This window comes from Delphinapterus leucas, chromosome 18 (genome assembly GCF_059928025.1).
Source record: "Delphinapterus leucas isolate spDelLeu-1000000601 "Yukka" chromosome 18, BTC_Dleu_Yukka2, whole genome shotgun sequence".
NCBI classification, from domain to species: Eukaryota; Metazoa; Chordata; class Mammalia; order Artiodactyla; family Monodontidae; genus Delphinapterus; species Delphinapterus leucas.
The window spans coordinates 6,352,242-6,424,330 of NC_143146.1; positions in this window are offsets into that span (position 1 = coordinate 6,352,242).

The following is a 72,089-nucleotide window of genomic DNA, read 5'->3' on the forward strand; positions in this document are numbered from 1 at the left end:
GAGAGTCAAAAGATTTTTTAAAATCACCTGTTATAAGAACTATGACTTTGACTGAGAGAAGACTCACCTGCACTTACATCTGCTCCAGCATGAAACAACACAGTTGGGAAGATGCTTGAAGAATTCCCCTGCTCTCACCACTGTCAAAAATTGCTGTGACTTTATAAGATGAGTAATTCTTGGAGGTACTAATATATTTCTTGACTATATTGTGGGGAAAGTGCATGGTGTGTGAGTCACAGTGGGTTTCCAGTGAGTCATCGGTCTCATCCCACATTCTTTCAACTCACAACATCCTTCACCATTTTTCTACCTTTGCTTATGGTGTGGTCTCTTGTTTCAATTCCCTCTCCAACAACCATGTCTCCTAACCAGTGATATCTACTTTCATAGGTCTACCCGTTCTTCCAGGAAACAATAAAATTCCAAATCTCTCACCAAATTGGGAATTCACCATTTTCTTCTACCAAACAACTACAGCACTAACTACGTTGCCATTTGTTTACAATCACACACATTCTTCTAGGCTGGAGAGGCCTATGATGTTCCATCACATAAAGCTCTTGCTAATAGCTTCCTCTAGAAGAAGTCACCTCACTCAAAAATAAAAGGGAAGGGGAAAAAGTGATTTATGTAAAAATACTAAAAGAAAATGAATCACGGACTTCTATAAAGCACATCTCAAAGCAAAGCTGAAAGGAGTAACGGCAAGACCACAAAAGGAGATAAAATGTAAGTTGGCAGTGTTCACAAAATATGTTGAATAGCAAAATAAGTAGGAATGAAGACCACATTGGAAGGAGCAAACTGGAAAAGTAATATTGCTGGAAATGCAGTAAAGAACTAGGTGGATGATATAAAGAAAATAACATTATCAGCAAATACTTACATAATGATTATATGTGCCTGGAACTATTGTAAGCATTTTACATACATTATCCTTATTCTCACTGCAACCCTATGGAGTAGGTAGGTACCATTATTAAACACATTTACAAGGATAAAACAAAAGCAGGTAAATAACTTACCAAAGTTAAAAACCAAGATTACAATCTGATAAGGGGATAATATTCAAAATCTATAAATAACTCATACAACTCAATAGAGAAAAAAAAAACAAAACAAACAATCCAATTAAAAAATGGGCAGAGGATCTGAATAGACATTTTTCCAAAGAAGACATACAGATGGCCAAGAGGTATGTGAAAAAATGCTCAGCGTCATTAATCATCACAGAAATGGAAATCAAAACCAAATGAGATATCACTCCACACCTGTTAGAATGACTATTATAAAAAAGATAAGAAATAACAAATGTTGGCCAGGATGTGGAGAAAAGGGAATCCTTGTACACTATTGGTGGGAATGTAAATTTGTGCAGCCACTGTGGTAAACAGTACGGAGGTTCCTCAAAAAATTAAAAATAAAACTATCATATGATCCAGCAATTGTACTTCTGGGTATTTATCCAAAGAAAATGAAGACATTAACTCAAAAAGATATTTGCACCCCTATGTTCATAGCAGCATTATTTGCAATAGCCAAGACATGGAAAACACCAAAGTGTCCTTCAGTGGATGAGTGGATAAAGAAATTGTGATCTATATCTATATCTATATATATATGTGTGTGTGTGTGTGTGTGCTTGTATATATACATATGAATATTATACAGCCATAAAAAGAATAGAACCTTGCCATTTGTAATGTAACAACATGAATGGACCTCAAGGGTATCATGCTAAGTAAAATAAATAAAACATGAAAAGGCAAATACTGTATGATCTCTCTTATATGCCAAATCTGAAAAGCAAACAAACAAACTCATAGATACAGAGAATAGATTGGTGATTGCCAGAAGCCGGGTGTAGAAGGTGGGAGAAATTGGTAAATTGTTTTTTTTTTAATTTTAAATAAATTGAATTTAAAATACAGCATATGCATAATTAGTATTTCCAAAGACAAAAAAAGAAAAAAATAGTGGATAGGTCATTTATAGATATTATTTAAGAAAACTGTCCCCAAATAAAAATAACTAGACTGTATACATTGAAAGCGTGCTCTATGTATGAGAAAACAATTTAAGTAATGCTCAAATATGAGCTGTATCCCCATAAATTCATGAGCATTAAAAATCTTTAGAGTATACAGACAGAAAATTAAGTCACCTACAAAGAAGAAAACTAAGGGTAGCTAAATAATTTCCTACTACAATATTTGGTAATGAAAGTTACTAGAACTTTGCCTATAATGTCCTCAAGAAAATGAGACTCAAGAATTTTCTACTAAGCCAAACTGTCTTTTAAATAGAAAGGCAGCAGAAAAGTATTTTTAGATGTAGACATGAATACATGAAATATATCTCCCATGAGCAACATATTTTCCACGAGCAGATACTAGAGGATAAATTCTAACTAACCAAGAAATATGTAAAGAAACTGGCAAAAGATGTGGGTCAAGCCTCTTCCTTTGAATATGGACTGGATGCCACATCACATACTTTTGTATAAATCTATCCTTAAAGCTTTATCTACAACTTCCAGATTGTACTTACTTGGCAAGCTTTATTGTTTTCGTTCACCAGAATTGGTTGCCCTCTCCTTTGGGGCAGAAGGAAGAATTGTATGTCCATATTGCCATTAGATTTGTCCGTGTGACTTTCCTTGTCCAGTGTATTGTGAGTGGAAGTGAAATTTGTCAGCTCTAAGGGACAATACTTAGCAACCAGTGCTGACATTTTTCCTCCTGTTTTCTTTCACCTGGTGAAAGTACATTTTCCCTATGATGGTGCTTCAACAATCCAGGACACTGAGTGAAGACAACATGGAACAGAGTCCCTTACAACCCAAGATGGACTGGTCATGTATGCAAGGCACACTGTTGTGTGACTTTAAGTCAGGGAGATCTCAGGGCTGTTGGCTAGAAGTTGTTTTAGTCAGAATGTACATAACTAAACCTGACCAAAAAAATATGACACGTGAAACAGAATGAACGCAGAATCCTAGATTATAGATCTCTGCCACAATCTTTTACTCTTTTCCAATTGTCTCACTTCATTCTTAACTTCTTTTTCTTTTTCTTTTTGTAATCATCTTAATAGAATCTTCCCAAAGCATTAAATTTTGCTTTTGTAGAAATATATTTCTTTTTTTTCATACTTATATTTGATTAGTTTATATTACACATAATTAAACTACATAATTATACTATACAAATACAATTTGCATTGGTAACAAACACAGCTAACTCGGTAGACAGATGATGGCGTGGAAGAGTGGAGACAAAACCTACAATCGGCAAGTTATCAATAGGTGGGTAGTGGATGCTGGAGTGGTTTGTAAAGGGAAAGGGTGTTGGTGGGCTAGTTAAGTGAAAGTTGGATAAGATAGTTTCTATGATAAATATTTACTCAATAAGATAATCTGTAGCCATTTTATAGATATATTTTATGTACGTATACTACATATATATGAGTAAACATGTACATATACCTACATTGGATTGCATTATGTATATGCGCATGCGTGCGTGTGCACACATGAGAATCTCTAATCTGTTAATGGTTCTTATCTTTCACAGTGGCTTTAGGAACTCAAGGGGAAAGGAAAAATACAGTTGACCCTTGAACAATGTGGGTTTGAATTGTGCAGGTCCACTTACCTGTGAATACTTTTCAGCAGTAAATACTACAGTACTATATGGTCCGTGGTTAATTGAATCCGAGCATGCAGTGGAACCTTGGATACAGAGGGCTGACTATAAATTATTAATCCCCGTTTTGTTCAAGGATTAATTTATGTCTTGTTTTAAAAATTGATTTATTCCAAAATATTACTCTTATAAAGTAAAATTTTTTAAAAAGATATTTTTAACAACAGTCATAGAAAATGCCATTCAATATCAGACTGCATGGCACTGTCAGTCTTCTGGAATCTCAAGTAGTCATCAGAATGATGTATTTTTGTTGTTAAGGGTTGGACCAGTACTTCTTTTGTGTTGCTGAAAGAATGTGGAGTGTATTTTAGTCATAGGAGACGTTTAATGAATGTATGTTGATTGCTTTTTATTGAGAAACTTGTATCCTTGATTGAAAAGGAGATCCTTCAAGAGAGTAGAAATTAGAGGGAAAGGATTTTCAGGACAACCCCTGGATTCTTTTATTTTAAATAAAAGTGTTTTCTTGTTTGTTTTTTACTTCATGCCATGTCATTTATCAAACTTGTTTTCTCCTCATCTGGTGCCATGGAATGAGCATTGACGTGGAAATCCGAAGACCTAAAGCCCAAGACAGGTTTGTTCTTTCACCTCCAAGAACTGCAATTTTTCCCCAGAAAGTAGTTGAACTAGATTAGGCAGACGACATCCTTTAGTAAAAGAAATACACACTGGAATTCAAATCAGCATTTATTCTCTGCCTGAGTCATGTCGGATTGTTTGAAGAAAAGTTGTTTCCTTCTATATTTATTTCGCTTAAAATTGTCATCAGAGGGCTTCCCTGGTGGCGCAGTGGTTGGGAGTCCGCCTGCTGATGCAGGGGGCACGGGTTTGTGCCCCGGTCCGGGAAGATCCCACATGCCACGGAGCAACTAAGCCCGTGAGCCATGGCCGCTGAGCCTGTGCGTCCGGAGCCTGTGCTCCACAACAGGAGAGGCCACAACAGTGAGAGGCCCGCGTACGCAAAAAAAAAAAAAAAAAAAAAAAAAAATTGTCATCAGAGACAATTTTACATTTTGTTTTTTATCTGCTTTCTTTCCAGGTGCAGACTGACTTTGAGGCTTTGGTGCTGAGTTAGGTAGCTGTGTTCCTGTTCGTTTCCTAACCTCCTCGCCCTTCTTTCTTCCTCACCCCACACCCTGCCAGTTTCACTGCAGTTATTTTAAACTGATTAGTATTAGTTAAATTGTATTTTAATTATTTATAAGTAGCTAGAGCTCATATTACTCTGGTTCTTACTATTTTATGATATTAATCAGAGGAATGAAAGACTTTCAGGAAGCGGTTTCATTTAACCTGAAAATGGTTTGGAAATCACATGCTCTTATTCTTTTTTTTTTTTTTTTCAGTACGCGGGCCTAAGCCAATCAAGCAGCTACCCCACCCACAAGTGACAGACAATAAGCAAACAACCTAAATATGGAGTGTTTGCAGAGCCCACACTTAATAAAATTAAAACCTTTAGAGAAATACTGTTCTGTCTGCAGAGCAAAGTCCACGTGACAAGAAAAATTTGGGATCATCACAGAGGAATGAAAGTCCACCTTTTCGAGGGTTAGGACTATGCTAAATAAAGCTGCAGCTTAAAACTCGGGAGCGATTTGAAAGCAGCCTCCCAGAAGGCTGGGATAGGGAGGGTGAGAGGGAGACCCAAGAGGGAGGAGATACGGGGATGTATGTATACGTATAGCTGATTCACTTTGTTATACAGCAGAAACTAGCACACCATTGTAAAGCCATTATGCTCCAATAAAGATGTTAAAATAAATAAATAAATTAAGCAGCTCTTACTGGCTGAATCAATGTTTACAGTATCCCTGCGTTTTTGTAAATGATGTATTGGGCTTCTCGTCAGGGCCAGATATCGATGTGAACTTTTACTTGTTGGACAGGAGATCAGAGAGCATGCTCAGTATAAAAGTGTCCACTCTGGATTTCATTAGGGAACCAATGAGCTATGGCCAGTCCTGGGGTTTAAACAGGGACCCAGGCTCAACGCACAGCTGTTTCCTTGTCTTTTTCAGGCCAGGAAAAACCAGCACTGCTCGAAATTGACCAGGTCCCCAGTCTCCCCACTCCTGGTGCTCAGGTTACCCTTTGATTTCAGCCAGTCCACAGCTGTCCAGCATCCGGCTTCCCTCCCTCTACACTGGCCTCCTCCACAGCCCACCTCACTCAGGAGAGATTAGGACCAAGAGGGACAGTGTGGCTGGTCATCGATTTTAATCCCAGTTAAAGTAGCTTTGCTTCCTCCTGGTAAGGACCCAAAAACTCCAGATGTAGAGCAGATTAAATTTGGAAAAACATTTTACCTGATTTGGCAACTTGTTTTTCTGCCCTCATAGGAGATTGAGTCAAACTTTCACTCCTAGTGTTGTCCCAGGCATTTTTTTTTTGCTCGCTTGTATGTGGCTATGAATCACCGTGGGGACAGATTCTTATATTTTATTCCTAAGTCAGCGATCATCTCACTGCCCTGCTCTGGGCAACACAAAAAGTATGCTATATAAGGAAGCACTTTAGTTTTACTGATTCTAAGTTTATTGCCTTTTTAGTTTGATAGCGTTCTTTGCTCAATGTATTATGCATAGTTTCATTTTTGGCAGTTTGAATGTCTACCAGGACACACGTCCAAAAATCCAGTCCTGGGGGTAATCGATAAACGAGAAGGGTCTTTTGCCAGAGTCATTATTCTCTGCATTTTATTCTTTCTCAGCAACATGCTCCTAAAAAAAAAAAAAGAAAGAAAGAAAGAAAAAAAAGAAAAAAAGAGAGAGACAGGGTGAGTGAAAACCTTTAACTAATTCAAGCCCTGTGGGTGTTATTGTCAGTCTCTTTACTTCTCTGTTAAAAACTTTTATTTTTAATCAAACCTTTCAAAAACTTTTTTCTCTTCTACATAGATCAATACCTTTCTACAAGAAGAGGGCTGGCTCTTTTTGATGGTTACATTAAAAGTCTCAAAGGAGCTTAGCGTCATTTAGCTAGTGATGCTACAGCTCAGTGGCTGAACAGAATGCATTTGACTGTACCAAATCATGACTGTTCCGTTTCTTGAGGGTTTTCCAAAGGGTTTTCCAAACCCTCTTCCAAAGGGTTTTCCTAGAATTTCTCTTTCTCAGACCTTCTTTATCCACTTCCTCTCATATTGAAATCCAGTACAGATAGGGTTTCTCAAACCTTAGCTTGCCGGTGAATCCCCTGGGGATGATGTTCAGATTCAGACTGAACATCAGGGTAAGGTCCAGGGTAAGGCCTGAATGTCTGCATTCCTAACACACTCCCCGGAGAAGCCCAGCCTCCTGTTCCCTGCTACACTTGAGAAGTGAGTTCTAACGTGTGTTAGGAGCACCAAGTGTAGACTCAGGCCAATCCGGTTCTGCCATTCACCAGCAGGTCGAGGTTTCCTCCGTCTTGGTTTAGTCATGCTACCTATCTAAAAATTTTGCAGTTAGGATAGCATGAAATAATGTATGTAAAGCACCTAGCAGCATGCCTAGCCCATAGGAAACACCCAATGATGGACAGGTTTTTTGTTTTGTTTTGTTATCATCACTTTTATTTATTTATTAAAATGTTTATTGAAATGTAGTTGATTTACAATGTTGTGTTAGTTGTAGGCGTACAGCAAAGTGATTCAGTTATACGTATATATATTTATATATTCGTTTTTAGATTCTTTCCATTGTAGGTTATTACAAGATATTGAGTATAATTCCCTGTGCTATGCGGTAGATCCTTGTTGTTTATTTTATATACAGTAGTGTGTGTCTGTTAATCCCAAACTCCTAATTTGCCCCTCTCCCCTTTCACCTTTGGTAATCATAAATTTTTTTGTATGTCTGTGAATCTATTTGTTTTGTAACTAGGTTCATTTGTACCATTTATTTAGATTCCACATATAAGCGATATCATATGGTATTTGTCTTTCTCTGTCTGACTTACTTCACTCAGTATGATAATCTCTAGGTCCATCCATGTTCCTGGAAATGGCATTATTTCATTTTTTTTCATTTTATATTTATATATATATATATAAAATGGACAGTTTTAATTATTTCGATTGTCATTCTATCTCCCACTCACCTACTCCCGTATAGCCCAGACTATGTTTTTATCCATTTACTCAAAAAGAGCATCGAGGCAGGAAGAAGCATCCATGGCCTGTGTAGGAGGCATTCCTATAACAGAGGAACCTGGACAGCGTCTGCTCACTGGATAATTCTGGGGTGATTGTGGTCTAGGCAAGGGGCCTGGTGCATTTCCTCGTCTGAAGGGAGGTGGGGAGGCTGGTGGGGTCATTAGGAAAGGTGGCATGAAAAAATGATGTCCAGTCCTGATAATGGTGATAAGAGAGGCCTGTGTCCTGAGACACCTGTGCTCTGGATGGGGGTTTACGCACAGGTAGGTTCTGGATGTCACATCTGAGGCCACCCAGAGATAGATCAGACCGGTTCAGTGGCGCTTCTCCCATCGACCACTTTATGGAAGGACCACCACTGACCCACAGATGCATCATGCAATATCCTACATGTGTCTGGCTCTCTATTACTCATTACACATTTGCATACATTCTGCCTTGCTTCATCCTCACGCCTCCCCTGTGACAGAAGAGCCGCCGTTTCGATCGTCATGAGAACAGTGAGATTTAGAGCGGCTCCCAAACCTCCAGTGAGTTGGGGGGGAGTTGGCCACGCGTCTGCCTCGAAGCCCAGGGTAATCCCGTGCCCCTCAGAGGGAGCTTAGAGAACAGGAAACATCTCAGAAACACAATGCTCAACCTTCACAGCGGATTGGATTGCAGTGGAAACCTCTACTCTATGACCATGTCCGTGTGAAGCGAATTCATGTGCCCCAACCTCTTTCTATTTGATTTTTCAAAACAGGAGGAAAAAAAATGCACGGATAAAAAGTGAATGGGATGTCAGTGAACGTTATGGGCAAATGGTTGTGATAGGGAATGCTGACCATGGCCGCAGATTAAAATCCCTGGATTACCAAAATACTTGCAGAGTTATGTTTAAGTACTTTTTTTAATGTGAGGGAAAAGAAAAAGGATGGACAGCGAGGAAAAGTGCAGAGAGCAGAGGGACAGTCTGATCCACTATAACACACATTTCTCTTTCTTCTCCTGGCCCTTTCTTCTAGCACTTGCCAAATTTGTTTCTTATTATTGCCTTATAGAGAGAATATTCAAGTTGGGAAGTGGTTTAGAGATCACCTATGTCCATACGAGTGAGTGGATAGCGGAGGTGGATCTGACACAGGAATTCATGGGAACCACATCCCCAGTGCATCTAATCTCCCATCTCACAAGGATGCTCTCCTTCTGCCTCCTCTGCCTTCATTTTCAAGGGCAGGATTAAACCCCAAACCCAGCACTAACCAGCAATGCATCTGCTTCATGCCTTCAGTGGAGGAATGTGTTAGCTATTGCTTTGACCTCTTGTCTGTTGCCCAAGATTTCTCCACCCATGTCTCTTAGTAATTAACACTGGCTGCAGGAAGGGACATGCCACTCTGCCTGGACCAGTTACAGGATGGCACTCCATTCTTATCGGGCTGTGGATGAATTACATGACACAAAGTAGCCAATTAGATTCTTTCCCTGAGATCGATATAAGCAAAACGGGAATGAAGGAGCTGCAAGAGGGAAGAACATGGAGATTAAATCAGAGCAGCATTTGGGAGGTGCTGTCTGTGTCGTGGGTCCAGGACAGCCTAAGACCACCTCTTCCTCTTGAATAGAGGGGCCATTGGTCACTTTAGTTATATGAGTTGCATCCCAGTCACTTACAACTAAGAGTCCTAACTGATATGCTACTTTATTGCCCAATGGCATTGAGACAGCCACCAAAGTACCTGAGCTTTCAAGAATCTTTATCTGGGGTTTCAAGGACATTTTATAGTCCAAGCTGCACTCATGGTCGCCACCTTCTCACAAAATAATATACCCACACTTGCTTACAGCATCTTTTATCGAGCACATAACCGTCATGTTTTCTCCTGTTAAATATATCTCCCTGCTGGACGAGGACCATCCAGAGGAGATGCATGCTCCAAGTCGTTCTCAGACGTACATATTTAATGGGCAAGAATAAAGCCCAGGAGGTAGAGCAAATTTGGATGGATAGAAGAGTGACAAGTTCTTAGAATATAGGGTGTTATTGAGAGGAACATCTTTTCCCAGGGAGACCCAGGTGGAGGTGCCCCGTGTAGAATGAAAACAGTAATACCCCTGGGAGTTCGGAAGAAGTTTGTTGAGGGAGGGAGTGGAGTCACAAAAACAAAAGGTCAGCAAATAAAAGAGCCCCTCCTCCTCCCCGCCAAAAAGAGGCTGACTTTGCTTTCTTCTCTATTTGCCCAGGAGTCATTTCTGTTTACAGCTTAGGCCAGTAGATCCCCTTACATCTTTTTTTTTTAATTAATTAATTTATTTATTTATTTATTTTTTTTGCGGTACACGGGCCTCTCACTGTTTTGGCCTCTCCTGTCGCGGAGCACAGTCTCCGGACGCGCAGGCTCAGCCGCCATGGCTCACGGGCCCAGCCGCTCCGCGGCATGTGGGATCTTCCCGGACCGGGGCACGAACCCGTGTCCCCTGCTTCGGCAGGCAGACTCTCAACCACTGCGCCACCAGGGAAGCCCCAATTTATTTAATTTTTTAATTGAAGTATAGTCGATTTACAATGTTGTGTTCACTTCTGCTGTACAGCAAAGTGATTCCGATACATACTGTATATATGGGTATATATTTATATTCTTTTTTATATTCTTTTCCATTATGGTTTATCTCGGGATATTGAATGTAGTTCCCTGTGCTCTACAGTAGGTCCTTGTTGTTTATCCATTCTCTTTATTTTGGGTCCCAAATGATCTGAATACCATTTCGCCTGATCTGAGAAGAGACAACAAAGTTATCATCATGTTCTAAGACCCCTTGTATGCTGGATATTGAGAACTCTATATTCGTATTTCCCTCGTAAGATTTGTCTGTAGTTGCCACACTACTTTTGCAAAACTGACCCCAAATGTCATGAACCATATTATTCCTGTATAGCCTTTTCTTATATGCAGTGTCTTGAAAGCTTGAGCTCATCTTTTTAACACTAAAAAAAAATCCACTGTATTTTACTAAGCAAATATAGCTTTATTATGCAAAATATGTTTTGTTTTACTGTGGTGAGTTCAGATGGCTCCATGTAAGGTTTAAGCCTGTGCTGTTTTGAAGGAGGAGAATGCACTTTTGCTAACATGTGTAATTCACTCCTGCCATGAGGTAGGAACATTACTGACTTTAGTGCTATAAAATAGGCATTATGTAAGAGTTGAAATGTTCTAAATTCTTCAATTTAGTTTAAAATATTAATTTGGCTGTCACTAAATATATGTCTTTTCGTTGGGTTATTTTATATCTTTATGAGGTTAATTAAAATTGCATAATGGATTTACCCATGTGAAATTTCTGTTTTTCAAGATTGAATCTTTAGGGAAAAAGAAAGACATATGGTCACTCAGAGCTAATTTAGTGAAACAGAGGAGAGTTTCTATTTCCCTAATCCAAGTGAAAAGATCAGCCATTCACTTAGTAGCCCTACAGACACACATATAGACTAGCTGGAACACACACACACACACACACACACACACACACACACGGACTTGCACACCTTAGCCAAGGACATGGAGTTACCTAATTCTTTTTTTATTTTCATTAGTCACGTGTTCCTTTTCCATTCATCATATTTATTTGCTCTCTTTCCCTCCTAAATATATACACTTATATATATTATTTATATATAGTCATATATATATATATGTTTTCTACTAAGACAGTCGCTAAGGAATGTGCACACACAGGAGCCATTAAATGGGTGTATTGTTCCCGGGGTCGTTTGCGCTAGGCGAAGGACTTGTGGGTAGCTCAAAAGTCCTCTTCAACTTGGCATTAATTCTCCAACTTAACTGACATTTGAGTGAAAGCGCTTTCATATGCAGCAAAAGGAAAAAAAATCCCTTTGGTTCACCCCTTCCTTCATATGCAGAAGATAAATATTTTCCAGAATATTCCTGGGCATTCCGGAAGCAGGCTTGTGAGGAGGGCAAGGCAGGCTTAGAGAGCCTGTGGTGGGAGTGTGATGGGAGGCGGAGTGAGGACAGGGCCTTGGAGAGGACTCTGGGGGAGCTGGAGGGTGAGGGATTGGGGACTGATGGGGGGGTCTGTGAGGCAAACCGAGCAAAGCTCTTCCGGATGACCAACAATTGGAGGCGAGAGGAAAGTAGTCTGGAAGCACTGCCGCAGCCTGTGCATTGGCTCTCTTTTAATGTTCTTCAAGAAACTCAAGGAATGATTCGATTTTTAAAATTACTTTTGGTTGGCGGACTCTTCCTTTGAAATTGACTCTCTGTGACAATAGCTCTGGCGTACATTTGGATATGCTGCTTTTATGTGCATTTCGGGGTTTTATTCTTGCGATTTTGATTCTTCTCTTGGAAAACAAATGGGAGATCATTTTACAGCTTTTAAAAAGGCAGTATTTTAAAGTTTATTCAATGTACTTGCGTCGCCTTTCCTACTACTCCAGTTTTGAAAAAAGAAGGATTCGCCCTTCTTTCAGCTGGGAAGCTCTGCAGGGACTCTGTTCCTCAGAACACAACACCCTGGGATTTCCTGTACCTGGAACGTGCCAGCCTTGAGAAGAGCCCGCTGCACGCGAGGTGCTGCAGGAAAAGGTGGCTTTACAGAGGAGGCGTGTGCCGGCATGGACACGGGCCCCGGGAAGCTGCCCGGAGCGCCGGCAGCAGGTCAGTGCCTCGGCTTCCACATCAGCCCGCCTCGCTCCTCCCCTCTTCCTCGCTGAGACCTGTGCCTGACTTCCCTCATGCTCACCATCGAGGCCTCCTCTGCAGTCCTTTCTCCCCGCTCGCTCACAGCTTCTAGAACCTTTCCGCCTCACTGTTTGAACTCTGACAGCGTAATGTCTGTTCCCAACACTGTCCTGAACGGGCTTGGAGGGTCTCAGATGCTAGCCTTAGCTCTCACTGCCTTTTAACTCTGTATGTTCAACACTTGTGAACAGCATCTTTCCCCGAACCTCACTTTCTCCTTCACTATTTCCTCTTCTCCTCCCCCCACTGTGTGTGCGCGCACACACACGCGCAGACACACACACACACACACACACACACACCGGCCCTTTCTCTCATGTGGGCCCATGGGCGTGAGGACTACATTTATACTTCTGGTTTCAAAGTAATTAACACCTTGAATCACTCGTTCACATAGTCATTCATTCAAGTGCCACCTTGGAAAACTTCTCCATGTCAGGCATTGGGGTAGACACTGGAGACGGTGCAGAGAAGAAGAATCTATCATCTTTGTAAATAAGCAATTAGAGTTGCATCATAACAGTCAAATTAGGAATTTCCTCTCTATGTCCACTACCAACATTGCATCTTTTAATTTACCCACATTTCCTTCCTTGTTACCATTTTAAGAGCTAATGGTCTTTACTAGATATTCTGTTAGTTCTCATGTCAATTTTAAGCTGTTTCATACAGGAATTTGTATTTTTATTTAAACTTCAACTTACTGCCATGAAATTATTATTCAGCAATATTCTTCTTACATTTAATACGTGTGGGACCTGTCTTGATGTATCATTCTGCATTCTGGATATGGCTACTGATTTTCTTTTGCTTAGTCTTGCCAGGGTACAGCCCAATTATTAGGTATTTCAATGAACACACAAAAAAATTAGGCACACATATTATTACTATTAAAAAAGAGAGAGAGAGATAATGGTCTTTATTTCTCAATACGCTTCTTGCAAGATTTCAGCCATGATTGATTTGAAGGGGACATTGCCATAACCGTGATTAACTGTAGCAGGGAATATTTAATCCTGTTTTTAAGTTTAATTGACATTCTTGTGTTTTTTTTTTCTCAATCACAAGGAAGAATTCACTTATTCACTTATTTTATGATTTTTTAAATAATATGAATCATAAGCTTAGACTCCTGGACTCTCAAGTTAGATATCAGGGACATAAGCAAATGACTCAGAATCATGACTGCATGTGGCCAGTGGTTTATTAATTTTATCAGTAAATTTCCTGTCATTACATCCATCCACTACACTTTGCTTTCTTCTATCAAAATTCTTACTCTCAGCCTCACGTGAGTCAGTTTGTGATTATACAATTAGTAAATGGTTAATCATATCCTGTTGGCTTGAAATTCTTTGTCCAGTAGAGGAATTCAGAAACAATGTGGTTGAGCCTCTCATCCATATTGTTCAAATTTGCAGTTGGGCAGCCAGTTTTTAAAAGATTTCTGATTTGCAACAATGTGCTCTTTAAAACAAAACACTTCTGTACTCTTCCTCAAGTACGTAAATGCAGGAAATTAGAGATAATCTGATCCCGGATGTTAAAGGTATGTCATTCAGACCATTGTGTCTGGGTTGGTCAATAAAAACTGATATAATATGGTGATCGTGGTAATTTCTTTCAAGCACAAAAAGAAAGTTGTTTACTTACCTCCTAAAGTTGTATGGATGCACAATTGATACCATCTGAGACTAAAGTAAAATTTAATAGAATATTACAACTGTTCTACTCCTACAAAAGTCCTTTTGTTAAAAATTATAAATTACTGTATACATCGAGGAAGATGTTTAGGTATAGACATCCCAATATGCACATTTTGACTTTGTAACACTTTTATAACAAGAAATAAACACATGGAAATTTATTTTTGAATTCTGTCGGTGTTGGTGAACCGTCTTCAAGCAAAATACAATTTTTTATCTTCAGTCCAAAAACATAGAACATTTTTATAAATAGTAAGAAGCATTCCCACACAGTGTGAAACATCATACAGCAAGTTTTCCCACTAGGTCCATAGAATAAGTTCTCTTTGGAGAAAAGAAACGGTGATTTGTCATTGGGGCACCTGCATTGATAATGGATTGTTGTAAAGCTGTAAACTTGTTTTTTGTTTTTTGGCTGTGTTGGGTCTTCGTTGCTGCAAGCGGGCTTTCTCTAGTTGCAGTGAGCAGGGGCTACTCTTCGTTGCAGTGCACGGGCTTCTCATTGCGGTGGCTTCTCTTGTTGCAGAGCATGGGCTCTTGGTGTGCGGGCTCAGTAGTTGTGACACAAGGGCTTAGTTGCTCCGTGGCATGTGGGATCTTCCCGGACCAGGGATTGAACCCGTGTCCCCTGCAGTGGCAAGTGGATTCTTACCCACTGCGCCACCAGGGAAGTCCCACTAAAGCTGTAAACTTTACAGGCTATTTTGGATCCAAAGTTTCCCAAGGTTCTATTTTTTATTTATTTATTTTTTAAAATCAAAGATCACATCATAATTTCAAAGGACATATAGAGCACCTGTTCATGCCCACCTAGCCATGACTTGAAGTCTGCCCGAGTTCAGTGCTGCCTAAGTTGAAGTTTCAGGATTAGAAAGTCCATTTGGTGCTTAGAAGTTGTAGCCAATCTCTCCAATTCTATTTTTACCTTCATATTTGTTTGTTTTCCTTCAGTGTATTCCTCACCTCAGAGTGTGGAGGAGAGGACTTTCTTTTTTCTTTTCTAATGGGGACCTCCTCTGAAAACTCAACAATATTGGCTTTTATTTATTTTTTAGGTGATGATTTCCCATTAAAGTTCACTTGAAGAAATCGTTCAGCCTCTTACAAAAATGTTTAAAAGCCTTATAATGCTGATATCCAAGAAGTAAAAGAAGCATAACATCTCAGGATTTAAGGGACCACAGAGACTGCAGAACTCCAATAGTTGCAGTGCCTTTAAAACAGATGAGGAAACTGAGGCCAGATGTGTTAGAGAACTTGACCGAGTTAATGAAAGGCAGAAGAGCTGAGGTGACAACTAGTTCAGTCCTTATTTCCTTCTACTCTTTCCTCCACACCTCATTCCTTCGTGATGTTCTGTACCGTTCATCATAGCGTTGTCCCTCTTTTACTACTTACTTCTTTATCTTCTGAGACTATGGATATGAGGAAACATCCAGCAGTATTTTTCCCTTTCTCCAAGATACTATCAGTAATCTTATTGGTGTTCATCCAATCAACAATCATAGAATGAACATTTTCTACATCCAGGGCATTTTGGAAGATCCCGGGAGTACAGAGTCATGACTATATTTATTGCTTTTGGGAATCATATGTATATAGACTGAAAAATCATTCAAGGTATGCTGGGAGAATTCCTTCTTACTGTATTTGGTGCTTCTTTCTCTGTGAAGAAGCCTCAGCTCAAGAACGTGGGGAATGGAGTGTTGCTTTGTGTGGAGAACCGGGCCCGGTGGAGATGCGGGGAGGACAACTGGATTTTCTCTTTCAACAGCGACAAGTTTTGAGATGCTCAGAACACGCTTATTCACACTGATTACATCCTACTCCCCTGTTTAAGGATGAAGGCATTGTGTCTGGGAATGGTACTGCTACTCCTGAGTCGATGAGCTAATGAGACCTCTAAACCTCAGTTCATAAAGCATCTATATAGGCTAAAATGATGAGGTTTAGAACTATTAAGTAATCTGGTCTCTGTGTGAAAATTATTCCCTAAGCTCCTCATTACTTCTGTCTCTGTCTGCTTGCTTCTCAGGTGATGAGAGGTGAGTAGGAGAAAAATGATGGTAGAAAGAGGTGCTAATGGCAGGAATCCTTCCTGAGGAGAGATGGGGAGCCCTTGATGCTGATACATCATGAATGTTCATTTGATGGTTGTTGGGTGGACGATCACCAATAAGACTATTGACAGTACCTTGGAGAAGGGGGATAATACCACTGGATGTTTCCTCATATCCAGAAAAGAAAAGATAGACGTAAGTAATAAAACAGTGACGACGCTGTGAAGAATGGCACAGAATATTACTGAGGAATGACGGTGAGGGGCAAATAGTAGAAGGAAATAAAGACTAAACTAGTTGTCAACTCAGCTATTTCAGCTCTGGTTAGCACAGTCTTTGTGCCCAGCTGAGCATCATCTCTGTACTGAGGCCCTTTCCTGAAAACACATCTGGTACCTGGAGAAGCCCAAGCTCAGCCCTTGGGTACCACACTTAGCTTCTTGAGGGGAAGCTGAGGGAGGTTTCTCCTAGGAAGTAGCCTTGGACCAGGATCCTGAAGAATAAGAAGGATGAGTGTTGAGCACCTTTTGACAAACTTGTGTGTATTTGGTGACTCTATTCATTTTTATTGGACTACGAAGTGGTGGTGGTGGGAACCGGATGATAGCAGTTTGAGGAGAAAGAAAAGATGGAGACAGAGATGGAAAACTTCTCCCTGGAGAAGTCCCATCCTGTATGCACTCAGGGCGAGTCACCTATGGGACTCTGGAGCCTTGAATGGTTACAGGGCTGTGTGCTGAGGTGTCCCTCTCACCAGATAGGGGAATGCACGCTTCCTATCCTTCAGTGCATGCCCAAGACTTTAGCAGGAGACCCAGCACATAGTAGGTGCTCACTAAATGGGCCCTTAATGATAAAATGAGAACCCTTGCTCTTATTTTTGGCAGACCAAGTTAGGTAAATTCCCCCACATAAGCAAACTCCCATAACTTTGAACTTCCTGCCTATGAGGGCCTTCACCCCTTCTTCTCATCTTTTACTCACTTTCGGGTTCCGGGTTTCTGCATCATACGAAAACCTTCAATTTGATATACTTAATTTTGTTTGAATATGAACTTGTACAGTGTTACCCTTGAGGCATTTTAGATCTTATTACTATCGGGTAACCTCAGACTAAATTCTGTTAGAGGGATTTTCAGCATCCGTCAACGGGCCATGAAGGTTTGAAGGTGAAGAGTTTGAGGCTGGTTCATTGGAGCAGGTTGCTTGGGTTCAGAAATCACCTTGTAGGTGCAGCAGCTGCCCCGAACAGGTCTGGCCTTCTCAGTGACTGTAACCGAAGACCTCGTTGCCCTTACTGCTCCCCTGATCTGGTCCTTATCTCCTCACTTCTGTGTTGGCTTCCCGACGTGGCTTTGCTTTCAAAGGACGCTGCCCCCCTCCCCTTTCTCCCTCTACCTGCTGTTGACTCTGACTAACTCTGTCTTCACTTTCTCATACACTTGTTTTTGCCTCCCTATCTTTTATTTTAAAATAATAATAACAAGCTGCCTGTTTGGGAGACCAAAAAGTGAGTTTTATTGGCTCAGCTTAGCCTGATTTTTTTTTTTAATCTATCTGAAGTTTGTACAGATTTTATCAAACTCCCCCAAACAAGCCATGTTTACATTATTTAAAATTTTCATAAAACTTCTGATCCTGGTTAGGGTTTTTCCTCCCCAAGATACATTCAATTTCACCCTAGTTTTTTCCTCTACTTTGTCCTGTTTGATGTTATCTGCAGGAATCCCATGGGGGCTTGGGGCTGCCAGAGTTGGTTCACTGCCAAGGGTAAACTGCATGCTTCCTGCTAAATAAGTGAAAATGTGGCCTTTGAGTTGAAATGAAAAACAGGAGAACATCCCTCCCTCCCAGCTTCACCTTCATGTAATTCCCCACAAACACGACTCATGCCCATCTGAGCATTTCCACTTCAAGGCAGAGGCAAAGGATCTGGACACTTTCATGCTGAGTCAGCTGGACGTCCCTGTGATAAACGAAGCTCTTACCTAGAAAATGTAACAATAAGCTACCATATGCAAGGAAAGCCTGAAATGTGTTTCTGATATGATTTTGTTGGAGCTGTAAGCTTATTTTCTAATTTGCGGTGGTACAGAAAGAGATTGTTGAATGCAGAAATGACACAGAAAGTGAGGATTACAAGGAATAGAAAATGCAGCTGGAGCTTAAAAGACTCGGGATTCCTCTGCTCTGGGCTCTGAGTTTGCACGCTGCACAGGGGCAGCGGGCTGGGTCTTCACCAGGGCCGCGTGCTGTTCAGGTGGTCCGATTGGGGTATTTCACTGAGGGTGGGATGGGGAGCAAGTAGGCTGTGAAGTGTGCTTTTCTACACTGGGTGTTTATTTCAATTGGGATCGTGTCATCTGAAGCGCCCACCCGCACACCAACACGCTGAGACCTCATTTTTCATTTGGCTGCCATGGGAGAAACAGAACATGAGAGTCAATAAAATTTACTAAACGGCCATCTAGGAATCATCCACGTATCTGAAAATATAGATAAGACCTTTTAAAATTAATTAATGAATGTATTCATGTATATTTTATTTTTACTGAAGTATAGTCGATTTACAATATTTTATTAGTTTCAGGTGTACAGCATAGTGATTTAGTGTATTTGTGGGTTATACTCCATTATAAGTTACAAGATAATGGCTATAATCCCCTGCACTGTACCGTATATCCTTGTTGCTTAATTGTTTTATATATAGTAGTGTGTATCTCTTAATCCCACACCCCTTATCTCCTTCTCCTACCTTCCTTCTCCCCTTTGGTAACCACAAGTTTGTTTTCTGCATCTGTGAGTCTGTTTCTGTTTCACATATACATTCATTTGTAGGATTTTTTAGATTCCATATGTAAGTGATAGTATACAGTATTTGTCTTTCTCTGTCTGACTTTTTTCATAAGTATAGTATTCTCTAGGTCCATCCACATTGCTGTAAATGGCATTATTTCATTCTTTTTTAGGGCTGAGTAGTATTCCATTATATATATATATATATATATATATATATATAATCTTTATCCATTCATCTGTCAGTGGACACTTGGGTTGTTTCCATGTCTTGGATTTTGTAAATACTGCTACCGTGAACATTGGGAAGCAGAGGCTGGGCCTGCCAGTGTGGACCAAGAGGACAATGCACTTGAAAGTCATATTTGGGCTTCTCTGGTGGCGCAGTGGTTGAGAGTCCACCTGCCGATGCAGGGGACACGGGTTCATGCCCCGGTTCAGGAAGATCCCAAATGTCACGGTGCGGCTGGACCCGTGAGCCATGGCCACTGAGCCTGCGCGTCCGGAGCCTGTGCTCCACAACGGGAGAGGCCACAGCAGTGAGAGGCCTGCGTACCGCAAAAAAAAAAAAAAAAAAAGAAAGTCATATTTACTTTCCTCTATTGGAGGCTTGTCGAGGTTGGTAAGAAATAACTTAACTGTATTTTCAGTGACCAATGTGGTTTCCTTAGGAGTGTTAGTTAATGTCCCTTGATTCTCATTATTCATTTACCTTCAGAGTAGCCCTCTGAAGAATTAGGTATTTATATACACATTTGTCTGTATAATTTTTTTTCTAATAACATGAGCTTCAATTCAAATAAGCACCAACTTTCTAAAACCACACTTCACAACCTACTCCAGAGTTCTCTCAGTCGAATAACTATAGCAGAGGAACCTAAACTTCACAGCTTCCATCATAATCACAAAGCATGCTGCCTGGTTTTCAGTGCAATTTGGGAAACACAGAAATCCAAGGTCATTAAAATCTGGGAGTCTTTTAAACCTTAATCACATTTTTTATTCCACATCGTACTTGCTTTTCAGGACACCAGGGGCCAGAGGCCTGTGAGTGATGGTTCAACAGCAGCATCAAGTGGAAGCAATCACATGCACAATGCTAGTGGACTGGCCTGACTTTCCAGCTCTCTCTCTTTGTCTTGTGTTTGGAAGTAATATTGACCACCTCTGAACTTAGTAACTCTCTGGAGTACTTGGGTTTGAAGGGAAATACCAAGAAGGAGCTATTGTACTATTTACAATGGCTAAGACATGGAAGCAACCTAAATGTCCACTGACAGATGAATGCATAAAGAAGACGTGATAGGTATACCATGGAATATTACTCAGCCATACAAAAGCGTGAAATAATGCCATTTATAGCAACATGGATGGATCTAGAGATTATCACACTAAGTAAGCTAAACAGAGAAAGACACATATCATATGATATCACTTATATGTGGATTCTAACAAATGACACAAATGAACTTATTCACAAAACAGAAACAGACTCACTGACATAGAAAACAAGCTTATGGTTACCAAAGGGGTTGGTGGGGGTCGGGGGGAGATAAATTAGGACTTGCGGATTAACATATACACACTACTATATACAAAATAAACAAGGACTTACTGTATAGCACAGGGAACAATACTCAATATCTTGTAATAACTTATAGTGGAAAATAATCTGAAAAGGAATATACATCTGTAACTGAATCACTTTGCTGTCCACTTGAAACTAATACAACATTGTAAATTAACCATACTTCAATAAAAGTAAATGAATAAATAAATTGAAAAAAGAAGAAGGAGCTATTATACTTCTTGTTAATGAGGCGTTGAGATAGTAAGTAATTAATTGAGGGGGGAAGCTCTAACCATATTTGCTTATCAAGCTGTTGAAGAGGGTCATGCTTGCTACAAAGGATGGTACAGCCTGAGCCTCACAGGGAGATTTTTGACAGTAGTCGAGGAAGCTGAAGTTCAACTGAAGTTCAAGAATGGTTATGTCATTTGCTTAGTTTTACATGACCAGGTGGCAATTGAGCAAAGAGTAAGAACAGAATCACAATTCCTCCTCTGATTCCCGGTCTAGGGCAGTTTTTATTCCTATGGAAGCTTTTATTGTGGTCCAGATATTGATCTCATTCATCAGGATATGAGGGATTTGAATAGGTAGGGGCGTGTGTGTGTGTGTGCACGCACGTGCTCGTAGATATGAAATCATTTCAATCAAAAATTTATTTTTTAAAAATATAACAAATAAAGTCCAGAAGAGTAGGGATGAATATGGCATGTTTACTGGGCTCTAGCGGGCTCAGTCCTAACTCTTCATTAACTTTAGTTAAGTAATATACATTCTTAGGTCTTAATTTATAATTAAACAACTAACGCTCTTATGGTACCTCTGTGTCCCTCCCTGCTAAATTACAGAATCCTTAAATTGCTCTAATTTTTTAGAACTCCACCCCCGCCTTATTACTGGGGAAGGAACTTAACTGAATTTGTTGAACTGATAGCTGGAGGACTTTGAAATTCAGAGACTTTTGTTGTGAGCAGAGTCATGATAAAATGAAAGCATTCTAAACTAGAAGATTAATCTGATAAGAATATGCTTTGATAAATGGGTACCTCTGAATCATCGCATATTGCATAAAGCAAAAACTATTTTAGGAGCTGAACTTTATAGTCAGTTATAAGGATTAGAAATATGGTGCTTCAAAAATTTATGTGGGTTTCAACTTCTACAAAAACCCAGAATTTGGGCTGGTGAGATTAACTACAAGGAAAGTCCTTCTTACCTAACAGACTGAACTAAGACCAGGAGGAAATGTATGGTGAGAAGTATGTACTTGGGACTGAATGGGAGAAACAGTGAAATGGTATTCAAGAGAAAAGTCAGAAATTTCGATTAGTCAAAGGGACCAGTGAATGACCTTGAAGAGCTGTGTTCAGCAAAGAGGGAAATTATGTTAATAGAATTTCAAAGGTGTAGGGCACCCAGTGGAGTTGGCCAGAGTATCGTAAAGTATGTGGGTTTCAAGGTAGAGTCCAATAGCAGTCTCGTGGAAGATGGGGTTGAATTTGATTTCAGGTCCTTGTTTCATGTGGATTCTACAAGACAGCCTAGCATCTCAGTCTCAAGAACCTGTAGCTTTAAAAATGAAATATGTGCTCTTATGATGCTGACCCCTTTCCTCCACACACACACACAAAGAATGCAAGTAGTATTTCTAAAGATCATTAACAATTTATCTTCACCTTGGTTGTAAGGTGGTTACAGCCCCTGGGAAACAAGATGAAATAAGCAAGAGACTAACTTCTAGAATAAAAATTACTACTGTATTTATTCTCTATAATCCTCTATCTCTATGTCTCTTCCTTTTGAAAACGGAATCAGGACAGCTCACTGTCTTCCTTGTATCCACTTTAAATGGTGGTCATCTTCTGTGAGTCCTTGTAACATAGGACTGATGAAGGAAGAATGGTCTCGAAGGTTTTCCCAATTGATGAATCACAAACTCCCAAGGGTTTCCCTTTATCAAAGATAGTAATACTATCAGTCTCAAAGTCTGCTTTGTAAAAAAGTGAATGAAAGAATAATTTGGAGTTTTTTTTTTTTCATTTAAAGTGGGTTATTTGAGAACCGCTGTTGCCCGGGTGGCGTACGGTGGCAACCAGATGAGTATCACCGTGAATGGAGCACGCAGCTGAATGCTGCTGATACATACTAGTATAATCTTTACTCTGCATATTTTATTGTTGAACATTGATAGGTGAATACAGTAAGCATTGCAGTGGACAAAAATGAGACTAATTCTGCAGTTTTGCCTTAGGGTGAATTGATCAATGGGTCAATAATTTGCATTCATCTAATCCAAACTCTTTTAAGTCATCTCAGGGTGTCCCCAGGCCCTTCAAAAACAAATGTTGAAAAGGGAAAATGTTGTGATGATATATCCAAATTGTCTTTTCATTTGTTGAGAATAAAGACTTTCCACGTCTTGTGTATTATTTTTAGAAAAGAGCTTGCAAAGAGCAGCCTGAAAACTCCCATCCCCTAATTTAAAAACAGCACCCCAGAACTATAAAGACATACCCATTTTTTCAGAAAAAGGATTATGAGCATCAGTTTTCGAAAACACATTTGATGTTACAATTATAGTTAAATTTCAGTCTATTTAAAATGCACGCACGTGTGTACATTCAGTACCCAAACCAAAAATGATACAATATGCAATTTTGGTATTGACTTGTTGAGCAAAAACATTATTTTTTAATAGAATTATTTAACAGTAAATGGAAGCATGTGTACCATTGTTAGATGGAAAAAGATGAAATTTGTCCTTAAATATGAATATAAATATTATTAGATGGTACATAAATAAATGTAACATAATACTGAATAATTTGCTGACCTATTTTTAAAGTCAATACTGTGTCTTTGGTCACACAGTATATCAAAGCTGCAAAATTATTATTTTTAATTACTAAAGGTGTTTAAAAGTTCACTCTGTTAAAGGTTCAAGAATAAACCTTTAATAGATCAACATAAATCCGTTGAATCCAGATCGGTATAACTCTTGAAACATGCTAAAATCAGTAAATATAAGAAGACAGAGATTCCAATTAACGTTTGCTTTGTACCTATTCTTTGGTCAACAGAGTAAAAAGCTAGACAAATTGAACTGAGATTGCTATAACAGAAACCTCCCAGGAAACCAGAAGTAGCTTATTTAGAAAGCTGCATAGAGGAATAAGTAAAGGTATTCCCCTTAATTTGGGAGGGAATTGGCTCAGGAAAATTTCCCCACCCCTGAGTGTTCTGTAGAGGTTTTTCCTCCACCTACATGTACCACCCAGGCTTTCAACGAATTCTGAGCAATGTTGATTGAGCTTTCAGTAAACGCCAAACACTGGGCTAGTCTAGTGAATAACAAGTTCAGAAATACACAAAAACATTCCTTGTGCTCAGAGAGTCTGGGGTCCAGGGAGAACTGACATCCCTTATCTATATTTGAATGATTTTCATTCATTCAGCCCACAAACAGGTGTGATCGTGGCCCAGGCACAGTGTTAGGCGAAGCTGTAAAAAGTGAGGGGTGATGTAATAATAATAATAATAATGAGAACAGAGCAGATGGCACCTAACATTGTCTAGTCCTCACGGCATGCCAGGAGTGGTGTTAAGTGCCTTGCATACATCCACGACCTCATCTAAGCCTGTAAGGTTTGTAGCACCTCCATGTTAGAGATGAGGAAACTGGACCATACAGTCCCTACTTTCTCAAAATGTGTAGTCCAGCGGGCAAGCCAGAAAATGAAAACCAATTAATAACAGGGTGTGAAGTGTGGATGATGAAAGTTCTCTCACAAGCATCTCATGGAGTCCACATAAAGATACTGTCAAAATGCCACAAGCCTGACAAAGAAGGATGATACATCCAAGTTATTAGTTTATTGATGACTCAAACACACACTTTTGGCACAGAAAAGGACTAGACGTAGCTTTCTAACGGTCAATGCTGAGGATTTTGTTCTGTCACCTTGGAGGCATTTATGTTTGAATTCAATGAACATTCGTTGCCCAACAAAGTATGAGCATATTAGTCTAGCGTATCAATGACTTTATGTTGTAGAAACCAGAAGCCCTTTTCTTTTAAATAGATCCAAATCACAAGAAGAAAATGAGCTTAGTAAAGGATTCCACACAAAATTGTTTCAATGATTTATTTTGGTAACAAATCATCTAAAGACACTGTGGATATTAAAAGGTGATTGGATGTTAAGAGCCTCGTGCCATGTTGGTACACAGTAGGTGTTCAATTACTGCTTCTGCTCTCACTTGGATTAGCCTACTCAAGCTGCTGTAAGGGAAGACCACAGACTGCACGAGCTGTAGTTTCTTAAACAAAAGAAATTCATTTTAATTTATGTTCTCACAGTCTGGAGGATTGAAGTCTGAGACCAAGGTGTTGGCAGGGCAGGACTGGTTTCTCCTGTCTTGGTTTACGGACCATCATGTCCTCAGTGTATCTTCTCATGCCTTTTCCTCTGTGTGTGTGCATATTCCGGGTATCTCTTCCTTTTCTTATAAGGACACCAGTCCTATTGGATCAAGGCTCCACCCTTATGACCTCATTTAATCTAATTACCCCCTTAAAGGCCCCATCTCCAAATACAGCCACACTGGAGGTTAAGGCTCCAACATATGAATTTGAGGGGGATACACTTTAGTCCATAACATCATTACCTCTTTCCTGCTTCATAGTTAACTTTCCCTGGTTGATTTTGTAACTTCCTCTAGAGGTTGAGGCTTTGACAGGGACCTGTTTATTTGTTCAGACATTATTTTCTTCATTCAGTGATGGTGCATTGTCTCCTGGGCTAGGCCCAGGGAAACATGGCTGTACAGATCCTGCATCTTCTCTGGAAGCCCAGGGGACAGAGGGAGAAGCTCACCGGGGGGCACCTGGTCAGTGGGGAGCATCGGCAAAAGCCGGGGGGATCCCAGGCCAACACTGGGTCCTGCAGAAGGGAGTGAGCCAGGCCACAAGTGGAGGCGCCGGTGGGCACAGCACAAGCTCCTCCTTCTAAGGCGAGCGTGGTGTGGGGTGATCCTGGACCTGCCAGTGGCCAGTGTCAGTGGTGAGAGGGATGGAGACAGGTGACCCTGGAGAGGTCCTGGTGCTCGCTTGCATCGTGCTCCTTTCAGGCCATTTTGAGGAGATGTCGACCCCCGCAGTGACTTTCAGGGAGGACTCTTTGGGAACTTGGCCTTTTTTTTTTTTTAATTCTTTTTTATTAAATTTTTATTGGGGTATAGTTGATTTGCAATGTTGTATTAGTTCCAGGTGTACAGCCAAGTGATTTACTTATACATATATCCACTCTTTTTTAGATTCTTTTCCCATATAGGTCATTACAGAGTATTGAGTAGAGTTCCCTGTGCCCTACAGCAGGTCCCTATTAGTTATGTCTTTTATATATAGTAGTGTGTACATGTCAATCCCTTTTTATAAATGGTCTTGACTAATATAAAAGCAAGGAATTTGATGTAGAGCGGGAAGCAGAGGAAATTAGCACATGACGGGGAAGGAAAAAGTGTAATAGGACTGCACGAGTTACCACTGATGGGGGTTAAGGGAACCTTCAGCTTCCCTGTGAGTTGAAAAGCATCCTTGACTACAGCCGCCCAAAGTGAGCTTGCCTTTCCAGAGAGCAACGGAGTAGAAAACACTTGCTTCCATTGTCCCATTGTCGTGTGCTCAGGATTCGTTCCAGAGAATTCTGTCACATGCCTTTCATTGGAGCCCTGGACTAAGCAGATGTCTGCTTTTGTAAAAGTATCTTAGGCAGGAGATTGTATGAGGGAAGGAGGTTTTAAGAAGCTCTACATAATTCCCCCACCTCACACACACAGAAAACTGAAGAAGTTGCCTTGGGAAAGCGAGATGTTAAAAACAAAATAAGATAGAAGCACGCTCCTTGCCCACGTGGACTCACACCATCGAGTATTTCTCTGAGATCACCCCGGGCCCCAGCAGGGATTTCCTGAGCATCCAACACCCCGCTGTGGAGGGGTAGAGGCCAAGACCAAGTCCACATGGCCCCTAGCCTTTCAGGAGATTTATGATATCATGACATCATATTGTCACTGATTTGAACAGGACACAATACCCTTTTCTGACGTGCAATGTTACCCTTTCCGAAACCAGATACAGTATAATTTAGAAACATCAATACCCACATTGTTTCGTCCATTTAAGAGCTGAAGACATGAAAACCATAGTTAGCAAGTAACCAATTTAGAGATTTTAACAACTAAAAAGAGAACAGATATTTTCATCACCAAACGAAGATTTATGGGCATTACTGATTCCTGAGATAAGAAAGCGCTTTCAAATATGAAGACGGGGTAGTTGGGAATCATTCTTTTCAACGCCTCAGGCCTTATTTTCGAAGTTCCCATTAGGAACGTACACCTGCCCCTTTTGTATTCTCCCTAAATCAGGGAGCTACAGACTGAGCAAAGCAAATGAATAATTGATGTGTCATTATCTTTTAGAAATAAACCAACAGTTATATACATTGTTAAGTTTTTGATTCTGATGAACCTATAAGTTATTTTAAAATCCATAAAGAAATAAAACTTATCTCAAAAATTAGTTTTGCTTTAGAATTGATTGATGGATGAAAACCCTGCCTAATTGTAAAATTTCTCCGTGTCACACCAAATGCTGTTTTCTTGCTCAAACTGGTTGAAGTAAGCATTAGCTAAAGAGTTACAGAAATAGAAAACAGTGCTCATGACCTTTATAGAAGCAGAATCTGAAACTTCAGAGTATGTTTTTGATTATTAACTTATGTTTTCATCTTTGTCTATCATAAGGTTAAAAATAACATATTCTGTCGATCTAAAGGAGGGTTCTGAACCTTAGCGCTACTGACATTTTGACCTGAATAACTCTTTGTTGTGGGGCTGTGCTGTGCATTGCAGGACATTGAGAAGCATCTCTAGTCTCTACCCAGTCGATCCCAATTGTGACAACCAGAAGCATCTCCAAACATTTGCCCTATGTCCCCTGGGAAAGGGGTGCAAAATCACCCTGGGTTGAGAACCACTGCACTGAATGAGAAAAAATGTTGCATTTAAATAATTAGGACCCTGCCACCATTCTTTCTAAACGTGAAAAAGCTCAAAGCTGTAGCCGAAACAAAAATTTCATTTCAATTGGCCAAAAGCATCACAATGTATGGAGTCGTTTGCCTTAAGATTTAGTTGTATCTGCTCAGGGCTCCTTTTCCAGAACTTTCTCTCTCTGCCTGAGAGAACTGTCAGTACAAAACTATACGAATAGAGTCACAACTTGTTCCAGATCTTATTAATTCTCGAGCTGTTTAAATACGAAAGCTGCTCTCTGACATAAAAATCCTTGTAATTCTGTGCTCCCTGAATTCCATCTGACGCTTCTAGGTGACATTTAGATATTTGGTTTTAAAGGACTCCTGCGTTCTTACTTAATCTTGTTACTTGTTTCTCAGGCAGGTTCCCCCTTCTTACGTGGGATGTTGTTTGCTACAAATTATTGTGTCACTGTTCTGCCAAAAGCATCACCCGAAAGGGATTTTCCTAGCAAACCAATACTGCGAGGTAGACAAGATTATTAGAAGTTGAGAGTTGGCATCTTCTCTGCCTCAGGGGGTCTTTGTGTTAAATCTCTCTGTTTTTTTGAGAGAAACCAGCGTGGAGCGAAGTGGAGAAAGGCATTAGTAATTGGTATCCCCGAAAAGAGTGTTTGCATGTGAATGTTTCACGCCAAGTTATGAGTCTGAAGCTGATTTAAAGCAAGCATTGGCATATCAATCTTAGACACATTTAGTCTAGGTAGCGTTACATGCTGATGAGAAAACTGTGCACTGAGCAACTCAAAAATAATTCAGTAAAAAAGTGCATTCAGGGGGAACCCCCCCACACACAAAAACAGGCCTTGTAAGAGAGAGTATCAGTCCTGGGTTGTCCCACTTAAAACATTGAAATAATACAGGGACTTCCCTGGTGGTCCAGTGGTTAAGATTTCGCCTTCCAATGCAGGGGGTGCAGGTTCAATCCCTGGTCGGGGAGTTAAGATCCCACATGCCTTGGGGCCAAAAAACCAAAACATAAAACAGAAGCAATATTGTAACAAATTCAATAAAAACTTAAAAAATGGTCCACGTCAAAATAAAATCTTAAAAAAAAAGAAATAATACAATCATTGCTTATGAGAAAATGAAATTCACTTTACAAGTTCAGGTGAACCAAATACAAGAAAGTGAGTTATCACTTATTCCGTAAAGGAATATAAGAACAGTGCTTGATAAGTTTTGCTTTTTTCAGGATTTGACATTATGCTCAACAAAGAAATTCAGGTGCCTTTTTAAATTAAAAGGAAGAAGAGAAAAGTATAGGCACCTGAGAGTGTGCTACATGACAAAGCCATGGAAAAGAGGAAATAAAGAACATGTCCCTGATGAAAAATGATCTACAAAGAACAAGACCGGCTGTGTAAGGAGGTTAAGAAAGGGGCTCAAGGAGCAAGGAGAAAAGCTAGGGAAGATCCCCAAAGATGTGTCAGAGTTACCTAAAAAGGCATCACAAAAGTCTGCCATGCATGATAGAACAGGAACACAAGACACAGGAATCCTCTTCCAAGACCTCACCACTCAACTACTGAACGTGTCATATCAATTTTCTTAACCATGTAATAGTCATTGCACAGCAAAACCTCCAGACGTAGAAAATGAGATTACACCTATTTTACAAAGCAGAGAATAGAGCCAAATTACATAAGTACCCCTAAAACCTCTACAACCTAGTAAAGACTAAGTGATCTCCAGTAATGGCTCACGAAGCGTGCTTTTGTGGTTGTGCAAAACAAATGCACAAGTAAAGAATTTTGCTTTCTATCTGGTGTATGAGGGCCCTGCAGGCATGTGTCCACGCACGCGGGCGTGTGTGTCTGGCGGGGAGAAGGATGGAGATGGGGAAGCTAACTTGTAACTTAATGCTTTAGATGGCACAACAAACCCATTAGATGGAAAGTTTGCAATGACTTACTAAGAAAACCTGAAAGAGGTATACTGAGGGTTGGAACTCACGGTTTCTCTCAACTGTAGCAATTTGCAGTTTTCCCTCTAAATGAGAAAGAAAGGAAAAGGGAGAGATTTTATTGGAGAGGAGAAATATCAGTAATTATAATTTCAAGCGATTCTAATGCTGTACTGAAAAATGGTATTAGAAGAGGATGTTAGAGGCAGCCTAGATGACCTCTTCCCTCCGTGGCACAAGGCCAGGGAAGCTAGACCTTCAGTCTCCATTACGATGAAGCTTAATGGGTTCTACCAGCTTATGCCAAGTCCATGTCGGGACAGTGAGAGCATCTCCTTGCCTGCTCCTTGTGTTACTTCCATTTTTGGAAGAATCATTCTATATCACAACAACAACAGTGACTAAAAAGTTTGGGGGGATTTCTGTCAGAGAAGAACAAATATTTTGGATTGTCTAGTTGATGTATTTTTCACTACTGAACCTGCCAATTTTTAGGGCAACAGAACATAGTGGATTAAACGCAGGGCTTCTAGGCATAAACAGGGTCTCCATCCAAAGCGGACAGTGGCCAATGGGCTCAATGACCATGGGGCGTGGAAAATGGGGAGCAGCGTTCATCGTGGGTCATCCTCCTGACACCTTTCAGGCCATGCTGAGTCTAATGATAATAAAGGAAAATTGTTCAGGAAGAGTGACCACAAACTTATGCAGCATTAAATAATAATGGCAAATTTAGGAATGAGATTTTCTCCTGCCTTATTATTCTGGAGATAGGGACAGAATTACTTCTGGTTCCTACTTTTGAGAAATCGTGTCTGGAAAGATTAAACAAGAAGTCATCTGTCTGATGTGTTCTCTGGTTAAGACTCAACACCAGTTCCAGGAGTGGATTGGCATTCCCCAAGGAGTGCTAAAGAAAAACAGTGCCCAGATGATTCCTCCTCTGCTTTAAAAGAAAAAAAAAAAAAGTATATGCAAAAGAAATTGGAAAAATAATACCAAGATATGACTTCGTGAGTTTTGCATGACTGTTTTAGCACAGCCTTTTGGAAGAAACCACGTTTATACCTATGAGCACCCACTTAGCTGGCTTTCTCCCAGCTGTTCCAGACCGTCCCCACCCCCTCTCCCTGCACATCCACTTCCTGTCCCAACTCTCTACTCCCATAATTTTTTTCTGTGTTTCTGCTAGGGAGATTTTTTTTAAAATGCATATCTGCTTATTATTACATTCTTCTGATTAAAGGCACGAAAGGCTCTCAGTAGTTCTCGACATGTGCTCTGACTCCCTAGCTTAGTGCACGAGGATCTTCCTGGCCTAATGGTCCCACAGATCTATCACATTCCTCATTCCCTTCTGGCCATACTGGAGAACTTTGGTTTTGCTGTGTCATACAAGTTCATCCCTCATACCTGTGTTGTCCTCTCAACATGAAATGTTGCCCCCCCTTCATTGTCCTTCTAATTTCTACTCATCAGTCAGGATTTTTGTTTGTTTGCTTGTGTGGTTTTTTTTTTTTTTTTTTTGAGCAGAGAAAGATTTATTGCAGTGCCAAGCAGGGAGAATTGGGTGGCTTGTATGGCATTTTTGCATTTTAATTGTGTGATTATACATTTCTGTCTCCATTTTACTATAAACTTATGGGGCCTTAAGAAGCCCCACTTAATTAGACTTTTTGTTAGAGTTTTTTGAAACATAGTGCATGCTCAACATATACTTTTCAAAGAAAGGAAAGGAGGAGAGAAGAAAGAGGGAGAGAGGGGAGAGAGAAATCCTTACTTCTGTCTCTTTTTTCTCTGTCCTGATTGTCTTGCCTATAATTAGAGGACACATCTGCCCTTGAAATTAATTACCTAATTAATTTACAAGATGCTTTACTGAACACTTCTCTTAGGCCAAGCATCGTGCTATGTAATAAAGATAAATGAGATAGTCCTTGCTCAGAAGTGGCTCCATCATTTCCTTTCCATGTGATACTGGGCAAATTAATACATTCCTCTGTGTCTCAGTTCCTTTATTTTTAAATAGGGGATAATAATAACACCTTCCCAATAGATTTGTCACAAGGTTGTAAAACTACGTAATGACTTGTCCCAGAACAAGTGCTCCCTGAATAATTTTCTGTCCCTCTCAACTCTGTCTTTCATCCCAGACTTATGGTGTATCTAAGGAGTTGGGGGTGATGGAGGAGGTTAGAGAAATACATGTCCTCCCTTGTAATGGCTCATAGTACATTTCAAAAGCCAGGCTCATTGGACACGGATCCCTTTCTGCCACTGACTAACTGTCAGCGTGATTTGGGACAAGTTAGTTAACACCTCTGTGTTTAAGTTCACTTGTCTACAATAAGGGGCCAATAATAATATATATCCCACTGGGTTTTTCAGAAAAGTAAGTAAGTTGGTGCTGGCATTACCATTAACACCAGTATAGGAATATTAGAAGCAGTTAATGAGAGCCAGTATGACCACACTTCTAACTTACCTCCTGTCTCCTCACCCTATTTGCCTCACCGTTTTTTTAACCCTATACCCGCTTCCTTTTGTTCTGCTCCTAATGGCAGCAGCTCTACCCTGTGGCCTTCCCCTGGGTCACTGTTTCTATGTTTCACATCATTATGCTCTCAATTTACTGGCTTATTTAATTAACTTATTTCTCTAAGTCATGTTATGGGGACCATGATGAGGAAGTGCCATGAGGAGAGTTAATTATTATTGATTATTATTATCACCTATGACTTAGTAAATGCAACCTATGGGATAAACACTATAACACTTCTACACTAAGACACCTGGATCAATAGTTACCTTTCTCCAAGGTGTAGGATCTCAGCCTCTTCCTCTCTTTTGTAGATATGAAAGCAGATGGTAAAAATGCTTTATGATAAGTGGTATCATAGAGAGATTATGAGGCAGGGCATTGGGGCAGAGAACAGAGGGCAACTTTGCCTGCAGGGTCAGAGAGGCTCCAAAGAGGAAGTGACCTTTGCTCCAGGCTTCCACTGGAACCTACTGGAAAAGTGTTTACAATGTTGATTCATGTTGATAAAATTAAAAGAATAGGAAAAAAAGCAAAGAACTCCGAGGCCGAGTTAGATGTAGATCACTTGTGTCTACAAAGAAATCTCGACCATTTATGTCAAAGGTTCACTGTTGATGACTCGAGTGGGTGCGATGCCACAAAAAGATAATCCTGCTGGATATGTGGTTCCCAGACTCTTAGGATGCAAGGACGCCTTTGTAGTGCCTTTTCTCCTGGAATTTTCCCTATAACAGGAAGTGCACTTTTAGAATCTATCAATTAAATAAATGGTTAAGAATTAGAACTTCTACGAATTCAATATCAATTATATGTGGATCTGCATTCTGTTCAGTGAAAATTTGCGTTTTGATAAGCATAAACTTGAAAGGTGTAGTACATATATGTGCAAAGCTTATTTTTTTTAATTTATAGGGATTCTTGGACCTCTTGGCAATAACTTCTAAGTCCCCTGCGGTTGCTCTCCTAAACTTTAGGGTCCACCGATCTAGATTTTACTTAGAAAGTTCCCATCAAGGGATTTGTTAAAGAAATTTACAAGCTACAAGAATTGTACGATTTTAGTATTACGAAATGTTTACTCATTTTATAGACAGTTTTCTTGTTTTATAATCCACAGAAACAACTCTGACCCATTCGTTGATAACTAGAATTAGAATGTGATAATGACTTTGATCAATTAAAATTACAAACAGGTATAATTTGTCCCTGTGTTAAGAGCACATTGGTGCCCCTTGTCCCCCCTAATGGTGAGGGGTCTATAAATCAGGAAGAAATCCCCTGCTCTCCAGTGAATGTTCTTGTCTCTTGCACAAAGGTAAGCACAGATGGTAGAGGGCACGCAGGGCAGTTGCTCTGCAGGTCAACACTGCCGGAGTGATCTGTTAGGTGTGGGGATGTACGCATCAAACAGTACATTTCCGGAATGTCTGAAAATGCAGGCCACATGTGGCCCAGGAGATGTTTTTGAAAGCTGACTGCCAGATATGCTGCTCCAAAAAGTCAGGGACTGTGGGTGCTATTGGAGATGGCACAGAGAACACTTACAATGTACAGAAATTGACGAGGCTCGGAGAAAAGGTACATTCGAGCCTTAAGCTGTGCCTGTGCCTTATTCTGCTTGCCTCTGCACCTCTCAGGTCTCAGCCTGATCCAGCCCCGCCCTCCAGAAACAGGGCTGAGGCAGGAATGAATCATTGTCAGGGAGTATCTCAGCAAATGGGGTGAAAGGGCAGTGTGCAAGGCGGCCCTTTGCATTTCTTATCAGCGTAGGCTTCCCAGCGATGAAACAAAATGAGACGAACATGTGTTCTGCTGTCATCAAGACCCAAGCCCATGATCAACTTTTACGATTTATGAGCTTTGCAATCCGCGGCTGTGACAGTGCGTTCCTCAGCCTCCATTTCCAAATCTCTAAAATAGAGCCATTGCTTCTTCGCAGGATAGGGCGCGGATTAAACGTGATCATGTGTGTGCCAAGTGCCAGGAAGAGCCTCGTGGAGCCGTATTAGAAAGAGCAGAAAAGGATTAGCAATGTCTCCTGAAGCCTCTGAGTCCTTTGCCTATTACAGTTTAGTTTCCATTTGAACCACTCTGAGGCTTCCCCAGACCGTGAAGGATGGCAGAGGAAAGAGTGGCTTGCCAAGGACACGCTGCATCCACCCTTACCTTCCTCCGGGGCTTAGCTGCTCTGCATCACTCAGAACTTAATGTAAAGCCACACCCCATTCCTCCTAGAAGCAGGCATGTCCCCTTCCCTCGACCCTGTCTTTTGGAATAACCTCATTTTTCACATTATCACCAATACATGCTGAGGAGCAGGGAATCCAGAAATGTGAGCTCCATTGACAAGTTCAAGGGGGTAAAGAGTGTTAAAAGACGGTGAAACCCAAAGGCCAGGCATGCAGGCTGTAGACAGCTTTCCACAGGACGGTTAAAGCAAGGATCTGGGGCAAGACTACCTGGACTGGATTTCAGCTTCACCACCTGCTGACTGTGTGACCTTGGGCAAATGACTTCACCTCTCTGAGCCTCAGCTCCCTCATCTGAAACATGAGGGGCATAATTATACTATCAACCTCATAAGCTTTTCATGAGAATTTAATGAAATCACAGATACAAAGAGGGTGGAATAGGGCTCAATTAACGTCAGGTGTTCGGGTTAGCAAAGATTTGATATGGTTTAAGAGATGCTGTCAGTGAAGAAGCAGTACCAAGGAGACACTGCAGCAGTAGCCGGACAACAGATATATGAGGGGGAATCCAATCATCAGCGTTCCTCTGAAGAGTCCAGCTCTGCAGCAGCTTTAGAAAAGAGGGGCTGTGTAGAAAATGACCTCCGTGCATCGGTAGCCTTTAAGTACAACCCTAGGAAATCGATCCGAAGGATCACAGAACAGAAATACCCATAGCACTTAAAATGCTTATGGACCATGGCTTATTCGTCAGTTTCAAACATACAGCTAGAAGGAAGGGGAAAGATGGAGTCACTTACCAGGACAGAGTGCAAAACAGGATTTCAGAAGGAGCGGGCCGCCTAAATCCTGGGGCCTGCCATGTCCACACACTCTGTTTCTCGCTCCACTGCCGACTTTCCTGCCGATAAGGGGGTGGAATGTTTGAGCAAGGTGCCTTGGGTCAGTGACACACACATGATCTCTTGGACAGACACAGGGACAAGTAAGCCTGGACAATGGCTGTGGATTGCCAATCAGCCCGCCATGGGATTTATTGGTATTTCTGGGGCAGTAGACTCTGGGGATAGAATGAGTGTCACGAAAGGATGACTGAGTCGAGACCTCATGAATACTGAGTGCTCATGTATATGTAGCCTGTCCTGCATTTTTAAGCCTTCCTTTATATTTGGGGTGTCATGTCTCATCCACATTTAGAGTGTCTTGAATATTTAGTGCCTCAAGAATATTAGGAATTTCTTGATCTTTCCATTCCTTTCTCTAACCCATTATTCTATTCGCTCACGACCTAACAAGCTTATGGGTATCATCCATCCAACATATGTATTTTTCTATAGCAGAAAGAAAGTTATGAAACAATATGAAAAATGTATTACATGGAGATTTCCTGTTGGGTGGCAGGCTTGAGGAAATATTTAAAAGGCACAGTTTTCTGCCCTGAGAAATGGCCTCTGAGCAGACTTGGGGTTCACTCAAAGAGGTTTTGAACTTGGCATCGTCTAACTGGAGATCCAATAGTCTACATGCAGCCCAGGACCTAGCAGGCTCTCTAATGAAATGTTGCCAAATCCATGAATGCCTTCATTTTGCAAGCATGAGTGAATTATCCTAAATGGTGTTTCTGTGATTATTTGTAATTTTCAGTGTGGTTTCACATCAAATATCTCCTTTCGTTTTTACAACAATGCTGTAAGGTAGCTAGAACAGGATTGATTACACTTGTTTAAAAGATGGAGAACTGAAATCTTGAAATGTAACTGGCTTAAAGTTACACATAGCAAGTCCCAGATTCTAGAACTCAGATTTTCTGATCCCCAGAGTTCTTTGGACTGTGAGTCCTCTTTCTCTCTTGCTGTTCAACGTCATGCAGCAGGAGCTGTGTCATCCTCAACTGAACTAGTAGTTTCCATGGCTTCTGGTGTGAACCATCACCAATTGGCTGTGAAAGTTTAGCACAGGTATGAGACTCAGGTGAAGATGAAACAGCCTACTCCTGATATGACATGATTATTTGACTAATGTAAAAATACATCAACCTATTATATCTATTATCACTGGTCTGCAAAAATTTCCTGGGACATGTGCAATGCTAAAGTTTATCTCTTAAGAAGAGTGACCTATGTTTATATTTGTAGAGCTTTGAAAAATGGGTTTATCAACTGAAAGGCATTTGGAAACACAGTGTCACTTTTTCCATCCAGATATTTGGAAGGTACCCTAGAGACCTGCAACTCAAAACAATATTGCCAGGTGGGTACCTTCCAGAATCCTCCACTGCTTAGATAATTTGGACAATAGAAGTGCTCAGCTGTTCTCGGAGCCAAATTCACTCTATGTAGCCCTGCAAGGGAATTCATTCACACAGCATGTAAATTTGTCCATCAGAACCCCAGGAGGCAAGTGAGGTAAGCAATACTTGCCTATAAAAAATTCCCCCCCTAAAAGAATTATGAAATTATTCCTAGAGAATGAGTTTGTGGTCTTTGTACTTCAGAGAAGCTAGGGAAAAAAAAAAAGATAGGGGTGTATAACCAGGGCTTTTCTGCCCCTGGAAGGGCGATGCATAAAAGACATTGACCAATGTCAGTTACTGGAGCCAACTGTTGAGTCGATGACCCTGGGTGGCCACAGACTGCCTCTGTTCAGACTGGCTTCTGCGGTGGAGCCCAGTGAAGCTTCAGAATTTGTTGTCCCCCACTTAAGTCACCAGCTGTGGTCATTGACTACCGTTGCTTTGAGAAGGCTGTTCCGAATTTGGTTTGGCTTTCTCTAATTTTAGGCATATTAAGGCAATCCCAGGAAGGGTTGGTAATGGGTTACAACATTCCTTCATTTTTCGGCCAATGAGTGTCGCGCAGCTGTGTGTATGTGTTTACACATGTAGATGTGTTTGTGTGTGTGTGCAGGCACAGGCCAAAGAGAGGAGAGAGAAGAAGAACATAGAAAAAACAATGAGGTCATTATCTGCGAGTTTGGTTGCTTATAGAAGCTATGAAACTTTAGTGCTTTTTAATAAAATTATTGGTCAAATTTTAAGTGAAAAGTTAAATGAAAATAAGTGTTCATTACATAACGATTGTGTACATGTCCAGGCAGAATTGTTTTCTAAGAAGTTCAATGCTATTGATAATAGATATTCAACAAATCATAATATATTAATAAAATAATGAAAAAAATAGCAGAAAACTGTTTTATCCAAAATATTCTGTGCAGTTTGCAATATACTGAACAATCTAGTTTTCAGATCTTTGATAGTTTTCAAAAGCAGTAATAAATCTTGTGTCTGGCAACATAAAAATGTAATTAACCTCATGTTGGGAATAATGGGGTAAGATGATGGTACTTTTATTTATGACACTGAGAAAGGAAATAGTAAATAAATTCCTTTCAAAATGTATCCACCATCATATATATTTGAATCATCAAATTATCTGTTTATATGTATGTATGTTTACATATATTTTTTCATATATGCAAATAGTAAGAACCTTATACCCTTAATCATTTTGTTTCAATACTTCCTAAAAATATTTTCTTCAATTTTCTTAATGACTCCACTTACGGATCATTTATAGATGGCAATCCTCGTTTATGTCCTCGTTTATGAACGTCATTTATCTGAGGCACTAAAAAATAGCCCCAATGCTTTTTACTATTTGTAAATCTCTTCATTCAGGGTCTGTACTAATTTCTGAATGTGTTTTGCTCTCAATGAACATCCAAAGTATTCTTTCTTCCAGGACATTCCAAATCAAATGTTATCACTTGAGCTCTATAAGAACTTGAACAAAGCTAAATCAGCTAGCACTATGAATATATATGTTTAATAATCCAATTTTTATTTTACTAAAAATAATAATTAGCCATCATTTATCAGCCACCAGAAGCTCTGCTAAGCAGTTTTCAGACATATTTTTTTAATGAAATCCTTACAAAATCCTTGTACAGTAGGTATTATTATCTTACTTTTATTGATAACAAAGTGAAACGTAGAGAGTTTGTTAAATAATTTGCAGGAGAGCACAGAGTTAGTAAGTTACAGAGCAGAAATTCTTAAAAAATTCTAAAAATCTTACATTGTCTCTTTTGGAAATATTCTCTTATTTATTCAAACCAGTTTAATTTAAGAGGAAGATGGTATAAACATCAAGGATAGTTAACAAAAGTATGCATGCCCCTTTCATGTAGATTTCCTTTAATATGTGATTGCTAGTATGTTTGTATTGTAACATACCGAAGGATCAATTTGGAAATTGCTTCTTTTTGCTTTGTAAGTTTTTTTATTCTTAAATTTAAAATCAACATATGCCCTGTTTAATGTTATTTCAATACTTCTAAGGCTTGAGGGGTTATTTTTTCTCTCTTTGGAAAGAGTGAAATACAGTGGGATAGCTGTCTAGCCTGCCTTTCACTGTCCATTGGGGTGTGTGGATTCAAATGACCCTTGAGAATTAGTCAAAATTTCCTCTCTGATGAAAAAAAAAGTTTTCTTATATTTTGTACACATGAAAAGTTGTATATGCAGAATTATTTTTCTAAGTATTGAGTGTTAGGAAAACAAGTGTGCTTCTTACGTCTTCTCTGCATGAGGAATAAAGGAGTATAATTTGTTAGGAAATCAGATATCATATAAATATATGTATATATGGGTTTTTAAAGCAAAGAAGTTATTTAGAGGAAATTCCCTGCTACTATCAGGAAACTGGGGAAGGGAAACCTAGGCTAAGATTTCTCTGCTTCCAGCTAAACCAAAAGATCTTAAAGTAAGAGTTTTTCTTAAAAATGTTGAAGGCAGATATAGACTTACCATCTATTGGTGACTTATTATACCATGAGCTGTGAACATACTTCTATCTTTCTATGGAAGCTGTATTAATTGCCTTCTTTGATTAGGAAGTAGTACTCTCCATGTGATCAGATCAGCAGGCAGAGATAAGATTAGGGCAGCCCAAGTTCTTTGTAATTTGTTTGTCATCTCTCTGAATGGCATCTTGAATCGACCGTGAATTGCTTGGTTGATTTTAATACTTCTCTTCCATTGAAGTAGAGTCATTAAATACTTTGGGCTTTTATTCCTACTTTTCTCCCCCATCTGATTGACTCCCGATACTTGGGCTGTGTGGTATGAAATTGTCCATCATTTTTGCCAAGATGTGTGTATCTTATGATACCTCCTCTCTGAAGTGTTGCAAGCACCTTGTGTTTTCTGCGGACTCTCCTGGTGTCTCAATGCAAAGAACTTGGCAAGTTTAATGAGCTGTTCCAAGTAGATAAACTGCAGGAAGAGAATGAGGACTAAAAGCAGTAAACATCAGCAGCAGTAAGGGTTTATTAAATGTTGGCTTTCGGGCTTCCCTGGTGGTGCAGCGGTTGAGAGTCCGCCTGCCGATGCACGGGACACGGGTTCGTGCCGCGGTCCGGGAAGATCCCACGTGCCGCGGAGCGGCTGGGCCCGTGAGCCATGGCCGCTGAGCCTGCGCGTCCGGGGCCTGTGCTCCGCGACGGGAGAGAAAGTTGGCTTTCAAACGAATGCTACAAACTTTCTTTTATCCAAATAACAGCATTATCACTTATGAAAATGGAATGCCCCCCGTTGACCATTTAATTAACTCAAGATATACTCTTGTATTGAGTTAAAAGAAATCAGAATAATGCCAGAGGATTATTACAAGAGCAGCTAAGTTTTCCCCTGGGAGTGAGAAGAACTAAAATAATTTAAAAGTCCGAAACGTCCAAGCAGCAAAGCAGCAGGAAATAAAGTGAGGGATTGAGTAAACTAATATTAATAATTTTAAAAGTATTAAAAATTATAATGGATTCTAGGTATGAAGATTAAATATCCATAAAAAAGCAATAAAATTCCTTTGCAAAACTTAATAAATCAAATTACAAAATGATAAAAGAAAATGGCTACAATAGTAAATTTTATGTTAACACACAGACACACACAAAAGTTGGTAAAAAGTGGGGGGAGGATGGGGCAGGAAGAAGTGAGGTGAGGGGAGAGAAATTCAGACTTCCAAAGGAGCTGTTCTTACAGTGGGTCCATCATGTTCAAGGTGGGGTTGCCTGCCATGGAGTCAACAAACTCTGCCTGAGTTACTGTGTGTGAAAGAGCTTAGTCAGTAAAATTCTACACACATATAATATTTTGGGTACGTGTGGCCGTCTGAGCCAGCATGGCCTCGTGAAAAGAAAATGGGTGTGGGCATATATATATGTACATACACAATGGAATAGTACTCAGCCATAAAAAAGAATGAAATAATGCCATCTGCAGCCACATGGATGGACCTAGAGATTGTCATACTGCGTGACGTATGTCAGAGAAAGATAAATATCATATGATATCGTTTATAAGTGGAATCTAAAAATACGGCACAAATGAACCTATTTACAAAACAGAAATAGAGCCACAGATGTAGAAAACAAACTTAGGTTACCAAAGGGGAGAAGGGGGTTGGGAGGGATAAACTGGGAGATTGGGATTGATATATACACACTACTATATATAAAATAGATGACTAATGAGAACCTACTGTATAGCACAGGGAACTCTACTCAGTACTCTGTAATGACCTATATGGGACTAGAATCTAAAAAGGAGTGGATATATGTCTATGGATAACTGATTCACTTTGCTGCACAGCAGAAACTAACACCACATTGTAAATCAACTATACTCCAATAAAAATTAATTTAAAAAAATAACAATAAAAAATAAATAAAATTGACATTGTAGACTAAATTCTGTGCTGAAAGGAAAAGGTAATTCAACTCCAATTTGTATCCAGAGGTCTTAATTTGTAACTGGTTTCCCAGAGCAATATGTCGTTTTTTTTTTAACAAGCAAAACACCCAGTAAGCCATGTAAGCATCATGTTGATATTTATTAGTGTAGTTAGCTGTGTTTCCTACCTCCATTTAATATTCAATATTAAAAATTCCAGGATCCTCTAAGGAAGAAATATCATCGTCTCTCATGAAATTAAGCAGAGCTTTTACAAAATCACACAGTTTTTATGTTTTAATATGCATAATGCATATTAGGCATTAAAGGGATTTGCATATAAGTGATGTTTAGAGCCTGCATCTTGTACCTTAAGACATAACCATTATAGCTTTCATGGAGAATGTCTAACTTATTGTTTTTATATCTCAACACAATGAAGGGCTTTGGATCATTAAAACTCTTCGTATGCCCCACTGTCTGCATGCACGCATGCCTTTTGACGGTTATATTCAGTGTTCTCCACGGGCCTGAATAGAAGGTCACTTTGACCTGCTGCACATTTTTACTTAAGAACTGCTTTTAACAATAAGCCACTAGTGTACTTGTTTCTGGAGTGACTTGAGTTTTTGGCACAATATGAAAAGCATTTGGAAAGTATAAGTAAAAGCCTTCCGTTTCAGAAGAAATAATGGCCCCATTTGCCATGGAAACTGGAGGACTTCATGAAATTGCACTCAACTGTTTTCTGTGCTGAGCCTAAAATTATTCTAAAAATAAGTTGTATTCCTGGCATCTGCTAGCCAAGGCACCAAGATTTCATCTCAGAAGGCTTTTCCCTTTCAGAGAAAATGCTGTGCCATCTGAGTATTTCACTTTTCCTATTGTTCAGAAGGTATAGGGAAATATATGTGATACACACAGTAGGGAATCAATAATGAGTTTTTAATTAAATTAAACAAAATGTCTTGAAAGGCATGAGATGAGCATTTGAGTACTGCCTCTGAACACAGACCATGATTAAAGAGACCAAATATAGGATTTTTCATAGAATAAGTCGTACTTACACTTTTTTCCCCTTTTTGTACAGCTTATTTTTTATTAATGTCATGGGAAACAAACAAAATGAGATGCTAAATGATTATCCAAATATGAGTGAATAGAAACAAAGCACCGTGGTCTCTGACCTGAAGTCTCATCCATAGATCTTGTCACTGAATCTGAGCGCTTTAGTCATTTACGTGGGCAGAGCAGCTGTGACGGGCAGAAGTCACATTTCTGATCAGTTGCAGATGTCCAGGATCTTCACAAGGGGATCTATCAGTTAATTAAAGTCTAAAGAGGCCTCATGCTAAGAGGTAAGATGCTGTTTGTTACCTAGAAGGCCAAGGTGGCAGGCTGAAAGCGTGAAAGGGCAGAGCAAATAAAACCCTCAAAATAGGATGCACCAAGAGACAAAGTCCAGACAGGCAAGAATTCACATTTACATCCACATGTCCTCACCGTCCTAAGAATATGTTCATAAAGTCACAGAACCACACTGGACAGATTAGGTCACTGACGAACAAAAATATTAACTCAGTTTTCACTATTAATATGTATTGAGTGCCTATATGTTTCAGGCACCCGGTGAGCTGCTAGGAATAAAGTAATGACTGATCCTGGCCCTCACCTATTTATCATTCTGTGATGGCAAAGGTGCCTAAGGACTCAGCAGACGTTACTTACAAGAAGGAGAGAAAACTGCCTTCCTAAACCAGCTTGAGAGGTGACCAAGGAATTTTGCTGTGGACGGACAGGGCATGGTTGTAGAGATTTGGTTCCATTGCTCATAACTCAGGGACCATGAACATAGAGTTTACCGTCTGTACCAGGATGCTTCCAGGGTGATCAGGGTCCCAGGTGTGAACTGGGATTCCTTGGTAGGTCAGCAAGTATAATTAATCTCTATTTAGACCCAGTGTATATTTTGGGAGGAACAAAACAGTTTCTTTTCTGTAAAATTTAACATCATTTAATTGGCCGGGGTTCTTACCGACTTTTATTTTACAATTTGATTGGCGATGAATCAATTACTAAAATAGCATGCGATTAAAAACCTGGTGGTGAAACTTGCTCACTCAACTCCAGAGGCTGATATCAGAGGTTCACCCTGGCAGGCAAGCTTGTGTTTCAGGAATATGACTCTGCTTTGGTCAACATTTTTATGACAAGGTAGGTGAAATTACGGCAGACCTGCTTGTCATATATGTGCAAACAACCCAATGCTGGGAGAGTTAATGAATACCCTGGCTCCAGAAAGTTCTTAATAAGCTAGAGCAATGGAATGATATTTTTCAAGTTGGTACTTAATGTGGATAGATGCAAGAGAGTGCACTTAATTTTATACAAACAAATAAAATCTACTGCATAAATAGGACAAGGAAGAAATGTGATTTAGCAGCAGTATTTGTCAAAAACAAATACATCTTAGCTATGAATGCTAACTCTGGGGTGGCAAAGATTTTGGCAAAGATCTAAGCTTTGGCAAAGATTTTGTAGAAGAGCTTCATCTTAGCTGGATAATTGGGCAAGAATGTGCTTTCTAGTCCTGAGGGTCTATATTCTGGAACTGATCAAGCAGAGACTGTATCTTATCACATCTGTCCCCTAGCTATAGAAGGCACCAAAATGTATTAGTTGAATAAATCAGTAGATGTATTATGAACTATAAGAGCTTAAACAAGGGGGGTGACAGATGTTGTACACGTCTGCAGCATCAAATGTCACCCATCTCCTTCCTTCCCTGAGGATATCCAATCTCCCACTCCCTCATGGCCAGATCTCACTGTCTTCCCTTATAAATACAATTAGAAGATTGGCTCAGCCTAAGGAACTGAGAAGTCCTAATCATTTTGTGAAGGCAGTTCTCGTAAATCAGTAGTAAGATTTTTTTTCTCTCTTGGTCAAAGCGTTATTGACATAAGCGTTATCAAGCACATCTAGAAGATAACCCGTGGCCTCACAGCCGGTGAACAGACAGGTTTGAACAATGTATTCCTGAAATATCTTGTTATCCACGCCCATATTTACTTTTGTTTTTTCTGGAGGCAGGAGGTTGCTCACAGATACAGGCTGAAGGTTGACTTGTGTTTTTGCACATCTAGGAGAAAAAACACTGTATGTATGCTTCTAACCCCTGCTTTCCCATCCCCTCATGAAACTGAGAGTTGCTGTTTTATCCCCTTTTGCCCATCATAATTCCTCTTTTAATTAACCAGTTGGTTGAGGAACATGCAGGTGACTAGGGTTTGAATTACCTTGACTGCCCAGTTCCACGTCTTAAATCCACAGGATAATTAAGAATTGTTCATTGCATTTCACATGCTGCCCAGTTGGACCTGGCCTAAGAGCAGTAATTTTCTCTTTTTTAGAGTTATTTAAAGATAGAGTATCAAAAGCCTATTTTTCAAAGTGGTTTAAAACTCTTATACATCTATCTATTAAAAACTGGAAGCACCATTCTATCTATAGACTATAAATTGGATTATTATGAACTATAAATCATTTAATCTGTAAATTAGGTTTTCTAATTCTAGAGATAGAACTCATGTGATAGGTATTCTTACTGAAATAGTTTAATTTAAACATTTTAAGCTATTTCTTAAGGAAATTATTTGCAGTAGAGTCTGATGCAAAGTCAACTTCTGTCAAGCAGAACTATTACATCCAAGATTTTTATTCTTTAATGTCAACTGGTTTTGTTTTTTCAAATTTTTAAGGTAGACATTGTTTTGAAGAAATTATACAATTTCATCACTACATAGACAACCTTATTTTTATTTATTTATCTATCTATTTATTTTTATTGGAGTATAGTTGATTTACAATGTTGTGTTAGTTTCAGGTGTACAGCAAAGTGATTCAGTTATACATACGTATATATCTATTTTTTCAAATTATTTACTCTTATAGGTTATTACAAGATGCTGAGTATAGGTCCCTGTGCTATGCAGTAGGCCTTTGTTAGTTATCTATTTTGTATATAGTAGCGTGTATATGTTAATCCTAAACTCCTAATTTTTCCCTCCTCCCTCTCTCCCCTTTGGTAAACATAACACAGACATAGAAGACAACCTTATTTAAAGAGGGCTTTAGACACGTTTTAAACAATGGCAAGCTCTCCAGACTGTACATCTATGATAAATACGTGTGTGCGTGTTGTGTGTGTGTGTGTGTGCGCACTGGTCACATTGCTAGATGTTGCGGCTGCTTTCTATACAGCTCTGCCAGAGAGTATCCATTCACTTGGCAACAGTCATTTTAGACAACGGGAGAGAGCAGTTCACGAAGCTCTCAAATACCCATTCTTGCTTATGAATGTAGATTCATCCCACCATTTGCTGGAATAATAAATTTGGATACAGGCTTTGGCAAACTATTGAATGTAACTGCTCCTGAAACAAATAATTATTTTGTTTGTTCGATGACAAGTAAACTTACTGGGCATGGATGACATGTTAATAAAGGGAAATTTAGCAAGACGTTGGCCATTTCTAAGTAGGTTTGATGTCTTGAGCTTGGAAGCGCACACTGGCACTTCTTGTAAATCTATAGGACCAGTGTTCCTCAAGTAAGAGACATTTGCATTTGTAATTTCGGTAAATTAGGACTCTTCTAGAAATCAAGATGGATACAGGCGTTTTGTTGGAATGTAGACCCAATGCAAGTTCGCAGTGGGTAGGTGACCACCAGGTGGGGATAGGATAGAAGAAGTTCAAGTGCAGTACACAGTACTGCTGTGCAGTGCACAGCAATCACTTGCAAAAATTGTTCACTATGTCCTAATTGATTGTTCTTTTCTGATAGGTCTTATTTTTTACCACTCTCCCTTGAAAGATACAACAAATCGATGAGTAGAATAATTTCTGTCTTCAGAGGAAACAAACGCATATTTAAACAATTCAAGAGGCAGTCGCCAACTAAGCCACACATTATAAACATTTAGATTTAAATTCGCATGGGGTTTAAAGCAAAAAACCTGGTACTGAATTTCCATTGAAGACTAGAGAATTATCAGAAACTTCAAAACACTGTATTATAGGGTCAACTGTGTGACTTTGGAAAAATTATTTAATCTCTCTGTGCATTCTTTTCTCATTTTAAAATGAGGCAAACGATAGGACCTAATGCATAAGGTTATTTTGAAGGTTAAATGAGTTCGTGTAAGAAAAGTGCTTTGAACAATGGCAAATAAACATTATATGCATATTTCTATTATCGATATGAATATATGTTAAAATATGGAGATTTCAGATGTTTTCTGTTACCACTCTCGACTGGAGCAGCAAGGATGAGAGTTCTAAAGAGTGACTTGATCTGTGAGAAAATAATAGTAGCGTTTCATTGAATCATGACGATGGTAAATGAGATCTCAGTTATGCAGTATCATCAATTTCATTTTCTTAATTCAAAGATATTATTGCCAAGTGGTCTCCCCTGAAGTGTCAAACCTATGTAAGAAAATTGATGGTCATCTTCCTAAGTGGATTATTTATTTCACTGACTTGTTACTGTGATACATATTTTGATAGACAAAGGTTACTTTATAAACATCAAGTATTTTATGATACTCTTCCAGTGCTGGTATGAATTGATGAAGCTCTTTGCTCCTACACAAAATGGCCGACGATGCTGTAATTTTAGACTGTTTGTCTCTTCCTCCCCTCCCTCTCGCTCCTCATTTTCTCCCCTCCCTCTCGCTCTTCCTCTCCCTCCTCTTCTTCTCCCCTTGGGACTAATACTTACTGTCTAATGCTGTCTCAGTGACATTATATTTCCAGACTTTTCCAGTACGTACCAGAGAGTTAAATGGGCTCTCAAATGGCTCTCAAATTTTAAAACAAGTAGTGTTAGTTTTACCCACAATTCTTTTTTTTTTTAACATCTTTATTGCGGTATAATTGATTTACAATGGTGTGTTAGTTTCTGCTTTATAACAAAGTAAATCAGTTATACATATACATATGTTCCCATATCTCTTCCCTCTTGCGTCTCCCTCCCTCCCACCCTCCCTATCCCACCCCTCCAGGCGGTCACAAAGCACCGAGCTGATCTCCCTGTGCTATGCGGCTGCTTCCCACTAGCTATCTACCTTACATTTGGTAGTGTATATATGTCCGTGACACTCTCTCGCTTTGTCACAGCTCACCCTTCCCCCTCCCCATATCCTCAAGTCCGTTCTCCAGTAGGTCTGTGTCTTTATTCCTGTCTTACCTCTAGGTTCTTCATGACATTCTTTTTTCTTAAATTCCATATATATGTGTTAGCATACGGTATTTGTTTTTCCCTTTCTGACTTACTTCACTCTGTATGGCAGACTCTAGGTCTATCCATCTCATTACAGATAGCTCAACTTCATTTCTTTTTATGGCTGAGTAATATTCCATTGTGTATATGTGCCACATCTTCTTTATCCATTCATCTGATGATGGGCACTTAGGTTGTTTCCGTCTCCGGGCTATTGTAAATAGAGCTGCAGTGAACATTGTGGTACATGACTCTTTTTGAATTATGGTATTCTCAGGGTATATGCCCAGTAGTGGGACTGCTGGGTCATATGGTTGTTCTATTTGTAGTGTTTTAAGGAACCTCCATACTGTTCTCCATAGTGGCTGTACCAATTCACATTCCCACCAGCAGTGCAGGAGTGTTCCCTTTTCTCCACACCCTTTCCAGCATTTACTGTTTCTAGATTTTTTGATGATGGCCATTCTGACTGGTGTGAGATGATATCTCATTGTAGTTTTGATTTGCCCTTCCCTAATGATTAATGATGTTGAGCATTCTATCATGTGTTCATTGGCAGTCTGTATATCTTCTTTGGAGAAATGTCTATTTAGGTCTTCTGCCCACTTTTGGATTGGGTTGTTTGTTTTTTTGTTATTGAGTGAATGAGCTGCTTGTAAATTTTGGAGATTAATCCTTTGTCAGTTGCTTAATTTTCAAATATTTTCTCCCATTCTGAGGGTTGTCTTTTGGTCTTGTTTATGGTTTCCTTTGCTGTGCAAAAGCTTTGAAGTTTCATTAGGTCCCATTTGTTTATTTTTGTTTTTATTTCCATTTCTCTAGGAGGTGGGTCAAAAAGGATCTTGCTGTGATTTATATTATAGAGTCTTCTGCCTGTGTTTCCCTCTAAGAGTTTGATAGTTTCTGGCCTTAAATTTAGGTCTTTAATCCATTTTGAGCTTATTTTTGTGTAGGGTGTTAGGGAGTGATCTAATTTCACACTTTTACATGTACCTGTCCAGTTTTCCCAGCACCACTTGTTGAAGAGGCTGTCCTTTCTCCACTGTACATTCCTGCCTCCTTTATCAAAGATAAGGTGACCATATGTGCGTGGGTTTATCTCTGGGCTTTCTTTCCTGTTCCATTGATCTATCTTTCTGTTTTTGTGCCAGTACCATACTGTCTTGATTACTGTAGCTTTGTAGTATAGTCTGAAGTCAGGGAGACTGATTCCTCCAGCTCCATTTTTCGTTCTCAAGATTGCTTTGGCTATTCGGGGTCTTTTGTGTTTCCATACAAATTGTGAAATTTTTTGTTCTAGTTCTGTGAAAAATGCCATTGGTAGTTTGATAGGGATTGCATTGAATCTGTAGGTTGCTTTGGGTAGTAGAGTCATTTTCACAATGTTGATTCTTCCAATCGAAGAACATGGTATATCTCTCCATCTATTTGTATCATCTTTAATTTCTTTCATCAGTGTCTTATAATTTTCTGCATACAGGTCTTTTGTCTCCTTAGGTAGGTTTATTCCTAGGTATTTTGTTCTTTTTGTTGCAATGGTAAATGGGAGTTTTTCTTGATTTCACTTTCAGATTTTTCATCATTAGTGTATAGGAATGCCAGAGATTTCTGTGCATTAATTTTGTATCCTGCTACTTTACCAAATTCATTGATTAGCTCTAGTAGTTTTCTGGTAGCATCTTTAGGATTCTCTTTGTGTAGTATCATGTCATCTGCAAACAGTGACAGCTTTACTTCTTCTTTTCTGATTTGGATTCCTTTTATTTCCTTTTGTTCTCTGATTGCTGTGGCTAAAACTTCCAAAACTATATTGAATAAGAGTGGTGAGAGTGCGCAACCTTGTCTTATTCCTGATCTTAGTGGAAAACCTTTCAGTTTTTCACCATTGAGGATGATGTTGGCTGTGGGTTTGTCATATATGGCCTTTATTATGTTGAGGAAAGTTCCCTCTATGCCTACTTTCTGCAGGGTTTTTATCATAAATGGGTGTTGAATTTTGTCGAAAGCTTTCTCTGCATCTATTGAGATGATCATATGGTTTTTCTCCTTCAATTTGTTAATATGGTTTATCACATTGATTGATTTGCATATATTGAAAAATCCTTGCATTCCTGGAATAAACCCCACTTGATCATGGTGTATGATCCTTTTAATGTGCTGTTGGATTCTGTTTGCTAGTATTTTGTTGAGGATTTTTGCATCTATGTTCATCAGTGATATTGGCCTGTAGTTTTCTTCCTTGTCTGGTTTTGGTATCAAGGTGATGGTGGCCTCATAGAATGAATTTGGGAGTGTTCCTCCTTATGCTATATTTTGGAAGAGTTTGAGAAGGATAGGTGTTAGATCTTCTCTAAATGTTAGATAGAATTCACCTGTGAAGCCATCTGGTCCTGGGCTTTTGTTTGTTGGAAGATTTTTAATCACAGTTTCAATTTCAGTGCTTGTGATTCGTCTGTTCATGTTTTCTATTTCTTCCTGATTCAGTCTTGGCAGGTTGTGCATTTCTAAGAATTTGTCCATTTCTTCCAGGTTGTCCATTTTATTGGCATAGAGTTGCTTATAGTAATCTCCCATGATCTTTTGTATTTCTGCAGTGTCAGTTGTTACTTCTCCTTTTTCATTTCTAATTCTATTGATTTGAGTATTCTCCCTTTTTTTCTTGATGACTCTGGCTAATGGTTTATCTATTTTGTTTGTCTTCTCAAAGAACCAGCTTTTAGTTTTATTGATCTTTGCTATCGTTTCCTTCATTTCTTTTTCATTTATTTCTGATCTGATCTTTATGATTTCCTTCCTTCTGCTAACTTTGGGGTTTTTTTGTTCTTCTTTCTCTAATTGCTTTAGGTGCAAGGTTAGGTTGTTTATTCGAGATGTTTCCTGTTTCTTAAGGTAGGATTTTATTGCTATAAACTTCCCTCTTAGAACTGCTTTTGCTGCATCCCATAGGTTTTGGGTCGTCATGTCTCCATTGTCATTTGTTTCTAGGTATGTTTTTATTTCCTCTTTGATTTCTTCAGTGATCACTTTGTTATTAAGGAGTGTATTGTTTAGCCTCCATGTGTTTGTATTTTTTACAGATCTTTTCCTGTAATTGATATCTAGTCTCATGGAGTTGTGGTCAGAAAAGATACTTGATACAATTTCAGTTTTCTTAAATTTACCAAGGCTTGATTTGTGACCAAGATATGATCTATCCTGGAGAATGTTCCATGAGCACTTGAGAAAAATGTGTATTCTGTTGTTTTTGGATGCAGTGTCCTATAAATATCAATTAAGTCCATCTTGTTTAATGTATCATTTAAAGCTTGTGTTTCCTTATTTATTTTCATTTTGGATGATCAGTCCATTGGTGAAAGTGGGGTGTTAAAGTCCCTTACTATGAATGTGTTACTGTCCATTTTCCCTTTTATGGCTGTTAGTGTTTGCCTTATGTATTGAGGTGCTCCTATGTTGGGTGCATAAGTATTTACAATTGGTATATCTTCTTTTTGGATCAATCCCTTGATCATTATGTAGTGTCCTTCTTTGTCTCTTCTAATAGATTTTATTTTAAAGTCTACTTTGTCTGATATGAGAATTGCTACTCCAGCTTTCTTTTGTTTTCCATTTGCATGGAATATCTTTTTCCATCCCCTTACTTTCAGTTTGTATGTGTCTCTAGGTCTGAAGTGGGTCTCTTGTAGACAGTATATATATGAGTCTTGTTTTTGTATCCATTCAGCCAATCTGTGTCTTTGGATGGGAGCATTTAGTCCATTTACATTTAAGGTAATTATCGATATGTATGTTTCTATTCCCATTTTCTAAATTGTTTTGGGTTCATTATTGTAGGTCTTTTCCTTCTCTTGTGTTTCTTGCCTAGAGAAGTTCCTTTAGCATTTGTTGTAAAGCTGGTTTGGTGGTGCTGAATTCTCTTAGTTTTTGCTTGTCTGTAAAGGTTTTAATTTCTCCATCAAATCTGAATGAGATCCTTGCTGGGTAGAGTAATCTTGGTTGCAGGTTTTTCTCCTTCATCACTTTCAGCATGTCTCAACACTCCCTTCTGGCTTGCAGTTTCTGCTGAGAGATCAGCTGTTAACCTTATGGGGATTCCCTTGTGTGTTATTTGTTGTTTTTCCCTTGCTGCTTTTAATATGTTTTCTTTGTATTTAATTTTTGACAGTTTGATTAATATGTATCTTGGTGTATTTCTCCTTGGATTTATCCTGTATGGGACTCTCTGTGCTTCCTGGACTTGATTAATTATTTCCTTTCCCATATTAGGGAATTTTTCAACTATAATCTCTTCAAATATATTCTCAGTCCCTTTCTTTTTCTCTTCTTCTTCTGGAACCCCTATATTTCGAATGTTGGTGCATTTAATGTTGTCCCAGAGGTCTCTGAGACTGTCCTCAGTTCTTTTCATTCTTTTTTCTTTATTCTGCTCTGCAGTAGTCATTTCCACTATTTTATCTTCCAGGTCACTTATCTGTTTTTCTGCCTCAGTTATCTGCTATTGATTCCATCTAGAGTATTTTTCATTTCATTTATTGTGTTTTTCATCATTGTTTGTTTCATCTTTAGTTCTTCTATGTCCTTGTTAAATGTTTCTTGCATTTTGTCTATTCTATTTCCAAGATTTTGGATCATCTTTACTATCATTATCCTGAATTCTTTTTCAGGTAGACTGCCTATTTCCTCTTTATTTGTTAGGTCTGGTGCATTTTTATCTTGCTCCTTCAACTGCTGTGTGTTTTTCTATCTTCTCATTTTGCTTATCTTACTGTGTTTGGGGTTTCCTTTTTGCAGGCTGCAGGTTCGTAGTTCCCATTGATTTTGATGTCTGTCCCCAGTGGCTAAGGTTGGTTCAGTGGGTTGTGTAGGCTTCCTGGTGGAGGGGACTGGTGCCTGTGTTTTGGAGGATCAGGCTGGATCTTGTCTTTCTGGTGGGCAGGTCTACGTCTGGTGGTGTGTTTTGGGGTGTCTGTGGACTTATTATGATTTTAGGCAGCCTCTCTGCTAATGGGTGGGGTTGTGTTCCTGTTTTGCTAGTTGTTTGGCATAGGGTGTCCAGCACTGTATTTTGCTGGTCATTGAGTGAAGCTGGGTGCTGGTGTTGAGATGGAGATCTCTGGGAGATTTTCGCCGTTTGATATTATGTGGAGCTGGGACGTCTCTTGTGGACCAGTGTCCTGAAGTTGGCTCTCCCACCTCAGAGGCACAGTACTGACTCCTGGCTGCAGCACCAAGAGCCTTTCATCCACATGGCTCAGAATAAAAGGGAGAAAAAGTAGAGAGAAAGAATTAGTAGAAGTAGGAAGAAATAAATAAATAAATAAAGAAAGAAAGAAAGAAAGAAAGAAAGGAGGAAAGGAAGGAAGGAAGGAAGGAAGAAAGAAGGAAAGAAGAAAAGAAGGAAAGAAGGAAAGAAAGGACGGAGGGAGGGAGTGATGATGGGAGGAAGGAAGGAAGGAAGGAGGGAAGGACGCAAAAAAGAAAGGAGATAAAGTAAAATAAAATAAAGTAAAATATAATAAAGTTATTAAATTAAAAAATAATTATTAAGAAAAAAATTAAAAAAAAAAAGACGGATAGAACCCTAGGACAAATGGTGGAAGCAAAGCTTTACAGACAAAATCTCACACAGAAGCATACACATACACACTCACAAAAAGAGGAAAAGGGGAAAAGAATCATAAATCTAGCTCTCAAAGTCCACCTCCTCAATTTGAAAATGATTCCTTGTCTATTCAGGTATTCCACAGATGCAGGTACATCAAGTTGATTGTGGAGCTTTAATCCGCTGCTTCTGAGGCTGCGGGAAGAGATTTCCCTTTCTCTTCCTTGTTCTCACAGCTCCCAGGGGCTCAGCCTTGGATTTGGCCCTGCCTCTGCGTGTAGGTCGCTGGAGGGCGTCTGTTTTTTTGGTCAGACAGGACGGGGTTAAAGGAGCCGCTGATTCGGGGAGGGAGGGGCACGGAGTGCGGGGCGGGCCTGCGTCGGCAGAGGCCGGCGTGACGTTGCGCCGGCGTGACGTTGCGCCGGCGTGACGTTGCGCCGGCGTGACGTTGCACCAGCCTGAGGCGCGCCGTGCGTTCTCCCGGAGGAGTTGACCCTGGATCCCGGGACCCTGGCAGTGGCGGGCTGCAGAGGCTCCCCGGAAGGGGGGGTGTGGAGAATGACCTGTGCTCGCACACAGGCTTCTTGGTGGCGGCAGCAGCAGCCTTAGCGTCTCATGCCCGTCTCTGGGGTCCGCGCTTTTAGCCGCGTCTCACCCCCGTCTCTGGAGCTCCTTTAAGCAGCGCTCTCAATCCCCTCTCCTCGCGCACCAGGAAACAAAGAGGGAAGAAAAAGTCTTTTGCGTCTTCGGCAGCTCCAGACTTTTTCCCTGACTCCCTCCCGGCCAGCCGTGGCGCACTAACCCCCTGCAGGCTGTGTTCGCGCCGCCAACCCCAGTCCTCTCCCGGCGCTCCTACCGAAGCCCGAGCCTCAGCTCCCAGCCCCGCCCTCCCCGGCGGGGGAGCAGACAAGCCTCTCGGGCTGGTGAGTGCCGGTCGGCCCTGATCCTCTGTGCGCGAATCTCTTCGCTTTGCCCTCCGCACCCCTGTGACTGCGCTCTCCTCCGTGGCTCCGAAGCTTCCCCACCTCCGCCACCCGCAGTCTCCGCCCGCGAAGGGGTTTCTAGTGTGTGGAAAACGTTCCTCCTTCACGGCTCCCTCCCGCTGGTGCAGGTACCGTCCCTATCCTTTTGTCTCTGTTTATTCTTTTTTCTTTTGCCCTACCCAGGTACGTGGGGGGTTTCTTGCCTTTTGGGAGGTCTGAGGTCTTCTGCCAGCGTTCAGTAGGTGTTCTGAAGGAGTTGTTCCACGTGTAGATGTATTTCTGGTGTATCTGTGGGGAGGAAGGTGATCTCCGCGTCTTACTCTTCCGCCATCTTCCCCTACGGCAATTTATCCACAATTCTAAGTCAACGGCTCCTTCCTGAGGACAGAAAGGACTCCATTTCTCCACTTTTAAAGAGGATACATTCCATGACTGTTATTTCTACCCATTTATACTTACTCCAGTTCTCTCATGAGGACTTATGAGTCCATGGCTTTATCTTGGGTGGTAGACATTTGTGAATATGTTTATTGCTAGATACATGGAGGAAAGAGCTTCTGGATTTTATTTTTTTAAAATGCTGGTGACAAACAAAAAACAAACAGTTCACAAAATATGTGATCATCAAAGATTTGGAAACCAGTATTGTCTCTTGACACCAGCGATATCATGTTTGCCACGAATAGACTGTTCCAATAGATGCTTATTTATTTTATAAAGACATCACTGAAAGATCTGCCAAAATTTTCTGGGCGCCAGGCTTCAGGCAGTACAGTGCAGCGGTTACGCGGGAGACAAAAAAACTCCGCCTCTGCAGTGATGATCACAGCTATAGGTGGAAGGTCCCTGAAAGGCAACCAAGACCGAGGAAGATACTAAGGGGGAAATCTAGCTTTTTCTGTTGGACTTGTGCATCGTCACGGAATTAAAAGACTGTGGCCAAGAAAATTCTTTTCTAAACAGCTTTTCAAACCCAAGCTTAATGCAGTAGCTTGTTTTCCTTCGGTCCATTGCTAGCTTGAGCACCGGCATATAGCTCCATGGTGCTCCATTAAATGGTTCTTTTGCATGAACAAAACTGGGAAATCATTCTCAGTTGTTCTCCCCTCAGTGGGACTTTTCAAAGGGGTGCCGGGTATAATTATCTTGTAATTTCTGATCGCAGGTCATTGGAGCCTGCAATCGGGGTTTGTAAGGTGAGCCCTAATTTTTTCCATCTAAGCAGGTGATACGTGGGAAGATGGTCGTGTCAGCATAAAAGGGATGCAGTTTATGCTTTGGCCCGAGACTCACTGAGGTTTGGCACAGTCTTGGGGTTGGCAAGCGAGATTCAGGAGAGACAGGAGTGAAAATGAGTCAGAACAGGTCAGTGCTGCCTTAAGCCCTGGAGGGCTGAGAGTCCGAGAAAAGAACAGCTCCTGAGCATAAAAGTGCTAAGTCTCACGGCCCTGAACTCCTTGCAAACCAGTGATAAAGGTGATTTGTTACGAGAAAACTGGGTTACAAGAAACACAACCTTGAAATGTTTTAAAGGCAGGCAATCTAAATGTCTGCCTAAGAAAATGATTTTAGGAAAATATTTTCTATGTGAAATAGCAAAAATAATTTAGCTGGTGTGCTTCCTCCACTTCAGTTTAATTTAAACTATGTGAACCCGAGATTGTTCTAAAATTAAAGTCCGTCATGAAGTTTGAAATTTCAACTTGGCATTCAGAATCGGGCAAAAAGTGACATTAAATGTTTGTACCTAGTCATAAACTGTCAAATTACTTCATGAGACATTTCTCATGAAAAACAAGATGAACTCAGACATTGGATTAAGTGATCTGTATGATTTGGGCAAAGTATATTATGCAACTGCAAAGGGAAATTTGTGTCATTTATTTTTTAATGGGGAAAGAAAGCAAAACATTTCTGTAGTTTCTAGATGCAGAGAGGATTCTAGAACCTCTGCCACTGGCAGGGGAGGAAGCATGGGACAGATGCTCATAGTTGTGAAAATACTGAAGTAGCATCAAATGTACAAACGTAAGGGCCCGTCTCCCTCTTACCTCGAGGCCTTGAGCAAGCTTACGGGCTGCACTAGCTTTCTTAACTTGGATAGCTGTCCTCAGCACTTTTATTGATAAACATGTATTGAATATCTCCATATACGAGGTCACTTGAGAAACATAAAGGTTACTAGGTCGTGTTGCATTACCCAGGTGGTGTGCAGGGTGGTTGAGGTGAAAAGACATGGGAATGATACAAATGCACTTATTTACAAAACAGAAATAGAGCCACAGACATAGAAAACTAATTTATGGTTACCAGAGGGGAAAGGGGGAGGGACAAATTAGGAGATTGGGATTAACAGGTACACACTATTATATATAAAATAGATAAACAACAAGGACCTACTATATAGCACAGGGAAACATATTCAATATCTTGTAATAACCTATAATGGAAAAGAATCTGAAAAAGAATATGGATATGTATAAACGAATCACTTTGCTGTACACCTGAAACTAACACATTATAAATCAAGTATACTTCAAATAAAAAAAGAAAGGAAAGGTATAGGTACATGAATAACAGCTCTAAATAACAGAGAGTGTACATGTCCAGTTCAGACAATAAGTACCATAAGTACTATGAGCATTGGGGAACGTGACCCTCACTCAGCCACATAAGATGGCCTGGGGCTTCCCTGGTGGCGCAGTGGTTGAGAGTCCGTCTGCCGATGCAGGGGACACGGGTTCGTGCCCCGGTCCGGGAAGATCCCACATGCCGCGGAGCAACTAAGCCCGTGAGCCACAAGTACTGAGCCCACGTGCCACAACTACTGAAGCCCACCCGCCTAGAGCCCGTGCTCTGCAGCAAGAGAAGCCACCGCAATGAGAAGCCTGCGCACCGCAGTGAAGAGTAGCCCCCTGACAAAGCAATTAGAGAAAGCCCGTGCGCAGCAACGAAGACCTAACGCAGCCAATAAATAAATAAATAAATGTATAAAAAATAAAAATAAACTCTGCACCAGCCACTTGATCCTGGTGCAGATGTCTCTTCCCAGCCATCTCCAGTCCTGTCCCAGTCTCTTTCCTATGTGGCATTTACCTGCCTTTCAACCTCGGCCTCATCCATGTGGAATTCTACCCCAGGGCACAGCCGGCCCGCCCCATGAGCAGTGGAACAATTAGAGTTGAGGAGAAGGGTAGCATTCGGTACCAATAGTCTAGTAAGATTCATTGAGGAAGTCGGCTTTGAGCTGGACATTGAGAATGGATTGAATTTCGATAAGTACATCCCCAGAGGCCCCTCCAGTTGCGTGTTTGGCACCTGGAAATGTATAGAGAGTGGAAATCAGAGTGTGCTCAGAGAGTGGAGGCTGGTCTGACCGGAGGGGAGAATTTCTGTAGCAAAACAGAGAGCAGAAAGGTTGGAAGAGTAGACCAGAGCTGAGGTGGTGACTACATAGCATCTTGAAATCATGCCCTCGATCAGCAAATTACAGTAGAGAAAATGTACCAGGGAATCATTTTCAGAAGACAGTTGCCCAATTGCTGCATGAGAATTTTAGCTGGAGTATAAGTTTAGATTGAAAAAGCTCCCGAAGATGGATGTTGATGCACTCCAGTGACACTTAAAATACTTAAGCACTGGTAAGGGATGTGCCCTGACCCATCAGAGGGGCGCAAATCAGAATATGAGCCCTGCCCCAGCCCTGGGTAAGGCAGTGGGGGTCCCCTTAGGACCTTTGAGCTGTGGAATGATGCAACCAATGTGCTCCTTAGACAAGCTGATAACCCCCAGTGGAAGGATAAAAAAGAATAAAGCACGCCATCCAATTTGCCTGCTTTTTGCAACCATGATGAATCCAGAGACTCTTCAATGAAGGGAGACACATGAATGAATTGGAAGATGCATTTATGTTAGAGAGATAGAGGAGATAAGGGACCGGAGCCTATTTATGGGGAAAGTCCATACTACTCCTAACAGAAAGAGCAATCATGTTTTCGGTGTGTTCAGGTAAAGGAAAAAAGGCTATATAAGGGTAAAGATATAGTGTCACACAGACCTGCATTTGAATCTTGGTTTAGCCTGTTTCTAAGTCATCCTTGGACAGGTTACTGGACCAATTCAGTGTTTTCAGCTGAAGATTATAAATAGAATAGTATGTTTCCCATAGTGTTATGAGGTTGTATTAGTCAGGGTTCTCCAGAGAAATAGAACCAAAAGGATGTATATATATATTATGTATATAACATAACGCTATAGGAGACCTATTACTATATATGTATGTGTACACACACACACACACACACACACACACACTCTCTCACTCACACACATGTCTACTTCCAATCTGAATCCAAGGGCCTCAAATCTTGGAAACCTGACGGTGTAAGTTCCAGTCCAAAAGCCATCAAGCTTATGACCCAAGAAAAGCTAAGGTTTCAGTTCAAGTCTGAAGGCAGGAAAGGACCAATATCCCATTTCAAGATGGTCAGGCAGGAGGAAATTCCCTTTTATCAGGAAGCGGGTTAGCCTTTTTTTCTCTTCAGTGTTCACCTGATTGGCTGAGGACCATTCACATTGAAGAGGGTAATCTGCCTTAGTCTACTGATTCCAATGTTCGTCTCATCCAGAAATACTCTCCCAGACACATGGAGAATCATGTTTGACAGATGTCTGGGGACCCCATACAGCAGTCAGGTTGATGCACAAAATAGACTCACAGCGGCAGGGTAATAACATGCACGTAAAAGCAGCGAACTGTGCTGCATCCGTAGCATGTTCCATATAGCAAAAGCTCAGGGAAGTTCTGGTACTGCTGACGATGATCATGACAGCCCTGAGAGAAAGATCCTGAAATATCTGCTGGTTGGTTTAGGGTTTGAGAGGGAAGCATTTTGAATCACTCCATCACACTAAGATGTTCGAGTCCTAAAATTAGAATAAATGGGGCTTTTAAAAATGAGCATAAAATCATTTAGTTGACTAAGAAAAGGAAGCCCGAAGTGAAAAAGCAAATTGAACTTTATTGAATTTTTAACAATCAAGAGAAGGTCCACAGTGCTGTAAAAGATGCAGAATGAGGAAAGGACCACATTTAGAAAATTAGCTGTCGTTTATGACCTTTGAGAGTTTAGTTTCAACTGACTTAGAGAGTGGTTTTGAAATGCTTCCAAGATCACGAGGCAGTCACATATCAAGGTGTATTCCCACTAAGAGCTGTTCTTAGTGGAGAAACTTACAGTGGATATTGTAAGTCACCCACCACAGACTGGGTGGCTTACACAACAGAAACTTAGTGCCTCATGATTCTGGGGGCCAGAGGTCGAGGTCAAGGTGTCAGCAGGATAGCTTCCTTCTGAGGGCTGTGAAGGAGAAGCTGCCCCATGCCTCCTCTCCCATACCTTCTTCTGGTGGTTTGCTGGCCGTCTTGGGGATTCCTTGTAGATGTTTGCTTCCTGTGCTTTCCCATCACCTTCCCCCAGTACATGTAGCTTTCTCATCACATGGCATTCTTCTTATAAAGACACCAGTATGTTGGATTAGGAATCCACCTTACCTCAGTATAACCTCAACTAGTTACGTCTGGAACCACACTATTTACAAAAAGGTCACATTCTGAGGCACTGGGTGTTAGGACTTTAACATATAAATTTTGTGGGGACATAATTCAATCCATAATAGATACAATGTTTGTCTTCAAATATTTGTAATGTTCTTTAGGAGTAAGTTGATTTTTCTGCGTATTGGTACAAAAGGTAGAAATGAGAGAGAGGAAAGAAGGCAGGAAGGAAGGAAGTCGAGGGAGGGAGGGAGGGTGGGAGGGGAGAGAGAGGGAGGGATGAAGGGAGGGAGGGAGAGAGGGAGGGTGGGAGGGAGGGAGGAATGGATGGAGGCAGGGTGGGAGGGATGGAGGGAGGGAGGGAGGAAAGAAGGGAGAGAGAGAGAAAATTTCAGCCAAGCACTTTGCCTGGTGGAGAAGGAAAGCCTTTTGCAATCAGCTCATAAACATTGTCTAAAGAAGAATGTGGGTCTGTCCTATTTTTCTTGCCTAAGTCGTCAGAGTTCCTCTTGTGCCATTTCCCCACCCAAGCCTTCTGTGGGCTTATGTTGTGACTTGGTTTGATTTGTGTGTACTTATTCAGAGTGGAGGATGGGTCAGAAAGAACTCATAGCGTGATGCCTTCAAGTGTCCTGGGCTCCCAAAGGACAACACATTCCCTAGTAAGGACTTCTTTATCGTCACCCCCCTAGAGAACTTCAGAGTATTTCTCTCTCTAAGGGTTTATGACAGCCTGACCTCTCCCTTGCAGGTCATAGATTCAGGTAGTTCAGAAAGGAGCTAAGGTGTACTTCAGAAGTAATACATGCTTCGCAGGTCAAACAGACATAATCCCTGTGAAACTCTGGGCAAAGAAGGATTCTTATGCTATGAGCTATTCTTGTTGTTATTCAATAATTGGAAAAGAAAAGAAATGTGAAGAGTTTAGACATAATTCTAAAATAAACTTGTTTTAAACCAATATGCAAGAATGTTTAGTGTAAGTTTTTGTGGTTGTATGTGAAACTCAGGAATTCAGTTTCCAGACTTTCCACCATAAGCATCAATAACTCACATCATAATGGACTCATCTATGGTAATCAAGTGTTTGAAATACATCTTCTCCCACTTTATGGAGGCACTGACCTTTGCCGGAGTGAAAAGGTTTTAAACAGTTTGCTCCGTCCCTCCCTCAGACTCAATATTATGGACATCTACGCACAATTTAACGTATCCTCTATCTGAAGTCCATTCTCTTCTCCACCGACACAGTATTCAATTTCTTAGTAATGCATAGAAACCACAACTTTATTCTGCATGGTTGGAAGTTGCTATTTTATGTTTGGAAATGCATTATGTGTTAAGAAGAGTGTGAATAACAAATATCTGTGCTATTGGCCAACTGGTATTCTGACACTCTAAAATCTGAGCAAATGTCATCAGCACTGGGACTGATTTCTCAAAAACAGAGTTAAATCCAAAATTAACACCTCTGTGGCTGTAAAATGAAGCCCTCTTGTACAGTTTGTCTCCTCAGTGTTTTCCTTCTCACTAGACTCTCCATCTCAAGAAAATTGGCAGGTAGCAAATAACCACAATGGGCATTCAAATAACAGCTCGCTGTTTGTCCTGATTTAGAAGCAAGACCACATCTATATCAGTTCAGGAAAAAGGCTTCAGATAGTTTGCTATTAAATGGAAAGATATTGTAGGAGACATGCTGAACAGAGAGATATTATTCTGGTAATGAAAGTGTAAATCCAGCTATTCAATGAAAAAGTGCATAGAATTTTGGAGAAAGGGAACCTCAGAGGTTTTCTGGTCCGAACACCCCATATTACATGTGAGGTCGTAGAAGTCCAGAGATGTTAGACAACTTGCCCAAGTGGAACTGATCGCTCAACACGAATGCAAACCAAGCCTCCTGACACTGTTGTGTTTTCCTTCATTGTTTTTCTTCCAACTGATTTTTCTGTGCTAGATGGTAACACAGTGAATAACTCACATCTACAAAATGCCCCTATCTGAGAAAATTTTCACTCCCAGTTAAGGAACTTGTATTTAACTGAGTTTGGAATAGTAAATTTGCTTTTGTTCTCTGTGTGTGCATATGTATGTGCATGCGTGTGTGTAAAACTTATTGAGATGTAATTCACACTACATACAATTCACCAATTTTAAGCCTACCCTTCAGTGTTTTCTAGTATATTCACTAATGGTGTGTGTTAATTTTAGTGTTTTTTTTTTGCGGTACGCGGGCCTCTCACTGTTGTGGCCTCTCCCGTTGTGGAGCACAGGCTCCGGACACGCAGGCTCAGCGGCCATGGCTCACGGGCCCAGCCACTCCGTGGCGTGTGGGATCTTCCCGGACCGGGGTACGAACCCGCGTCCCCTGCATCGGCAGGCGGACTCTCAACCACTGCGCCACCAGGGAGGCCCCAATTTTAGTGTATTTTTATCATCCCTTAAAGAAACCCTATACACATACCAACTATTCTCCATTCTTCTCCTCCTCTGCAGCCCTGGGTGACAACTAATCTACCTTCTGTCTGTATATAAGTGCTTACTCTGGACTTTTCATATAAATGGAATGATATAATATTTAGTCTTTTGTGAGTGGCTTCTAAGAGTGGTAATTTGTGTTCCCTTTGATACCATTGGAAAGATTCTCACCATTGTTTATTTCAGCAATATCCATGTGGCAGGCTGTATTATTGTTTAAAAAAAACCTTATTACCTCATTAAGGGGATGGCTATATTTCTTTGCCTTATTGACCGAGAGCCAGTCAAACCAATAAGCAGTAACCACAAAAACCTTTTGGGGTTATTTGGGGATGGGTGTTGTTTGGGGTTGTTATCACAACACAATGTAATCTATCCCAACTTGTCAGAGTCAGTTAATGCCCAAGAGTTTTACACAGAAATAAGGTGATGGGTCTTCTTACCAACATAGTGCTACACTTCATTTTTCAGAGCAGGACTGTTTGGTCCATGAGACCCCACTATCTCCTGAAAATGGCCCCTGGAGCTGTTGACATTCAGCCCTCATCTCGTTGAGGCTTAAATCTAATCCAAGAGGCTGGTTGGAAGATGTATAATAGGCACTGAAACTTTCTTGTCCTTATCCACCTGCTAAAGTGAGCAGTTGAGCTTGGAAAGAATGTTGCTTCTCTGCAATAATTCAGCTTTGGGTTGAAATCAAGCCTAGAAAGTTAATCTAAACGACAGCTTTTTGTGGAGAAGTTATGAATAAGTGTAAAAAGCAGAGTGTGATATGATGTGCTTTCATGTATACCACTGTGTTTTCCTGAAAATACTCTAATAAGAGGGGAAATATAAAATTAACAACTTTTCCAGATAATCATCTTCATTTATAAAAGGAGCACAAATTAGTCTAAGACAGGCTTAGTAACATCTGTTGCATGAACCAACTAGTTTCAAATATACATTTTATTAAAATAAGAATTCAGAATATGAGTTTCCCATTCACGTTTTCTTTTGAGCAGGCACTATCAGGCCTTTTTTTTTTTTTTTTTAAATAGGAGTATGGAGAAAAACAGACTTTGTGGGGGGAAAAGTTTCAATTTTTGCTCTTCTAAATTCAATAAGAGAAAATGTATTCTTTTAAATAATGTCACTGCCTGCCAACCTGGCTGTCCGCATGTGTGTTGTACTATTGGTCAGTGTAAACTGTAAATCTGTCTTGTCATTCAATCTTCTGTACTTCTTTTACATTTATCGTAATTTTATTTTATCGTAGTATTATCATAGTTTTTTTGGTATTATTTTATCATAGTTTTTCCAAAATTTTCTTTATCTTTGCTTCTAAAATTAGCCAATGATTGATAAAATCATTACTATTAAAATATATGATACATATTGACTTACCTACCGTTTAAAGAAAACCTTATTAGATCTTCTTAACATTAATTTTGTTCTTTAATTTCCTTTCATAGATTCTGAAAGAACAGAGTGCTGCCTAGGGAAAAGGTAACTCTTTTTGTTTTGCTTACAGTTGAAAAATCACAAAATTTGGAAACATTTTTTTCTTGTCTTGACACTATTTAAATTATAATTCTCATAATTTGATGAAAATACATGTACTCATTTCTAAATTACTAATGTCCCAGCGTATTTATGTTTAGATTGTTTTTAAATCGACAAGGGGTTTTTTAAAAATTGTCTAAATCAGATACATCTTGTTACATTTTCTTCAACTTCTCCAAGGCAATTTCCCTTTGGACTGAGACCAACTCTTGAAATTTAATCTGCAAAAGGACTGTGCTGTGTAAAGGCGATGAATAAGGTAAAAGAGAAGAATATGCTAAGCTTTCATGTACACCATTGTTTCCCCCTGCAAATACTACAATAAGAGGGGAAGTTCACAGAACATAAAGCAAATAATGAAAGGAAATGCAGACTGTTCCCATATCCTCATGTAACGCTAGTGACTGAAACAGGAAACGTGATGGCATGTGATTCCTTAACTGTATATACTGTTGTGTGTTGAAGTGTGACATCACTGGCCAACAGGGATTCCCTTTGCTAATGGTTGTAAATTTGTTTTTAGCCATTTTTAGTTTTCTATAAAAAAAAAAACCTATTTCTGTATAGTTTTTTTCAAAGTAAATTGCCTTTGGAGCAGATGAAAATATGGTTTTTTTTTCTATTGTTAAATTGGTGGAATTGGTTTTAGACACTTCAGGTGCTATGGAAGCATCTATAATCAGGGTTTTTTTCTGAACAAAAGGTAGTTATCGAGCAGTTATTAATAGTAGTATGAAGGAATAAAGGATTTAATTCTCATTTAAATTCAAAGCCTAAACATAGCCAGCTTGTTTATTTTTACTGATTCAGATTGTCCTAAGGGATCCAATCCCTTTGTGCTAATTGTCTATCTACAGGAGGAAACCCAGAAAAGATGAAAAATTGCTTGGGCTGTGACCTCAGCAGCAAAGCCAGGGCAATGTATAAATATCTGTCTTTATCTGAAGGGATTCCAAGAAATACAGCCCCTCCCTTCCCCCTCATGAACACTAGATGCTCAGCTTCCTTAAATATAGCTTTTGGGGAAGCCATTCACGTAGATTCCAGAAGTTCTCATGGGCACTTGCGTAGCCTGTAATATTCCCCATAGGATCACGCCTGTGTCTTACAGTCAAATATTATGAATTTGGGAATTGCTTGAGGCCAGAGCAGGTTGTTTGAAGAAGAAGAGAAGATAGCTTTTGTCTGATGGAGAGAGCAGGTGATGCAAGGTCCAGAAGCTTCTAAAGATGGTGTGTATCTAGGGAAACTGTATCATCTGTCTGGAAATGAAGGACAGTTACTGTACGATTCAGAGCTGGTACTCAGGAAATCTTCCACAGTTTTCTTCTCCTTTTTCTATGCTCTTGTTATTTAATAAAGATAGTTTTGAAAATGCCAGCCATTCTTGCAGTCCTAAGAAATTTCTGGGTCCAATTTTAGATACCAGTTTTAAAGGGGCAGAGGCATTTCACGATGAGAAAAAAATGGCTGGTGATAGCAGGGTAACTGCAATGTGAGAAACTCAGACAGAGAAGGAACCCCTAGGAGCAAAATCCAGGGCTTGCCTGAGGTACTTCTTGTCACCTTGAGAGTGTCACCTCAGAGCTGTCCGCTAAGCTCTTGACCTTTTGGTTTTATAAACAAATGCCGCTCTTTTTAAAGTTACGAACAATGGTTAAGTGGGACCTCATCTTTGGCTCAAGCCATGGAGTAAATGATTAAAAGAGACAGCATGGTATTTACTGAATTTAATTTTCAATACTGACAGTATTTACTGAATTTAATTTTCAAGAAAAGAAAAACCAATTTAACTCAGGATAACACCTCGTGTCGCCTTGGGATGACTTTCAATTCCTGAGAAAGATGCCAAGTGAAGTTCTTCCCCAGCCCTAGACACAGCTGTCGATTTGCATGAATTGTCTTCAGAACCTTTGTCTTTCCTGTGTCTTCTCCCCCGGTAGTTTCCATTTGTTCTGCCATTCTTGACAGTCTCTCCTCTTTGGGTTCACCTACTTCTTTTACTCCAGGAAAAGTATGGTGGTCCTATTTGCCATTTCCATTTTGCCAAGATAGTGTTACCTCATCCAAATAAGCTTTGAATTTTAAGAGAGAGATTTTATGCATTCACTCAGACTGGGCACTGTGGCAGCATCAGTATGGAAAATCCTTTCTGGTCAGAGTGACAATGATCCAGGGCTCAAAGCCAATACTGGCTGACATTTCCCTGATTATCTACTAAGTTTCTGGTTGTGTGAGGCCTGTCTGAAGAGTAAGCATTTTCCAGAATTCCTTCTTCCCAATCCAGGACATTTTGAAATCTCTATGCATTCTAATCAAACACATGCAGATTTATCTTTTAAGAGGAATTGGGCGTAACCCGCTTAAATTGAAGGTCACTTTCAGAAGAAGGATCAAATTCTCACTCTCCTCAAATAATGCCATCACCCTAACACTCTAGACTCTTTCATGTGCCAATTCCCAAAATTCGACTGAAGACCCTTGCAGTCAGAGCTGGTTTCTATCGTTCGTGACCAGCTAAGCAGTGGTCACACTGCTATGTGGGGTAGGGTTTGACTGAAGCCACCATTTCCTATCAATCCAGCCATATTTGTTTGAGAATGTCCATTAGTTACATTTTTTTCCCTCTCCAGGGGGAAAGTGTAGAATGTGTGGTGAATTTTACAGTCCCAGTAGATGCTCATTTTTCTTGTAAGAGAATCCGTTTCTTCAGGGACCATTTAAATACCTGCAGTCTTTAATTAAACTTACATGTTTCTAAAAATTTTTCAAGTATATATATACTAAGGTATTAGGGGGCTTCTTGGTAACTGACATTATGTTTGTTCTTTTAAACAAAGTACATGGATATCTGAGATTTTAAAAACCAACCTTTGATTCATCACGTAGTGAACATTGACACAGCAGGAAGCTAACCTGGAGGCCTTAGAATGATAGAGGAGTGTACCCAGGCCATGGTATAGGCACTAACGTACTGTCGATGTTCAGTCAATTCTTGTGGGATGAAAGAGTGAGCACGCAGCTGAGAAGCCAAGGTCGGAAGCCTCTTTATTTCCAGAGTCGATTCTGTTGACTTGGCTGGATGGGCAGACTCGTATTTGCCTCTTTGACATTGTCCCGGGTGGACCTCTGACATATTGCACAGTAAGCAGTAAGGAATGGATCTTCAGTTCAGGGCACAAACTAGCAGACAGGTTCTATACTTTACTTGGGGTAGGACATCCCTTTGAGAAAATAAGATCGGGAAACTGATAACTTGTCTTAAGCGTAAGTGCCCTTGTTGGAACCGAATCTAAAACACTTATGCCTTGATAAGTGCCCCGAGCCAAGTTATCTTGCTAGTTATTGCTGAAATAACCTCTGAGGAAACCACGATCCAGACAGTATCAAGTGGTGTAAAGGAGGATGTCAACACCTTGAATTAAACCTTGAATATATATATGTGTATGATCCACCATAGAGAAAGTTTTGTTTAAACATACATATAATATTACGTTTTCTTAGCCATACAGGTGAAAATAAATAGTCAAAAGTCACTCCATTCTTAGATTAATGGCATTTCAGGATATGGACATGCTTCTAGCTTGTATTCATTCTGCTTTCTTTTCATACATGTGTGTAAAGTGACTGGCAGTGGATTTTTTTAATTTGTGTAGTTTCTTTGGAGAAACAGTGATATACAGGAGAAAGGGATTATTATTTCTTAACTATGGAGAAACTTTTTTGATGTAAAGCCATGGAGAAATAAATTTCAGTGTAATTCATTAAGAGATCTTGTAGATTTTGTTTGTTTGTTTTTTGCGGTACGCGGGCCTTTCACTGCTGTGGCCTCTCCCGTTGCGGAGCACAGGCTCTGGACGCACAGGCCCAGCGGCCATGGCTCACGGGCCCAGCCACTCCACGGCCTGTGGGATCCTCCCGGACCGGGGCACGAACCCGTGTCCCCTGCATCGGCAGGCGGACTCCCAACCACTGCGCCACCACTGCGTTTAGATTTTTAAAACAAGGTAGCATTTATGTGAAAAACCATGATACGCCTTTTAGTGTTTTTGTGTACAATATTTAGGCAGGCCTATGATGGTAAGTGCTTCTCTTGGCTTAAAGGGGGTATCTAAATAGCTTCAGTGCCAAGAATAATTCTCAGAAATGTGAGCATTAGTCACTGCATTTAAAAAAAATTCATTCGGTAAAATTCATTCATATGGTAAAATTCATTTAAGAGAGACGTGTTTTTTGAGTTATCCAAAATCAGGTGTTAAAAAGACAACCTAAAAAAAAAAAAAAAAAAAAAAAGACAACCTGCCTGAAATTTCTTTTGTTCTCTCTCTCTCTCTTTTATTCTTTTGTCATCCACCTGAAAGCTGTTTACAGCAATAACTTATCTCTTTCAACATAATTTTCTCTTCTAGAAATAATATATGAAAAATTTGACTTCATGTGTAGCTTTAATTGCTCAATTTGAGTACCCCCGAACCGGGAATTCTTGGATCTGGAGTCCTTAGAGGGATGCATAGGGCTTAAATCTTCCCTGTGATTAGTCAGAAAGAATATTTATCAGTGCTCGGGAAGCAATCACAGAATGGATATTACCAACCTGTAGGACAGAAATGAAAAAATACCTTTGTGCACAGAGCCTGGGTAGGCTGCTTATGTGGTGGCATGATCCTAGCTACCTACTAGCAGAGGGGTCTTGATGGGTTGACTAGGAGGGAACATCAAGGTATTCGAAGAGGGAAAGCCTTAGGGGTAAACTCGAGCCAAGCCCTTGATCGTTTTGACTCCAGGGAGTAAAAACCTGGAGCAATCACATTCAAATGCCAATTTTAAAAATAAAGTCAAGAATCCAAAGAGAACAAAGTTATAGAAGAAGCAGATTGGGAAGAAATAAACAAGAGTGGAAGAAACTACAGTGAATCGCTAACTGGGGAGGGGGCCATTGAAGCAAGAGCTACCCTCATTTTTTGTCAATGTATGGAATGCAGTTTGTTGGGTTGGTAGAGCGCCATTGCTCAACCTTGGCTGCATATGGCAATGACCCGGGGAGCTTTAAAAGTGCTGCAGACCCATTCCTAGAGATTATGTCATAATTGGGCTGAGATATAACCTGGATATTGAGATTTGTGAAATTCCTCTAATGACTCCAATACAAAAACAAGGTTAAGAAACACCACCTTTCGGCGAAGTCAGGGGAACGAGGAAGGAAATGGAAATCAATGTTTCAGCATGACTTGCCCCAAGAAGTTTTTCAAGATCCACAAGCTGAGCTGGGGGTCTTTGGTGTAGACCTCCATGTACCTTCTGTATGGCTCCCTGAGAACAAAACTCATGCAAAAACCAATAGTTGTGAAAATATTCAAAGTTTTACAAATGAGCCACTGCAGCCAGGTGGCATGTTTAATGGTATTTCGTGGGAAAGATCATGCCTCACGATTCATCCTGCTGGGAAAATCTATTTTCAGTCTGGTGTCCCTAAGAGAAGCCACTCTGCCAAAAGGGTTGTAATGTGTGTTATCGTAGGGTTAGCGGAACACAGTTCATGTGGCATAGGATTTCCGGATACAAGATTGCCCACTCGAATTTGAAATTCTGATGAATAATGAATAATTTTTTAAAATAAAGTATTTCTCTTGCAATATTTGAGACATACTTATACCAGAACATTATTAGATATCTATCAGAACATCAAATTTAACTGAGCAGCCAGTTTTTTTAATATTTTAATTTTATTGAAGTATAGTTGATTTATAATGTGTTAATTTCTGCTATACAGCAAAGTGATTAAGTTATACATATACTTTTTTTCCATTATAGTTTATCACAGGATATTAAATATAGTTCCTGGTGCTGTACAGTAGGACCTTATTGTTTATCTGGGCACCCAATGTTTTTGTCTTTCTAAGTCTGGCATCCCAATGTGGGAAGAATCAACAGCTAGCTGAATAAGTGACCTTCAGAGATAAAGTCGATGCGGACCATTTATGAAGTCCTTATTGAATTTGTTACAATATTGCTTCTGCTTTATGTTCTGGTTTTTTGGCTGTGAGGCATGTGGGATCTTAGCTCCCCTACCAGGGATCGAACCCGCATCCCCTGCATTGGAAGGCAAAGTCTTAACCACTGGACCACCAGAAAGCTGAGTGATGGATACACATTCATAGAAAATGAAACGCCATTCCTGGGACAATAACTAATGGGTAGTAGGTATTTTGTAGATTGTGTTCAATAAATCCAAGCTCAAACCAGCTGTCAACACCACAATTTGGTATTAAAAAAATATTAAAGTATGGTTGATTTACAATGTTGTGTTAGTTTCCAGTGTACAGCAAAGTGATTCAGTTACATATATATATATATATATATATATATATATACATTCTTTTACACATTCTTTTATGGTTTATCACAGGATATTAAATATAGCTCCCTCTGCTATATAGTGGGACCTTGTTGTTTATCCATTCTGTATATAATAGTTTGCATCTGCTAATCCCAACCTCCCACTCCATTCCTCCCCCTACCCCCTACCCCTTGGCAACCACCAGTCTGTTCTCTATGCCTGTGAGCCTGTTTCTGTTTTGTAGTTAAAGTCATTTGTATGATATTTTACATCCTACATATAAGTGATATCATATGATATTTGGCTTTCTCTGTCTCGCTTACTTCACTTAGTATGAGAATCTCTAGGTCCATTCATGTTGCTGCAAATGGCACTATTTCATCCTTTTTTATGGCTGAGTAGTATTCTGTTGTGTATATATATATATATATATATATATATATATATATATATATATACCACAACTTCTTTACCCATTCATCTGTTGATGGACATCTAGGTTGCTTCCATGTCTCGGCTATTGTAAATAGTGCTGCTATGAACTTTGGGGTGCCTGTATCTTTCTGAATTATAGTTTTCTCTGGATACATGCCCAGGAGTGGGATTGCAGGATAATATGACAATTCTATTTTTAGTTTTTTGAGGAACCTCCATACTGTTCTCCATAGTGGATGTACCAATTTACATTCCCACCGACAGCATAGGTGGGTTTCCTTTTCTCCACACCCTCTCCAGATTTTATTATTTGTAGACTTTTTGAGGATGGACATTCTGACAAAGATACAAATGAAATTATTTACAAAACAGAAAGAGACTCACATACATAGAAAACAAAGTTATTGTTACCAAAGGGGAAAGCGGGGGAGGGAGGGTTAAATTAGGAGATTGGGACTAATATATACACTCTAGAATATATAAGATAGATAACCAGCAAGGACATACTGTATAGTACAGGGAACTATATTTGATATTTTGTAGTAACCTATATGGGAAAAGAATCTGAAAAAGAATATATATATACACACACATATGTATAACTGAATCACTGTGCTGTATACCTGAAACTAACATGATATTGTAAATCAACTATACTCCAATAAAAAATATTATTAAGAAAAAAGAAAGATACCTTCATAACCTAACTGGACACGTAGAGAATGGAAGACTGTAGCTGGCCTACTGCCAAAAGAAATAGGCTGTTTTCAAAAATATCAATGAGACTGTGAGGTCCAGAAGTAATGACTAGAAGCAGCAAACACTAACAAAAGGAAATCACTAATAGGGCTGGATATGTACCGATATTTTACACACACAGACACACATACACAGAAACAACAGAAAATTATTACCTATGAAGGGTATGGTACAGAGTTGCTTCTTACAACATTTTATCTTTTCTTAAAAATTTTTATAGGAGTATAGTTGATTTACAATGTTGTGTTAGTTTCTGCTGTACGGCAAAGTGATTCAGTTATACATATACATATATCCACTCTTTTTTAGATTATTTTCCCATATAGGCCATTAAAGAGTATTGAGTATAGTTCCCTGTGCTATACAATAGGTCCTTGTTGGTTACCTATTTTATAGAAAGTAGCGTGTATGTTTTAATCCCAAACTCCTAATTTATCCCTCCCCCTTTTCTCCTTTGGCAACCATAAGTTTGTTTTCTATGTCTGTGGGTCTGTTTCTGTTTTGTAAATACATTCTTTTGTATCATATTTTAGATTCCACATATAAACAGTACTACGTGATATTTGTCTTTCTCTGACTGACTTACTTCACTGAGTATGATCATCTCTAAGTCCATCCATGTTGCTGCAAATGGCATTATTTCATTCTTTTTTATGGCGGAATAATATTCCTTTGTTGTAACAACATTTTATCTTATCATGTACATGAGGAAGGCTGAGCACAGCTCTTGTCTTCAGATAGATAAAAACAGGAAAAAAGAAAGGTGGCAGTGAACTCATTCCTTGCAATCATGTTTTGAACTCAGGGAAGGTGATAAGAATATTTAGCCAGAAATAATATCTTTCATAGAACTTACCTGTTGCCTCTTCTCCTCCACCTCCTGCAACTGACAAGGAGTTTC